Below are 71749 nucleotides of genomic sequence, written 5' to 3' on the forward strand. Positions count from 1 at the left end.
TTCAATTAAAAAAAATCCTCCTTACATTTAAAAATGAATGGAAGGGGCTTCTCCCCAGTGGAGCTGTCTGTTATGAGTGCAGTTTGCAGAAGCATGCCTTTTAAAGCAGAACCACTGGAACGTATAGCCAATCAAGAGATCTGATGCAGACCCTGTCTGACCCCTAAGCTCTCCCATTCAGAGATCTGATTGGCTTTGAACCTTCCAAAGTGGGTTATGACCTTGGCATGCAGGTCACACAGATGTCTAGACTCACAGGAGACCGAGACGGAAAAGACCTATTGGATCATCCAGTCCATTTCCCTGCTAATGCAGGAGCATTCCCAGCAGCCATTTTCCACTGTTTTGGCCAAACTAATTTGAAAAGCCCCTAAGGACTGAACTTCCGCCTCTTTCCTAGGAAGACTATGTCATAACCTAATAGCCCTGTCTTACAGTTGGGGCATTTTTCCTGTTATCAAAGTCTAAATTGAATGTCCTTTTTTAGCTTAATCCCATTACTCCTACTTTTACCAAAATGTATTATCCTAAAAAATTCCTCTCCCTCCTTGGTGTTCACACCCTCCAGGTAGTTGTATGGTATTATCCTCTCTCCTTCAGAGTCATCCCTTGGCCGCATCAGACACAGACAGCTCTTTCCGTCTGTCTGCAGAAGTAGGGGTCTGCTCGGGCCCAATTTTTAAGCCCAACCTGAACTGGCCCCCGGCCCACTCACCTCACCCTGAGAGGGCTGAATCATTTTCCATCCTGGTCCCAACCTTTCCCCCCAAACCGGATCCTGCCGCTGCATCCTGCTCATGGGGCTGGTGCAGCGGCCACTGTGTGCAGCAATGGCTCCATCCTCTGACACGGCCCCTGCTGTGCTGGGTCTGTGCTGCAGAGAGAGGGAGATGCTGTGACTCCTCGGCATCCTTGCTCCACAGCGCATGCAGCGCAGGAAGGAGGTGGTGGCTGGCAGGAACACGCAGTCCCGGTTGTGCCGATCCCAGGGGCTAAAGGAGGAGAGTCGACCTGACCCCACCCCAAGAGGGTCCAGTTGTTTTCTCACCCAACCTGACCCGGACGCCTGTGGTCAGGTCCCCTAGGATTTGGGTCAGGTTGCAGGGCTCTATCCAGAAGTCACTTCTGCCAGCCCCCTGCATTCTTTTTTGCTCTCCCAGGAATGACTTCCCATTTGTTGATCTCTCTGGGAATGTGGTGCTAGAAAAGGCACTCCTCCAGATGCAGTCACAGCTCAGCTGAACAGAGAGGAACTGTTGTCTTCCTGCTTTGTGCCATGATCCCTGTGTGTAAAAGACCCAACCCACATGGCTCTTTGTGGTAGCCATCACACCTTGCATATACCTCTTGACTTTGTTTTCCACTGTCATCCCCAGGGCACTTGTTGCTTCCCACTTTTCTCCCTCCCATTCTGTCAGTTACTTCTACCTCCTTTCCAGGGGTGCTAGTTTGCAGTTTTCTGAAATGAATCTTGGTCTCTCCTCAGGCTTTTAATTTCTCAGTGTCCCGCTTTATTTTTTCTCGGTCCCAACTGATCCTACAACTCCTCCATAGTTAGTCTCACCTGTGAAGTTCTATACTGATGGGCCACATAAAAGACACCGTCGCGCGTGCTACTGTCCGTGTAGATCTAAGGGCTGAGCTCATTGCCCCCGGGAGCGCACTGCAGGAGTTGGGTATTTTATATTCCACATTTACAAATTCTGCCTGGAGTGGCTAGAGCAAGGGCAAGGTGCTCATTTTTATTGTTTGTTCTGAATAAATGAAACTAGAGAAGTGGACAGTGAAGGGCGCTTCCTCTGGCTCTTTTCTCTCCAGGAAGATTAAACAATGTCAGTTGCTTGGCTGCTTCTGAAGCGCTGCTGAATGCGGTGCTTGTGGAGGGCAGGGCATGTTTTACCCCAATTAAGCCTCCAATTAGGGCAGGGGCTTATTAGCTACATTACTGTCTGGTCGGCAAGAAAAACTTTTCCCAATTCTTCTCCTTTATGTTTTGTCCCCAGCAAAACAGAATAGACATTTACTGTGTCCTGGAGAAAGTCTTACAGCAGGACACCCAGGGCCTAGAGAGACGGCTTCTGAAGAAAATAATAACACTAGCCTCAAACCACATGACAGAGACTCAGGTAAGTTAGTTCTCCCGAGAATCCAAAGCTTTAACTCATTCAAACTCTCTTTTGGGGGGATAAACTATATACTGAAATGAAAATGTATTCTTCTGTTAGAAGTCCACACCTTCCTCCAGACCAAAGCCCAGGTCCTAGACAGCACTTGTGCACATGCATAAGATGGGCCAACTCACATGCTGAAAGTTACACATGTGCTGAAGTGCTTTGCAGGATCAGGACCTGAGACACATGATCTCAGACCCAGAGACAGGCCTATGGTGTCTTAAGGAGCAAGTCTTTCCCGAAGTCTACTCAGGATTTCATTATTGATACTGATTTTATGGGGAAGGCGCTCTGATACTGTAGCGATAAGTGGCAGTATAAAGCCCCAAGACAGACAGAATCTGAACTATCTCCAAAAGAAGCAGCATTGGATTTAGAATCTAGTTTGCCAGCAGGAAACCCCATGGAAAAATCCCTCTCTTGTTCCAAAGGAAGTCAGCCTCCTTTTGGGGGACAGTTTATTCCAGGAAAGCTCTTGGAATATCTTGAAGCTGCCCAGCCTGTGCCTCACTTACCGCCTCAGGGAAGGGCAGGGAAAATATCATGTGACTAGGGTGACCGGTCACCCACCATAAGTAGCTAACAATGAATAGGCTAACGAAGCAGCTTGCAAGCAACTCAAAGGCTGAAAACTGTTTAGCCAAGTGACTCAAGGAATATTTATGACGAATGACTCTACCCTCAGAAAGTTGGGTTGGTTCATTCACAACTTGTGCACAGAAATAAGGACTTGACTCATGTAAACAACTCTGGCTAGTGCAACCGGCTTCAGTCACCTCAGTCTCTCTCTTTTGGTTTTTGGTTTTAGGAAGCAAGAAATGAACTAAAAGTGGCAGCTAGCAACACCTTAGTGACTCTGGCACGCTGCTATTTCAGTGATGTCATGTTAGAGCTGGTGTATCATCTGGAGCTGCCTGAAGAGTTTATTTTCATTACATTGGGCAACCTGTCATCCACCTATGGTATGGTCACTTCCCTCTTTTCTTTCAAAGTGATTGTTTTTCATTTAAGGACAGGGGATTATCTCTCTACCTAAAAATGTTACCGCTAAACAGAGCTCTGTTTGAGTGTGTGTGTAGAAACACAAGATTAACTGCTGTTGCTAGTTCTGGCCTCCAGATCATGAGCGATCCAGCTGGAGGTGCAAGCTCTAACCTATGCCCCTATGTACCTTAAGGATGGGAATGAGTGGAAGATCAGGTCTAGTGGAGCTCTTCTCCACCCCACTTGCCATCCCGCCCCAGTGCTCTCTCCCCTTACTCTGGGAGTGAGTTGGGCATTGGGCACAGCTGTACACTTGTGGAGGATTCCCCTCTTCAGGGTGAATCCCCCACTGGCTTTCAATGGCTGCTTTAAAGCCATTCTGCTCTGCTTACGCAGCGCCAATGGCCTCGGAGCCCATAGCATCCTGCCCCACAGTGTTTCTACATGTGTTGTAAGAAGGCAGAGAGCAGCTGATTGTCTGTCTTCCTTCTCTTCTGGCCTTTCTCTGCAGCACTTAAGTGTATCCGTTTTGTGGGAATGATCCTGAAGGTCATGATCTCCATGTTGGCGTTAGTCAAGGACAGCAGGATGAGACAAGCATTTTGCGGTGGTAAGTGCCAGCACTTCCTGTAGGTGCCCCAAATGGATATTTAGGGGGTCTTGGTACAGATTTAAGTGACTGACCAAGTTTGCAAACAGGCCCTGAACTGTGCTCCCTTCCCTGGATTGCACCAGGTGCTGCGTTCCTTGGCTCCCGTGGCACTCAGTGAAGTTGAGAGTGCTCCTTCCTTTGCAGGAGGTGCTGAGCATTTGTAAGTTCAGGCCCTTTATGACTCACGCATTTTGTTTAAAATAAAAAGACACAAAGGCTGAAGCTGCCCCTCTGCCAGGAGGCTCCTGGGGGAGGAGGTGAAGGGAGCAGATTTCATTACTGTACATTTAAAAATCCCCTGTTTCCCACTCCTCCACCCATTCTCTCTCCTCAGTTTCTTCATCGTCATCATCTCCTTTCACCCTCTTTCTCTGTCTTCTCCACTTCTCTCTTCCTTTGCTTTTCAGGTGATGCTCAGTAAGGGGTTAATCCTGTGCCCTTGAGGGAAATGGGAATTTTGCCATCCACTTCATAGAGAACAGGATTGGGCCCTAATTCCTCTTAGCAAGGACACTATATACACCTACTTTTAGGGCGAAGTGCTCCCCCCTACCTTCAAATCCCAGGAAAGCCAACGGCAGTGAGGGGCACTGAACATCTTTCAGACAAACTGTAACTAAGGATGAAATCATATAGTGTTCGGGTTGAATAAGCAATAACTACAGGGGAAGAGAGTCTTCAAATGATGGTAATTGAAAAAAGATGGAGAGATGTACAAAGAAAAAAGCCTTTTAAGAAACAAGAAATGGAATGGGGGAAAGAGAAATAGCTCCAAATTGATATGGGATTTCAGCATCTAGTCCTGATAGTAGCTGCCGTGGAATTGGAGTAAACGATAGGCCTGGGTGTCTTCTCTGAGAAAGCAACTTCTCCTCATTATTACTATGTCCTTTTCACATGGCCTGTCTTCTCTCCTTCTGTGCAGTTCTGGAAAAATGGTCAAGGGCAGTGAATGTATATTTTAGGAACTGGGAAAAGTGCCCATTCCCCAGAATGGGTGAATCACAATTCTGCAAGAACATTCTTCCCTTATATTGTCATGTGACCAGCAACTGGCTGAGCTGTGAGGAGCTGCAGGTGAGAATTGCTGACTTTCTAAACCTTTAGCGGAAATTGTGATGTTACATTCTGTGTGTCTGGCACTCTTTGTGATGATGGCATTTAATGGTAGGTCCTTTTGGATGGAACAGATTGTCATGTAAAACATCGAAAACCCATACGTTTATAATGTCACCACATCATGGAAATTCGGTCTGTACCCAGTGTACATGGAGTCTAGTTTTGTGCACCTAATGTGCAGATGAACCCAGGATAGTGGGCTAAATTAATTCCTGGTCTAAGTCCATTCAGCCCCAGTGGAGTTACAGCAGGGATGAGTTGGCCTAGAATGCATACTAATCTGGGGAAATATTTTACCTGGTCTAGTTGTGAGGTGCATTAGAATATAATCCTGACACCAACCCTACGAGTCCTGGTTCTTTACCAGGAAATATTGGGATAGGACCGTTCCGACAGTGGAACAAGGGAAACTGCACTCATTAGAAGTAGGAAAGGTGTGCCTATTGGAAGATATTGAATGAATTCGTAGGAACATAAATTCTGTGTCTCATCTATGCAGCTCAAGCAGGCCGTCATCAAAGCCCTTGGTCCCATGATGGGCATCCTGCTACACAAAAAGGAGCCGCAAAATCCGATATTTAAAGAGATCTCATGGCTCCTTGAGCAATATAAGGAGGAAATTGATGTTTTTCACGTCACCAAGGTGAGGTACCACTCATTAAGGTAACTGTCTCTGTGTGTGCCTGTATGACCTGCAGGAGGAATTTGCTGCCAGTGGGGTTTCCTGGTCTAGATAGTGACTTGTTAGATAATAAATATGCACACAAGTTCTGGCTTTATACACATGGTGACCCAGGCAACAAGATTTGTAGGTAACTGCCTCTTCTGAAAAGCATCCTGTTTCCTGGGGAGGAGGAGAAGGAGATAAAAAACAAAACACCTGCACGACAAGATACTCCCGCCTTGTGATTTCCCAAAACATCCTGTCAACTCTGTGTCTCTCTTTTAGATCATAAGCTCCTCAGAGCAGGGACTACCATATGTTGTCTCTGGTCGGTACCAAGCAAACTGTCAACAGTTGAAAATTAATAATAAGGAGGCTTGAGGGTCATTGCTTTGCATTGCATAACTCAATAGATATAAAATCATTGCCTGTCTGTTTCATCTACTGTTCTATGCAGCGCTGTTGTAGCCATGTTGGTCCAAGATATTGGAGCGACAAGGTGGGTGTGATAATCTAATTGAAGATATTGTCTCACTCACCTTGTCTCTCTATTTCATCCCCCCTCAGTACCACATGAGCGAGAAGTAAGGGGCCATATTCTGTCTTCAGTGGGGCTACACAGTTGTAAATGAAGTCATGAGACAGCTCTAACTTCTTGGTAGTGATATTTACTCACCGTCTATGTTGGTTGAAGCTTTCTAGTACAGAGTATGTGGTCACTTTGGGAGTTGAAATACCCATGATTTGGAGGGAACCAATGCATCATGGACTTCTTTGATAGCATCAGGGCACTACACAACTGTGTAAACAAAGTAAAATATGTAGATGGCATCCGGGACATTCTGGAAGCTTCAAGCAGCAAAGGAGAAAAGTGTGTTAGATGCAGGAAGGAATTCGATTTTCACCTTTTTTTTAATCAATAACCTGGCAGAGGACATAAAATCATCACTGATAAAGTTGGCAGATGAGATAAAAATGGGGGAGTGGTAAATAATGGAGAGGACAGCTCATGGATTCAGAGTGATCTAGATCACTTAGCAAACTGGGCGCAAAGAAACAATATGCCTTTAAATATGGCTGAATGTAAATGTATGCGTCTAGGCACAAGGGATTTAGGCCACACATACATGATGGGGGATGCTGTCCTGGGAAGCAGTGACTCTGAAAAAGATTTTTGGGGTCATGGGGCATAATCAGCTGAACACGAACTCATGCTGTGGCCAAAAAAGCTAAAGCTGGGGTGCATCAAAAGGGGAATCTCAAGGAGGAGCACAGTGGTTATTTTACCTCTAAATCTGGCACTTGTCTGACGACTGTTGGAATCCTGTGTCCAGTTCTAGTGCCCACAATTCAAAAAGGGTGTTGATAAATTGACAGAAGAGCCACAGTGACGAAAGGATTAGAAAATATGCCTTACAGAGGGAGAATCAAGGAAGTAAATCTCTTTAGTTTAATACACAGAAAGTAAAAGGGTGTGTGATGGGGTTTACCTACCCCGCATTGGTTCAGCAGGGGTTAATCATGCTTTGTGGGCCGAGGAGGCCATGCCCCCTCATCTCTGCTCAGCATGCTTCAGCTGGACCCAGGATACAAAAGAGAGCCGCTCAGCTCAGGCTGGGATGGCTGCCGAAGGGAGCAGAGGCGCATTGCAGTGGGGGAGGTTTAGATTGGATATTAGGATCTGTCCGGCTGGCCTCTGAATCCTGGAGCACTGGCAGTCATAGAATCATAGAATCATAGAATATCAGGGTTGGAAGGGACCCCAGAAGGTCATCTAGTCCAACCCCCTGCTCAAAGCAGGACCAATTCCCAGTTAAATCATCCCAGCCAGGGCTTTGTCAAGCCTGACCTTAAAAACCTCTAAGGAAGGAGATTCTACCACCTCCCTAGGTAACGCATTCCAGTGTTTCACCACCCTCTTAGTGAAAAAGTTTTTCCTAATATCCAATCTAAACCTCCCCCACTGCAACTTGAGACCATTACTCCTCGTTCTGTCATCTGCTACCATTGAGAACAGCCTAGAGCCATCCTCTTTGGAACCCCCTTTCAGGTAGTTGAAAGCAGCTATCAAATCCCCCCTCATTCTTCTCTTCTGCAGGCTAAACAATCCCAGCTCCCTCAGCCTCTCCTCATAACTCATGTGTTCCAGTCCCCTAATCATTTTTGTTGCCCTTCGCTGGACTCTCTCCAATTTATCCACATCCTTCTTGAAGTGTGGGGCCCAAAACTGGACACAGTACTCCAGATGAGGCCTCACCAATGTCGAATAGAGGGGAATGATCACGTCCCTCGATCTGCTCGCTATGCCCCTACTTATACATTTTTACATATCTTTTTCACTGATCCGGAGCGGTGAAGCACAAAAAATAATGAAATAAAAGACCCCCATGCCGCCCTAAGCTTGGCTGGAACACCGCCCCTTGCAATCTGCCGCCTCAAGTACGAGCTTCCTCGGCGGGTGCCTGGAGCCAGCCCTGCCATCCAGCCATCCAGGAGAAAAACTGTGTTAGTGGAACATCAAGCTGAGAAACCACCCAGGATTCATTCCGTCACCTTGTGGGTTTGCCTTCGCCGATATTTGTGTGCACGCCGCTCTTGACTGACTTCTATGTGCTGTAAAAAGATTCAGTGTATGTAAGAGACTACAAACGGGAAACTTACCTCCTGCATATCCAGTACAATGTTGTGCTAACTGTGCAACAGAGTCTTTGCCTCTAACCTGATATCATTAGTGTAGAAGACAAAAATGTAGTCTATAGACTAGAGAGAGAATTGTAATCCCAAATGGCGAGCTAGACAGGAGGCTAATTCACCATTTGCTGATGCATGTATCTTTTTTTCCATTTTTAAAAGTGCTGGAGCCAAACATCATTGCGGTCTCTCCTGTTTTTGATTTGTTCCCAGGTTGTTAGTGAGTACTTTCCCTCCGAACAGGCCACAGACTTTATTGAGGCCACATTGGGTGGTCTGCTGTCTGCTAGCCCCACCTGTGTCACGGCAGCTGGACTGTGGATGAAGATCATCCTGAAGGAGTGTGGAGGTGCCATGCTGGACAAGGTAAAACTGGGAACTGGAGAGCTTTTCTGTCTGAACTCTAGGCTTTCTGATCTTTGCCCTCATGTGTAAGGAAGAAAAATCTTGCTGTTTCTCCCCCTCGGACATAGAGTCGATTCCATCTCTGTTTCTACCCTAAGATAGGCAATGGCAGAATCAATAGCAGTAGACCGAGATAATCCAAGGGAAAAGGAAGATGGTTGGTTGTTTATTGGTCTAGCTTGTTGCCAAAGTATTCAGCCAAGAAAGGCTTGAGAAAACAGACTCTGGGGAAAAGACAAGAAGACAGAATGACTGGCACTTGGAGGCCTCCAGGTATTAGGAGGCCTATGGTTAAGGGCTACATGAATTAAAAAGAGCACTGGGCTATTGCCAGCCTCTTGCCAGGTTTCTGAGCCTGGGCTCCAGCCCGAGCAGGAACAGCCCCACTTTTAGCCCCATCGTGCAAGCCCCATAGGCCCAGGTTGACCTGAGCTCTGAAACTCAGTGCTGTGGGATTTTTTTGCTGTGTAGACCTACCCTTTAAGAAGAGAAGGAGGGAGGGAGAAAACTCTAGTGTCTTTGGGATCCACTATTTATATGCCTTATTCTGGAGCCCAGTGCATTAGGGCTAGATGAAAGGAGCACTCCACAAATCTTCTAACAAGGCTGGTGAAGGCCTCAGGACAGGGAACCCTCGCAGCAGAACTGCCATGTTTGCACAGTGTTTTGAAGATGTGAAGGGCTAGGAATGAATATGAGAGGTAGTCCCCTGTTCATAGTCCCAGGCATTTGCACACTGTCTTTAAAGCACTTGCATATTTTGTGCTTGTGGTTGTTGATGAGCTCTGCATTCTTCGAGGCAAATGGTCAGATTTGGCTGCTTAAATCACACCTGCAAAATCTGGGCAAGCAAAGCCGCCTTTTGTGCATGTGAACTGGTTTATGTGATGCATAGCTGGGCACCACCACATTAAATTACCTGGTATGTCTATGTGTGTGTCAGTGTTAATTTTTACAGCCGTGTGTGGGCAATGTGTGCGGGTTCAAGTTACGCAGACGTATTTGAACATTTGCTTCTTGAAGTGAGGCATTTCTAAAACAGCAGCAAATGGCTAAATAAAGGCTTTGATTCTGTAGAGTGAATGGAGAGAAAGAAAAAGGGACATTTCTTTCTGGTTTTGTTCCTTCCAGGTGCCAGATATCCTGGCTATACTATATCGCCACATGCCTACTATCCAGGAGGGCAGCTTGAGGCAGTTCCTGGTGGAGGCAGTGTCCATTCTAGCTCACCATCACCAAGAGGCAGTGATCTCCAGCCTCCTCAGCAAACGTCTGCCGATGGACAGGTATATACCGCTACCTATTGCATTCATCTTGGTAAAACATGGATCCCACAGCTTTACTAGGAGATGTAGGGCTTCATTTAAGCAGCAGACAGTTTGGGATCATTCCTAAGGGTTAAGAGCCTGGCTCTTTCTGCAGGAAGGTCCAAGAACATGTTAAGGTGGGTGCGGAGAGAAATTAAGTGTCATTCTGTTTCCATTCATGAATAGCTGCTCTGACATCCTAAAGACCTATCTTTACTGGTATAACTGGAGTGTATTGTTGGAAACATCTACCTCTCTAGACGCCTGAATTGAGCTCACTCTGGAAATGAGCAGTGGCTGTTGGTTTCCTGGTAGCATGACAGCTTCAAGTGCAAATCCCTGGCTGATTGCAAAGACTAGGGCCAATATTATCATCAGAACTCTGCTTGGTATCAGTGAGGGTGTGGCTGCTAGAGCAGAGCTGCCATCCTTGGTACTTAAAAGTGGACTGGAAGCAGATCCACCATTTCTAGTGAAAAGAAGACTTAAAAGTGGACTGGAAGCAGATCCACCATTTCTAGTGAAAAGAAGAGCAAACCTTTGATGTGTACCCCAATATTAGGTCCCCACCCCCTGTCTACTTCCTGCTACTTTTCTTTCTTTGAAGTTCTCACAGTCCTTCTCAACTGAATGTGAACCCTACATGCTTAATGTACATGTGAAAAAACAGATGGATAAACATTTCTTGCCTGAAAGAAAACCATTTTGTCACCTTTCCTGGTGACTAGTCCCGAGACAAGGATCCTGAGAATGTAATTTTCAATGCATATCCATGACTCTTGACACAGCATCTGGACATGAGTTTCACAATGATATTGGTGACATGGGCTTTTATTTGAGACTCATGGGGCAATCTTTTAGTGAGCTAGAATGTATGTACCAGGCCCCTCGGCACCCACTCTGTGCCCCTCGCCAGTTACCACTAAGATTCCTGAGTCCTCAGTTGACTTCAGCTCTGGTAGCACATTAATGTACATTTCCCACCAATCTCGCAACATTATTAGTTTCTCTTCTTGTTGTGTTTCTTTATTCCATGCCAACAAGGTGCTGAAATTACAGACTTCATGGTTTTATAGTGTCTCTGAATTTTCCTAGGAAACCAGGATCTCAGCTCTGTTCACGGATGGGCAGCAGGTATCAAATAAACATAAGGAAGTACTAGTTCACACAACACACGGTCAACCTGTGGAACTCATTGCCAAGGGGTGTTGTGAAGGCCAAAAGTATAACTGGGTTTAAAAAAAAAAAGAATTAGATAAGTTCATGGAGAACAGGTCCATCAATGGCTATTAGGCAAGATGGTCAGGGATGCAACCCCAAGATCTGGGTGTCCCTAGGCCTCTGACCGCCAGAAATTGAGACTGGACAACAGGGATTGGATCATTTCATGATTGCCCTGTTCTGTTCATTCCTGCTGAAGAAGCTGGCATTGACCACTGTTGGAAGACAGTGTACTGGACTAGATGGACCATTGGACTGGCCCAGTAAGGCTGATCTTATGTAGTGGCCACAGTGGGTCAGGTTTTCAAGATGGGTGCCTCAGTTTTGTCCACAAAACTTGAATTTGTTCAGATGGATGGGTACCTAGCTATGTGATTGCTGGCGCTGCAGACACGAGTATATATTCTGCTCATGCTGTTGGCCCATGTGCAGGCCCATTTTAGGTACCTATATGTGACGGGGCAGTAGGCTGTGCCCCGGCCTCTTCCATGGACACAGACTGCTCCGAGTCCCTCCAAAGCGTTCTAGGGATGCCTGCTCCTGAGATCCTGGTGGTAAGGGCTCTGATGACTGTGTGACCCCAATGGATGATCTTAAGTCACCTTTACGCTTGACCTTTGTTTTCTTTCTCCTCCCTCTTGTCTCTACTTTCGTGTCTAGGTTCCTCCAGCCCCTTTACATATATTTCCTCTTTACCTGGCCCTTCAGGTTTTATTTCCACCCTCCTGGGCCTCCATACCTGCCTTGGTGTCCCTGTTAGAAAAGGATTCCAGTCCATGCCCAGTAGAAGGCAGTGGGGCAATCCATCTACTACCCTTACATGTTTCTGCCTAAACTTCCCCTTAATTTTCAGAGTCACCTCTGCCATTGGGCAGAATTTATTGTCCCCATGGACCTGGTATTCAGTTTTGATCCTACCTCTGGGAAGTATCCAGTGGGGTTTCACTAACTCCTGCCTGATTAGCAAACAGGATGAAGCTGTGTCCATTAGTCCCTTTGGTGGCTCCTCCCTACCCAGACCGATACGGTAGGTACTTTCTTTTTTCTTCCCTGCCTGGGAGTCTTGTCCCAACCACAAAACTGGGCAAACCCACAGTCCATCTTCGGACAGTCTCTTTTTAGATGTCTTTCAGGTCCATGTTGGAAGCACGCCGTAGGCCAAGCTCCCACTACAGTTCCTTGAGGCTCCTCCCTCTTCTTCTTGCTGCCCTTCCCAGCTGTAGGCACTCTGGTCCTTCTCAAATCTAGTCCCTTAAACCACTGACTCACTCTGGGAATGTCCGCCTCTGCAAATTCCTCTCACTTTAACTGTGGGGTCCAGATGAACTGGCTGGTGCCACAGAACCCATACTCGGGTAAGCTCAGGGAGAATCTGAAGAAACTTCCAGAACCATGCAGTCCATGATCTCCCCCACAGTCTGAGTATCTGGCCTTACCAATGAGTGGCCCAATCTTTTAATTTCTGTCCAAATGCACAGAGGCATAATCCCTCAATCCATCTTTCAACTCTACATTTCTGGCAGTACTTTTCTGTGGACAGGCCCCACCTCGTCCAGCATGGCTGCCTTAATCATGTCATAATCTCTTGCCTGCTCATCACTAAAAGCCCTAGATGTGCTTCCCCGGTTAAATAGGGTGTCAGTTGAAGGGTCCACATTGTTCTGTCCCTAGGAGGTCTCACTGCTGCTCCTTGAAGAGTAACCAAAAACACATCGGGGTTGTTTGCGGGTCCCATTTTACAGTCTGATCTCCTGTGCCTGGTTTCCATTTCCTGTCACGGGACTCACCAAACTTTGGGGGAGTTGTTGCCAGACCTGGGCTTGCTCCCGTATAAATTCCTGCCGACTCTTTTGCTGTTAAACCTACCAAGCAAGGAAAGGCTGTTTTTCTGCCTGCTGGGATTGTTGGAAGGTCTGTCGGGTCTTCTACACCAGCGGTCTCCAAACTGGGGTGCGCGGGATGATCCCGGGGCGGCGTGGCAGCAGTAGCGCCGCCGGACGGCACTCCGCCATTTTTTTCCTTCGGCGGCAGGTCTGCACGTCCACGGCTGGTGCTCCCCTCTGGCGGCCCGCCTGCGGCAGGTCTCCCATCGGTGGCGCATCTGCGGCAGGTCACCCTGGGGGTGCGTGAGCCAAAACGTTTGGAGACCACTGTTCTACAGCAGCCGCTCTCAACCGGGCCGGTTTTAGGGGGTCTGCCAAGCAGGGTTGGCATTAGACTAGCTGGGGCTCAGGGCAGAAAGCTGAAGCTTTGAGCACAGCCGGGCTGGAGCCCTGAGGCCCAGCACCTGTACTAAAGCCCCGAGCCCCTGCACCCTGTGGGGTTAAAATCCGGAGCCAGGAGCCCCAAACTCTGATGCCTGGCAGGCCAGAGGCCTGGAACTGGGCCATGGAGTATTTCTAGCATGTTGAGGATGGGGGGAGGCTCAGAAACAGAAAGGTTGAGAATCCCTGTTCTACACTTCTCTTTGCTGCTTCATCACCCGTTTCAGTGTTCCCTCCATCACCCGGACTGCCAAACCTCTACACTGGCTTCTGCAACAGGCTCTCCATTTGCATAGATAACAGGGAAATCCCTGATGAGCCCCCAGCTGTGACAGAGAGGGGTGTTGCACCCCCACATCTTCCACAAACACAGACTGCGTTGAGAATTTTTTGCTTGTAAACACCAACGTATAGTCTATTTAATCCCCCTACCAATACATAGCACCTTTATATTGTATCTCAACTTTCTAAACTCTTCTCGAAAAGTCGGGTGGGGGGTAAGGTGTTTCCACTCAGAGACCTCACTTTGTCAGGCTCTCCTAGCTTTTTGTCTTTCTGTTTCTCTTAGGGTGGCCAGAAAGCAAGTGTGAAAAATCAGGACGGGGGTGGGGAGGGAATAGGCACCTTTATAAGATAAAGCCCCAAATATCGGGACATCTGGTCACCCAAGTTTCTTTCTCTCTCTGTTCCCCTCAAAGGGCTCCTGCTCATGTCCTTTTATACAGTTTCCCTGTTAATGGAATGATTGGTTCCTTGACTCACTAGCCCCAATCTGACCTCCTAATCAGGTACACCTCTATCCAATTAGGTCTTCAGTGAGGAACCGAATTAGTATGAATAGTGACCAGAGTGCTGACTCAAGTGCAAACCCACAGCACTCTGTCACCTCATATCTGGAGATATGACCCCAAAATGTCCATTAGTGATCACCACACTCTATGCCCCCTGTTTTTGGGTCCTGATCATGTATCTTTTCCATATCACTGTACTCTGCTAGTGCCCATACTGCTTGCAGAAAGAGAAAAATGACTGCAACATTTTGTCCCTAGCAAAACTAGTCCTATGAGATGTATGAGAAAGAAACTTACCTCCCAGCATCAAGTCCTTCCAGGGACACTGGTGTCCAGGACATTGCCAATGGATGAACTGTCAATTGAACAGCAGACCTGAGAAGTAACCGGAGCTTCCTGACTCTCTGTTCAAGCGGCACCTTCCTCCTGATTGCTGCAATTCTGTGCCTCTCTTTCCCCAGGCTTTCTATCAAAGCATTAGAGTCTCTGCTTTTCAAGGGTGGGAATGAGAGACTGGTGAGAGCGCTCAGGAAGCAGAGGACTTGGATTCTTCTGGAAAACCCCAAGACTCACCATGAGGGAGTGTGTCTGCTGGTGAGGTAAGAGATCTAGGAGGCATCATTTTATCCTTGGGAATCAGTAGCCAATAGAGTGGCTGAGAGGGAACCTCCCGTTTATAGCTTTGTGGCGGGGGGCGGGGTGTCCTGGGTGGAAACACACAGCTCCCACTCCTAGATATCAGAACTGTATGCTCAGAGCAGCTGAGTTTTTGAAGTGTGCAATCTAGCCAATGAGTGGTTTCTTTTGTCTTCCAGTCTTCTGCTAAGATCTGGACTCATAACACCTGAGATCATACAGAGCCTCCTCCCCTGGGTGAATTCCCCCACAGAAAACCAACTAGTCACCAGCACAGCTTTCCTTCCCCAGGTAAGACACAGGGCTCTGAAGAGCAGTTTCACCATTAGACTCTTGTCTGCCTTTCTTTCGGGAGTTGTACAGTTCAGTTCATAGGAGTAATTGTCATTTTAGACAGTAGAATAGGTCCTCCTTTATATGGAAACCTCACCAGGAACTTCACGATACCTTTCTGAGTCCTTCTCTCTTTGTTTGTTTTTATTGCCGTCATTGCCTATACTAGCTACACAACCACAGGTGCTGGCTGAGAGAGATACGGACAGAGTTTGGATGACTGGACCTCTTCTGCCAAGTCCTAGTGCTGATCCTAACCAACAGCTCCTGATTTTGGTTTCGCTCAGCAGATCTTCTGAATGAACCTAGTGTCCTAATACTACCAACCAAGCAACCTACAACTACATTAAAGTCTATCTTAGGTTCTCATTACTGTAGTATCTGAGTACCTCCAAACTCTTTAATGTCTGTATCCCCACCACACTCCTGTGAGGTAGAGAAGCACTATTCTTCCTATTTTACAGGCAGAGAACTGATGCACAGAAGGGCTAAGTGACTTGCCCAAGGTCACACAGAAAGTCTTTGAGGGAGCAGGAAATGGAACCTGGGTCTCCTAAGTCCTAGGCTAGTGTGGGGATACCTGCTGGAGCATCCTCCCTTTCCACAGCCTTCCTCCAACATCTGCATCATATTTCCCACTTACGCTAAGCAACTATCTTCGGGGCTCATCTGGTTCTAAGAAAAACAACCTCTCTGTGCCTGTGATGGTCTGTGTGTGTGTGTGTGTGAGCTACAGCTCACTTCATCGGATGCATTTTCCACTGAAAATAAATTATGCTCAAGTAAATTTGTTAGTCGCTAAGGTGCCACAAGTACTCTTTTTCTTTTTGTATGTTGTAGTTAGGTGGCCGGCATGACCTATTCAGCTGTTCCAGAATCCTTCATTTTAAAACAAGTAAGTGTCTAGGATTCATGGCTGCATGAACCTTCCACATGGGCCCCAACTGTAACCAGTGCAGTGATATCTGCCTGAGTCTGCAGACAGCCAGAAACGACTCCTCTGTCCCACGTTCCCAACCCAGAGGACTTCACTCCCACTCCCTAGCCCTGTTCCAGCTCTGCTTTGTCCCTGCGTTCTCCCAGCACCATGGTTTTTGCCCCTAACGTCTGAAGCTGCCTTTCACCCACAAAAAACACACACATGCTTCCTTCTAACTGAGGAAGGACAAACCCCAGATCTGAGACAGAGAGAGCGAGCGCAGTGTGTGTGTCTCCTCTGTAACATACTGCGCCTGCACTGAACCCATAATGGCAGCAGACTCAGTGCTGTGGCTCCGAAGGCCCATGGTCATTTGTACCGTTTTCCAGCATGCCCAGAGCTGCTTACACCTGGGAGGAGCTTAGCCCAGCTCCTGTTGGCTGGGGAAGGGGGCAGCTTGGAGAGCAACTGCTGCAGAGCATGGGGGGTCTGGCCAGCAAATGTGCCACACACACTCTCAGAGGGCATCTGGATCTGCTGGTGGGATAGCCCTTGTTGGGGGTCCACCCCTCCTTCCTGCTGACACGACATCCTCCAGAGTCATGAGCAAAGCACTGAGCATGGATCAATGCTTCGTCCCGTTAGAGCAAACGAGAGCTGGATCACTGACTTCATTGGGACCAAAGCCAGGATGAGCAGCCAGGCACTTCAACTCCTTCAGTGCCGGTTCTGCAGTTCCTGCGCTGGTGTGAGAGCAATGGATCATCAGATGGATCTGACAGTGGGCTGAAGCCAAGGAATTAATCACTGACTGGTTCCCCCCTTTCTTCCACACCGCTGCTCTGCTCCCTGCTAAGCCAGGCAGCTCTGCAGCCTTAGAAGCCTGGCCAGCTCAGGGCGCTGCAAAGGAAGGTGCATTTAGCAGGTGGTTCTCAGCGAGGTGAATGAGGCATGTTAATCTCTTAAGAGGTATGTGGCAGCAGAGGAGAGGGCCCTGGAGCCCTTCGGAAATCCCTCCAGGAACTGGGGAGCCATGCTGAGATTCAGCACAGAGCCAGGCCCAGCATCTCCAGAAGCCACGGTTACAGGAAGTAACGCTCCCTTTTGATGGAGAGATGTGGCTGGGTAGGACTGAAATGCAGCAGTCCCGAGACACAGAGGGCAGGGGGAGATTCCTGGGAGGGGAAGGGGAGCAAGGTTAGTGGAATGGGTGTGAGGGAGTGGAAAGCGAGGGGTCCGAGGGGAGGGAAATCAGCTCCATCTCCCTCCACGGCTCTCTCAGCTAGTCCCCAAGCTGTTCCTTCTCCTGGTGCCTGGTTTGAGAGACACCTGTTCTCCATGAGTATTTTTATTGGGGTTTCTTCTGACTCTGCTCCCTCTCTGTTATGTCCAACACCCAGAGCCCTTGCTGGCAGACATGGTAGGCCAGGGGCTTGGGTGGAAGGTAGCTCAGTAACAGTATTGCTCTCTCTCTCGCTTTCTCTGCCAGTCTGTTTCTGGGCAGATTCAGTATCGGAAACGGGCTGAGGGGGCTATTCGGTTTGGCTTTTGAAAAACCTCAACAGGGAGCTTCACTGATTATACTGGAGTTACCCCTGGGTGAGTGCAGGGGGGATCAGGGCCAGTGGAGTTACTCCTGATTTACACCAGGGTGAGTGAGGGGGGAATCAGGGCCAGTGGAGTTACTCCTGGTTTACACCAGGGTGAGTGAGGGGGGAATCAGGGCCAGTGGAGTTACTCCTGATTTACACCGGGATGAGTGAGGGGGAATTCATTCTTTAAGGCACTTTGATAACCCAGTGATGAGTATGATATAAATACCAGGACATTAGATTTAAGCTCTTTGTCTTCCACCATGTTTGTACAGCACCTCTTAGACCAACATCTCCTCTGTGAGCGGCTCTAGCCATTTTCCAGTGGGTCCCTCCTCCTCCCTTTCTGCACAGGGTCCACCCCCGAGTCCGCTGGGCATTGATTCATTTAAAGAGGCACTGTTGGGTTTAAAACAAAACCCAGGGTAGAACAAATCCGGGCCCCAGCCTGTGTGAATAGCACCTCGCATGCGAAACCGCTTTACCCGGGCACCTTCCTTCCCCCTCCCCCATAGCGCCAACACCCCGCAAGTGGGGCCGGGCTGCTCCGCTGCTAGTCGCTTCTCAGGGGGGCATGTGCCCGGCGCTGCAGGGTCCGCCGTGCAAACCTCTGCCCCGCGCTCAGCGGCGGCGGCCCCACAGGGCCGAGGCTTCGCCCCCCCGCTGCGAGTCTGTGGCGCGGGGATCAGGGCCTTGCCTAGAGCCAAACAGCCAGAACCTGCTTCCCAGCCCCCGGAATCGCCCATTCAAATAAACAACCGTGGGGGCATGTCTATGGGTTTTGGGAGGCGCGGCCCCTTTAACACCCCCTCCCCGCCCAATTCGGTTTTGCTCAGAAGCCGCGCCAAGGTTATAAACCCCCCGCCGCGCGCCAGTCCCCGGCTCCCCGCCAGGTGCGGTCGCGGGAGAAGTCGCTGAAAGCAGCAGGAAAAGCAGCGCAGCCTGCCGGTGGTTCTCGGGTACTGGGATATCCGAGGGGTGAGTCCGTGCCTGCAGCCCCAGGCGCGGAGGTGGGTGGGCTGGCTGCTTAGCCCGGGTTAGCGGTGGCAGGAGCTGCTGTTTTCACTTCCCCCTGTGCAATCGTAGGTCCCCCTGGGCCTGAGTCTCTAGCCGAACTGGGTTATGTCTCCTGAGGCTTGATGGGGGGGGCCTACCAAATTCGTGGCCATGGAAAAATGTGTCCCCGACTGTGAAATCGGGTCTTGTGCGTGCTTTTACCCTCTACTCTACAGACTTGACGGGGGAGACCAGCGTTTCTCCAGTTGGGGGCCCTGGCCCAAAAGGGGGCTGCAGGGGGTCACAAGGTAACTTTAGGGGTTTGTGGTATTGCCCACCCTTACTTCTGTGCTGCCTTCAGAGCTGGGTGGCTGGAGAGTGGTGGCTAGTGGCCGGGCACCCAGCTCTGAAGGCAGCACTCTGCCCACAGCAGCGCAGGAGTAAGGGTGGCAATACCATACTGTGCCAGCCTTACTTCTGTGCTACTGCCCGGCTCTGAAGAAGCCGTACTGCAACCACCCCTACAACAACCTTATGACTGCCCCCTCCCCCAACTCCGTTTTGGGTCAGGACCCCTACAATTACCACACCATGACATTTTAGACTTAAATAGCTGAAATCATGACATTTGCAATTTTTAAAAATCCCAGGAGTGTGAAATTGACCAAAATGGGCCATGAATTTGGTTGCGCCCTATTGATGGAGCCAGTGCTGCCCCGCTTGTTAATTATGCCAGGCAGCCCACCTGCCCCTCCTTGCAGCGAACGCAGCATGTGGCCCCTGCTGCTTTCCTGAGCCCTCTGCCCAGAAAAACACAATAAGGGTGCCCCTGTGCTTTTGTCCCGGGGGTCTCTAGGGATCTATAGGTGGCTTCAGGGCTATGGGACAGGCGTTGGGAAAGTGGCCTGTGTTAGCTCACCAAAGTGAAGAGTGAGGAATGGTAGGTAGAGGGCCAAAGACCCTGACTCAAGATTGGAGGTGGGGGGGTGTAGCCAGACAGCCAGCCCCCCCCACCCCTCTCAGACCAGCATTGCTGGAAACACAGGAGGAAGCCGGAACAGGGCACTTAACATATATTCCAGCACAGCCTTTGAAGCTGTGAAAAGCACAGGTGTGCAGCTACAGTGTGCCTCTGGGAACAGATACAAGGATTAAGCTCACAGCAGGCAGAGGCCCTGTGACAGACATGGCTCTTAGCCCCTACTAAATAGCGTGATGCACACACACCAACATCCTAGGTGGGAAAATATTTACCCTGATAAAAGAAATGTCCAGTAGTCGAAACTTATTGTTTCTCTCCCTTGCAAGTGTAAACTACTTTTGCGAAAGCTGGCGTCACCCCGACAGACCAGCCTCAATTTGGCATAAGAAAGGAGAAAGAGAATAAAGGAGTACAGAGGTATAAGTAGGGGACCTACAGCACCATGATTTTTGAGTGCTTTTCACTATCTATCTGCTGGTCAGATAAGTGACAGCCTCCCAAGGCTTCTGCAGCTAAGAGGGTCCCTACGCCTTGTCCCTTATTCGTCTTTCCGCGGAATTGAGTGACCGATCCTGGCTTGGCACCGCTGGAATCGAGAGATGCACGGAGGGTAAGAAGCACCCACGCCTGATCTCCTACCTTTAGTGTACACATATTTTGAAATAGAGCTCTATACTTTGTTTTCTTTCTTTGGGATTGTGGCTTCAGTTTTGTAACTTGTTTGTGTATGTAACATCTCTACATTTAAATAAGTAGGCACTAGCAATTTTGTAACCACATGATTAGAATCTAGCTTAATAAATTTTGGTAACCATTTGTGCATAAGCCTGACTTGTTTTCTCTGGTTTACTGTAAAGCAGCCAACACAATTAAAGAACCTCAGCCGTTTTGGCTCTAAAGCCTGGCCATTAGGTGAGAGTACTAAGAGCCTAGCGTTGAGTTGTGCCGCCTCCACGGGGCAAACTCTTGGGGCACCTGTCAGTCAATCCTGGCTGCCCGCTGCGAAGGAGCTCTGAACTCTAGCAGTTAAAGTCACGGGTGTGGAGAGGCTCTTAGTGCTGCCATTGGGGCACCTGTCAGTCAGTATTGACTGCCCGCTGCGAAGGAGCTCTGAGCTCTAGCAGTTAAAGTCACGGGTGGTTAGGACCTTGGGGCATCCGTCAGCCTAGCCCGGGCTGCCCGCCGTGAAGGGACAGTGCGTCCTAGCGGTTAAAGTCACGGATGGTATAAACGGGCATAGCTGGCACCTCACCAAACATCCTTGGCCGTCGGCTAACAGGGGGATCTTGCTCCATTATCTATTTCCCTTCCCACCCCAAGGGGACAACTGGCTGCTCAGAACAGGGATGGTTCCAAACTGTCCCAAGCCACTGGAAGGCAGAAACGGCCTTACACCTCAGCATGCCATCACCTGTTCCATGCACGTGGTGCTGTGCGCCGTAGCCCTCGTGCCTTGCACAGTAGCCATGTGGGGAAGGGCTGGATTGCAAAACTGTTACACTTGCAAGCCCTGTGTGCAGCTGGGGGTGGTAGGTTTTGAGGCTTGGTTGGTGCTGGGCACCGAACTGCTCTGTCTGCACTTGTCCGAGCCTCCCTTGGTGGGGAGCTCGGAGAGTTATGGAGCCGCTTTGGCATTAGTGGAACTGTTGTAGCGTTTTTGGGGGAGCTGACATGAGTCTGGCGTTGCCTGCCTTTGGGGGCAGGGTGCTGCTTTGGTGGTGTTGAGTTCTAATCCAGCTCATCTCACTGACTGTATGTCCGCAGGCAGGACTGTTGGCCTCATGCAGAGTTATTTCCATTGTCTGAGTACCTGATTTGAGATGGCTGGGGCCTGGTCTTCAGGTGATGGCCACTGGGCACCCAAAGATAGAAACCATTCTTTAGAAACTAGATCTTAATCTGTGCCTCAGTTTCCCTATCTGTACAGGTGGTGTGTCTGACGAAAGGGGTGGGGCAAAGGAAGGGGGAGGGATAGCTCAGTAGTTTGAGCATTAGCCTGCTAAACCCAGGGTTGTGAGTTCAATCCTTGAGGGGGCCACCTGGGGCAAAAATTGGGGATTGGTCCTGCTTTGAGTGGGGGGTTGGGATGACCTCCTGAGGTCCCTTCCAACCCCGATATTCTATGAAAGGAGACTGACCTGCCTTTCTTATGGGCTAAGAGGTGTCTAAGGCGCTTGAGGACGAATGCTGTAGTGACTGTCACCAGGGAAGGTACTGACAGGTGAAAGAGAAGTCACTGTTCCCTTTCATTGCTGCAACCACAGTGATCCGGCTCCTGAAGGATGAACCAAGGGGTGACATGAGTGCTGCCCTCTGTAATGGGTCCCGGCATGAGTTCCTCACCTCCTGCAGGCTGCTAGCCAGGTCTGAGCCTGCAGGGATGGAGCTCCCTGAGCTGAGGTCCCTGCACCTTATAACATCCCACCATCTTCATCAAAGGAATCTCTTGGGGTTGAATTTCCAGGCTTTTTTTGGGTGGGGGTTGGGGGGGGGTGATGAAGTTTGTTCAGTGAACTCTCTTGAGGCTGAAGAATTACGTTAGACTAGTAAGCCTCGCTCAGGCTTGCAGGCTGCCAGTGACTCTTTATCGTGTCTCCTGTGGCTCTTTGCAGCACATTATTAAAACACTGATTTAATTATTAACCAGTCAGGATGCTTATGCTATGGTAGCCAATTGTAGCTGATAAATTAATACTTGCACCATCGTTTTGCAGTGAGAATAATATAGGCACTAGATATTTCCTGCCATACTGTTTAAATATGACTATATAGTACTATAGGAAATGAAATAATGAATTCACACCCCTGTGGCTCTTCTGGGTAAAGCTGATGGCTAACTTGACTCCTGGACCCCTGAGGTCGGAATTTCCCTGCTCTAACACTGATACATGCAGGCTCTCACGTTGCCATGGGCTTCTCCCAGCAGCTTGCTCACGCCATCCGACTGCTGCTGGAATACACGGGCACATCTTGTCCTCATATGCTGTGCCCATGTGTTAGAGAACATGCTCGTTTAAAGTTGCCCAATGCTCCCTTATAGCGTTGTTTGGCAGCCACCTGCTTTGTCCACTGCTTGCAGAAAGAGCAGCCCATTGGAGCGAGCTGGTGGGCACCAGGGTGAGCCGACAGCCCCCACATCAGCTCCCCTAAGTTCCCTGTGCGGCTGCTGCCCGGCAGGCTATCAATTGCCTGCAGTTCAGTTGTCCCTCCCCACACGTCCCTGTGCTGCTCCTGCCCTCTGCCTTGGAGCTGCTCTGGGAGCCTCCTGCTCGCTGTGCAGGTAGGGTGACCAGATGTCCCAATTTTGGGGTCTTTTTCATATATAGGCTCCTTTTACCCCCACCCCCTGTCCTGATTTTTCACACTTGCTGTCTGGTCACCCTATGTGCAGGGGAGGGCAGAGGGGTGCTGTTGTCAGGCTGTCCCCCTCCCCCGTTCCTGCCCCCCATCTCCACAGGGCAGGGGGGACACGACAGGGCTCAGAGTAGAGGGCGCTTGCTGGCAGCAGCTGCTGTCTCAAAGTCTCTCTCACACTCACACACAGGGGGTGTGTCTCTGTCTCTCTCTCTGCCATGCTGTCTTCTCCATTCCTGCTGCCCTATAGAGCGTGAGGCTGCATTAACAATGTGTTAACCCTTGAGGGCTCAGCCGGGTGTGAGTTCATCACTTAGCAGCAAGGCATTCCCTGGGAAATATCCCACCCTCTGACTCCACCACCTCAACCAAGCGTCACAATCATCACTGCTGTGTACAGTATTACATTGTTTGTTTAAAACTTATACTATAAAATGCCTTTTATCTGGCAAAAAAAAAATTCCTTGGAACCTAACCCCCCTATTTACATTAATTCTTATGGGGAAATTGGATTCTCTTAACATCATTTCACTTACAGTAGCATTTTTCAGGAACAGAACTACAACGTTAAGCAAGGAATTACGGTATATTTTTCAAAATAATGTAAAAATGTGAGGGCTCTGGGGTGGGGCTGGTGATGAGGTGTTTGGGTGTGGGGGAGCTCAGGCAGACGGCTGGGGTGCAGGGGTAAGGGCTGTAGATGAGGGGTTTGGGTGTGGGAGGGGGCTCAGGGCTAGGGCAGAGGGTTGGGGTACAGGGGGTGAGGGCTCTGGGGTGGGATAGGGCTGGGGATGAGGAGTTTGGGGTGCAGACAGGCTGCCCTGGGGCAAGGGCCAGAGAGGAGGATTCCCCCCAGCCCTCTTCCCGCAGTGAGCCCCCCCCCCACTTCCTCCCTGCACCACACTCACCTCGCACCATGGCCACTGCATGTGCTCCTAGGGCCCCTCTCAGGTACAGGAAGCCCCCTCGCCTTCCCTGCGGTGTGTGCCGGGGGGGCTGCTGTCACACGTGCACCTCCTCCCCTGCTGCTGCCCCTCACTGGGGGTGGGGGGTGGGGCTGCCACTTGTCTGCTAGAGGGGGGCTACCCTGTGCTGGTGGAGGGTCCCGTTGGAAAATGAAAGGGTCTGAGGGGGAAGGGCATGCTCAGGGTCAGTCTGCCCTGGCAGTAGTGGCTGCGGGGGCACTAGGACCCTGCGGCTGCAGTGATGCTGGGAGGCAGCATGGAGCTGCAGGGGACAGACAGGGAAGTTCCTGGGACTGAGGAGGTGCACAGGGGCAGCAAGTGGGGGCCAGGGGAGACACACGGCCCCAAACATTAGTGGAGCCGGGCCTGAAGATTGCTGGAGCCCAGGCACCATGAGCCCATATAACTCACCGCCTATGGACACAAGCCAACCTCCCTCGAGTGCCACTAATCCTCCAATGGCTTCCCTCTATTCCCCCGTCCCCTCCAAGTGGCCAGAGAGGACGGACGAGCTCTCCCACAAGTCACTGGGAAAATCCATCCAGTGGCTCAGTTTACTGCAGCTCTAAGAGCCACGGGAGGTGCTCCCAGGAGTCCTAGCCACGCACGATGCAGAGGCTCGCGTGTTCGACTGCAGCGGGGCTTCTCGCACTCAAGCTCGGCCAAATGAACGCTGTCGCAGAGACAGCCCCTCGACGGGTCTGAGCCAGATCACCCTCCCCATCCCACCAGCAGACAGCTGAGCAGCGAGCCTGCCGGGTTCTCCATTACATACAGACGCCCCATGGAGAGCCGCGGAAGGTCCCCATTTAACCCCAGAACAGGGACAATGCAGGCAGCGCAGACCTCTCCAGCTTCCTCGAACATGCATCAAACTCTGCAAGGATTGCAGACCAACTCCCCTCGAGGGCTCCAAGGCCTCCCCACATGTCCCCCTCATGTGCCCAGAACACACTTCACTAGGAGAGAAGCTTCCCCCACACATCAATCCTTAACGAAAGGCTCGGATGATCCTAGAAACTAGAGTCACTTTTTGCCAGAGCTGCCGCTCCATAAACCAGTTATGACCATTTCAGAGACTGTCAGACAAGGAGCTTTCCATCTAAACCGTCTCTCTACCGCCAGGGAAAGGGACCCAGAGCTCGTGTGGAAACAAAAACCCAGCTTAATACTTCACATCGCAAACACAGTCGCTGGTTTCCCTTCTCTTCTTTATCTTTACAAAGAGGTTTGAAGGATTTTTAGTGGGGTGTTTGCCAAGGGACTGAGCAGGATGAGGTCTCTGGATAACAGCGCCCGAACCTGGTTTAATGTGGGAGAGGGACTGGGTTCTGTTACCCCCTTTGGGCCCCTGTATTCCAGCTAAATCAATACAGAGCTCCGACGAGACAATCAGGCCAGCAGCCTAAGTGGGCTGAAGTGTTTCAGGCAGCTAATCTAGAACGCTGCAGGATGTGGAGGCAAATACTCAAGAATACCAGTGTCCAGAAAGAGCATGTTGTTTTACGTCATTGCTCTAGGAAGCCACGTTACTGTGGGCTGCGACTCTAGAATCCCACAGCATTTGGACCAGGCCTCCAGACCCACCACATTATTGTTTCTAGAATTCCATAGTGCTTGGTGCGACTGCTCTGGACCAGCCCTGTGTTTCTGGACATGACTCTCGAATGTCACAGCACTCGGGATGATTATTCTGGAATGCCTCCATGCCTTGGGCCGTGACTCTAGAATATTGCTGGATTTGGACCAGCCCTCCAGAACACAGCAGAGCCTTTGGGTTGCGGCTCTAGAACACCACATTGTTTGAAGCCCTGCCTCTAGAATGCCAGGGCACATGGGGGCCCGTTATGAGAAAAAACAGTTGCTCGGTTTCTCGTAACTGTTGTTCTTCGAGATGTGTTGTTCATGTCCTTTCCAAGCAGGTGTGTGCACGCCACGTGCATGCCAGCAGGAAGATTTTCCCCCTAGCAGCACCCGTAGGGTCGGCCTGGGCGCCCCCTGGGGTGGCGCCTTCATGGCTCCCAATATCGGGCCCCGCCGACCCCCCACCCCCTCAGTTCCTTGTGGCTGACTATTCTGACAGAGGGGTAGAAGGGTGGGTATTGGAGTGGACATGAACAACACATCTCAAAGAACAACAGTGATGAGAAAGTGAGTAACCGTTTTTTTTCTTCGAGTGATTGTTCCTGTCCATTCCAAGAAGGTGATTCACAAGCTAGAGCTCAGGAGGTGGGGTCAGAGTTATCCACAGAAAATAGCACGGCTCTCCCATAAGCTGCATCGTCCCTGGACTGTTGTGTAATTGCATAGTGCAATGTAAATGTATGTATCGAGGACCACGTAGCAGCCCTGCAAATTTCCTGAATAGGGACTTGTGCCAGGAATGCCACAGAGGAGGCCTGAGCCCTGTAGAGTGAGCGGTTATCTGCAGAGTGGGCTCCTTTGCCAGGGTATAGCACTCCCTAATGCAGGACGTTATCCATGACAATATGTGTTGAGAGGATACCGGGAGGCCCTTCATTCTGTCCGCCACAGCTACAAAGGGTTGGACGGACTTCTGGAATGACTTAGCTCTCTATGTAGAAAGCTAAGGTCCTACGCACGTCCAGTGAGTACAGCCTGCGCTCCCTATCAGAGGATCGTGGCTTGGGATAAAACACTGGGAGGAAGATGTCCTGGGTCATGTGAAAATGGGAGACAACCTTCGGGAGAAAAGCTGGATGAGGCCTGAGCTGGACCTTATCCTTAAGAAAAACTGTGTAAGGGAGCTCAGATGTGAGGGCCCTGAGCTCCGAAACCCATTGAGCTGAGGTAATTGCCACGAGGAACATGACCTTGAATGAGAGATATAAGAGGGAGCAGGTGGCCAGAGGTTCAAATGGCGGGCCTGTAAGCCTGGAGAGGACTAAATTGAGGTCCCAGGCAGGGACAGGCTGACGCATGTGTGGGAAGAGCCTGGCCAAACCCTTGAGAAAACGACTGACCATGGGGTTTGCAAAGACCGAGAGACCGTCTGAACCCGGATGGAAGGCGGAGATAGCGGCCAAGTGGACCCTTATTGATGACTGGGACAAGTCTTGGTGCTTTAGGTAAAGGAGGTAGTCCAGTATAAATGGTATGGAGGTGAGGAGCAGCGGCTGACTACGTCGCTCCGCCCAGATGGAGAACCTTTTGCACTTGGCCAGATAAGTAGCCCTGGTGGAGGGCTTTCTACTACCCAGGAGGACTTGTCTGACCTGGTTCAAACAAGACAGCTCTGTGGCACTTAGACATGGAGCATCCAGGCCGTAAGGTGGAACAACTCCAGATTCGGGTGCCGGAGTCGGCCCTGGTCCTGCGCGATCAGGTTGGGAACCAGCGGTAAGGTGAGAGGGGCTGCTATGGACATTTTCAGGAGCGAGGTGAACCACTGCTGATGCGGCCATGCCGGTGCTATTAGTATGACTCGGGCCCGGTCCCTGCGGATCTTGAGGAGCACCCTGTGGACTAGGGGGATGACTTGGAAAGCGTACAGCAGGCAGCCCTCCCACAAGAGGAGGAAGGCATCCCCGATGGACCCCGAGCTGTGGTTCCCGAGAGAACAGAATGGCTGACATTTCGTGTTGTCCGGAGTAGCGAACAGGTCTATCTGGGGAGAGCCCCAGAACCGGAAGATTGAGCTCACCTCGTCTGGCCGAAGGGACCACTCATGGCTGTTGAAGGTCTGGCTGAGGCTGTCCGCCAGTGTGTTTCCCACCCCTGGGAGGTATGAGGCCTGCGGGTAGATCGAGTGCTCTATGCAGAAGTCCCACAGCACAAGGGCTTCTCAGCACAGGGGAGAAGAGCGTGCACCCCCCTGTTTGTTGATATAAAACATCGCCGAGGTGTTGTCCATGAGGATTGAAACACATCCGCCCATTATGTGCATTTTGAAAGTGTAGCAGGCCAGAAACACTGCCCTCCGCTCTTTGACACTGATGTGAAGAGCAAGGTCCAGCGGAGACCAGAGGCCTTGGGTCTTGAGGTCCCCTAGGTGAGCCCCCTGACCCAGATCCGAGGCATCTGACACCAAGGTGAGCGAGGGCTGAGGGCTAGCAAAAGGCACCCCTGCGCAAACCATTCGAAGGTTGAACCACCATAGGAGGGAGTCCAGTACCAGGCGGGGCAGGGTTATGACCCTGTCCAACGCGTCTCTGGCTGGTCGGTGCACCGAAGCCAGCCAAGACTGGAGTGGGTGCAGCCTGAGCCTGGCATGCTGCACCACGTATGTGCCGGAGGCCATGTGTCCCAGCAGCTTTAGACAGTTTCTTGCCGACGTTGTGGGGAACCATCTGAGGCTCTGTATGATGTCCTGAAGTGAGCGAAACCTGGCTTCCGGGAGGTACGCCCTAGCTTGGGTAGAGTCCAGAACTCTATCCTCTGCACCGGGGACAGAGTGGATTTCTCCTCATTCAGGAGGAGACCTAAGTCGAGGAAGGTCCTCCTTACAAACTCGACCTGAGCCTCCACCTGGGCCCTCAAGCAACTTTTGATCAGCCAGTCGTCAAGGTATGGAAAAACCTGTATCTGGCGCTTGCGCAGGAATGCTGCGACGACTGCCATGCATTTTGTGAATACTCGGGGGGCAGTCGACAGCCTGAACGGGAGGACGGCAAACTGGTAGTGGCCTCTGTTCACCACGAACCTGAGGTAGCATCTGTGATGTGGGACTATTGCGATATGAAAATACACGTCCTTCAAGTCGAGGGCGGCGTACCAGTCTCCTGGATCCAGTGAGGGGATAATGGAGGTTAGCGAGACCATGCGAAACTTGAGTTTCTTTATGTACTTGTTGAGCTGTCGCAGGTCCAGCATAGGTCTGAGGCTCCCCTTGGCCTTTGGTATGAGGAAATACCGGGAGTAGAAACTCTTGCCCCTTAGCTCCTGAGGAACCTCCTCCACTGCCCCTACCGAGAGGAGGGACTGCACCTCTTGAATTAGAAGTTGCTCGTGAGGGGGTCCCTAAAGAGGGATGGGGAAGGGGGTTGGGGGGGGCGGGAGGGTACAGAATTGTATGGAATATCCCCTCTACCATGTGGAGCACCCATCGATCTGAAGTAATTTGAGACCAGGCATGGTAGAAAGGGGATAGACAGGATGAGAAAGTAAGATGGAAGGATCCAAAGGTTGTACTGGCAAACCGTCCTCGACCGTACCCTCAAAAGGGTGGTCTAGAGCCCTGTGGGGCCCTAGGCTGGCCCGAGCTTTGTCCAGAGGGAGGGCGTTGCCTCCTCCGAGTGCTCCTGTTCCACCTAGGCGGAGCTTCCTGGCGGTTTTGGGGTTGGTAAGGACAAGGGGCAGGTTGAGGCCTAAAATGTCTGTGCTGGGTAGCAGGCGTGTGAAGCCCCAGCGAAGGAAGGGTAGCCCTCGAGTCTTCAAGCTGTGAAGTCTCTTATCTGTCTTCTCGGAGAAGAGAACTACACCCTCAAAGGGAAGGTCTTGAATGGTCCACTGGACCTCGTGGGGAAGACCAGAGACCTGTAGCCAGGACCCTCTCCTCATAACCACCCCTGTGGCCAAAGTGCGGGAGGCCGCATCCGCCGCATCCAAGGCCGCTTGCAAAGACACTCGGGAGGACAGTTTCTTCTCCTCCACGAGCACAGAGTCTCGCAGTATCTGTGCAGTACCTCTGCAGTATCTGGGCCCATCGTTCTAGAACACAGCAGCATTGCGCCCCTTGGCTCTAGACCAGGGGTGGGCAAACTTTTTGGCCTGAGGGCCACATCTGGGTATGGAAAATGTATGGCGGGCCATGAATGCTCATGAAAATGGGGGTTGGGGTGTGGAAGGGCATGAGGGCTCCAACTGGGGGTGCAGGCTCTGAGGTGGGGCTGGGGATGAGGGGTTGGGGGTGCAGGAGGGTGCTCCGGGCTGGGACTGAGGGGTTTGGAGAGCGGGAGGGGGGGTCAGTTCTCCAGGAGGTCAGACCAGCTGATCCCACCGGTCCCTTGGAAGCTTGGACTCTATTTTGTCCTGTTCTCACCATGCTGGCCTGTTCTGCGCCCCTCTTTCCCTGCCCTGCCCGATCTGCACCCCGGAAGCCCTGACTCTCCATTCACAGACGCCTGGCCTGGCACACTGGGCTCTTTGATACCAATTTTAGTTCTCTGATTTGCTTTAAAGTGCCATACATTGCTCCGAGGGCAACTCTTGGGGAAGCGCGGCAGCCAGGGCTCTCGGAAACAGGCAAAGGGAGGGGAGGAATAGCTCCATTTGGAGGAGGAAAAATAATCACAGCTTCTGACAGATGATATGTTAGTGACAGGCAGTGTGAGCAGGGAGGGGCCGCAGCCCTTTAAAACGCCGACAGATACTGGTGAAATTCTGGGCTTGATTTTTGGTGCCTAGCTACTTACACAAGCCTGGGAATTAGCAGAGCTCCCCCACATACACCCCCACAGTGAAGGAGGGGCCTGAATCCTGTCCAAATGGCTGAATGGAGTCGTTCTGGACCAAGCCCCAGCCAGGACTGATGTGGTCTAGTGGGTAGCATCTCGGGTAGGAGTCAGGACATTGGGGTTCTGGTTGAGCCTACTCTGGGCAAGCCACCGCCTTTCTCTGTGCCTCAGTTTCCCCTGCCAAACAGTAGATTGTAAAGTCTTTGGGAGCAGAGGCCATCTCTCAGTGTGTTTTTCTGCAGACAATAGGGCTCTGATCTCGTTTGGGGGTCTGTGCAGCACCTGACACAATGGGGCCCTCATCTGGGGCTTTCTGTACAGCACTGGGGACAAGGAAGCCCTGATTTTAGCTAGGGCCTCGAGGTTCTGGTGTGTTATTAATAGCTCACAGTTTGGGAACACGTGACAGGGAGAATTATTCGGATGATGGGTTGGAATCCTGGTTGGCTTTCCGTGCTCAAGCTCAACCATCAGCTATGGGCTGGAGGCAGGAGTAGCCAGGCGGATTCTCTGGCATCTGCTATACAGTGGGTCAGCCTGGAGGGCCTGAAAATCTAGGAATCTATGAAAGTTGCAAACAGAAAGAGAAGGGAAATTCCTCCAGTACATTATTTGTTGCAAACTTTTGGCCCCGTTCTAGCAAGGACCCTGTTACCCCTCCCCCCGACCGCCACATTTCTGGGAGCAGGATGTCAGTTTTATGATGCATATAAAAGGCAGCACTGCTCCTCCATGTTAGGCCATTGGGATCAGCGCTGACTGAGAGGGGAGAGGGCCCCCTGCTGAGCCCACACCCTGCTCCCTGCAGTACAGCGCCCCCTAGTGCTGCACTGGGGCATTGGGGTCAGTGCTGACTGAGAGGGGAGAGGGCTCCCTGCCGAGCCCACACCCTGCTCCCTGCAGCACAGCGCCCCCTAGTGCTGCACTGGGGCACTGGGGTCAGCACTGACTGAGAGGAGAGCGCCCCCTGCTGACCCCTCACCTCGCAGCACAGCACCCCCCCGCCAATTCTTTTCCCTGTCTGTGCATCCCCTGTGGCCAGGCATCCCCCGTGAAATGGCCGATCACCTGGCGCCGGTGTCTCGGCTTGTTCAGTTCCCCTCCTCCTCTGTCTTATTTTCCCTCTATTTCTTCTTCTTTTTTTCCTCCTTGAGAGAAAAAACGTTGCTCTCAGCAGAAGAAAAAAATAAATAGCAGTGAGCAGCATTGGAGACGGATGCCGGGAGCGGGGCGGCTGCAGAACGTCCAGGGGAAGAGCTTAATGATATGATGCTTCCTCGCTAATGAACTTCTCCTTGTGTTCACACGCAGCCTGCTCTTCTAGCTCCCGCTCCAGCCCCCCCAAGCAAACAGCCAGCCCTGCCGAGGGGCTGAGCGAGTCCCCATCACCCCCTTCCCGCACGGGGGAGCTGGCCCATGTCCCCGCTTGCAGCTGGCTTTGGTGGTGCTGCAGAGCGGCAGTGGTGGAGGCTTGGTCGCCCCTTTAGGGGATGGGGGAGGTCATGGGGTGCTTCCATGCCCCCCCCCGCACCCGAAAACCAGGGGCTCAGGGTCTGGGTGAAGTAACACTGGGCCCATCCAGAGGTGGGGCAGCTAAGCAAGGCTGGCTCAGAGGGGTGGGGAATAGAGCACGGAGCCTTTCTCCTCTAGGGGGCACTTGTCTGGCAGGGGGGCTGGAATGGGACACAGGAGCCTGTCTGCCCCAGGGGGGGCTGCTGGTGGCAATTGAACTCTTACCCGCTGCCCCCCATTCTGCTGCTTCAGGGGCCCCCTTGCTGCAGTTCATTCTGGCCCCCAGCACTCCCTTAGAGTCCACAGAGACGAAAGACTGATGCCAGCTGAGGATCTAGTTTCTTACCTGGCTACCAGCCTCAACCAACGGCCCCTGGCCTGAGGGATGGTACCAGGCACAGCTCCGTGCAGGACATCTTGGGGTATGAGGCTCCAGCCAGGCACGATGAAGGAAGTGGGGGTCAATGGGCTGGGGCGAGAACAGCAGCCTTGGTTATCATCACTTTATAGATGGGGAAAATGAGAAAGAGAGAAGGGCTTAGGTCACACAGCTGGTAGCACAGGACCCAGGAGTCTTGACTTCCAAGCCCCATCCAACCCTAACACCCAGAGCCCACTCCCCTCTAGAACCCAGGAGTCCTGACTCCTAGCTCCAGCTGCCCTGGCCTTACTCAGTAGATCCCGTCACAGAGCTGGGACTAGAACCCAGGAGTCCCAGCACACAACCCCACCCCCATGCTCATGCACCCCACTTTAACCACTAGAACATGGTCCCTTGGCATTGCTGGAAATAGTAGCCAGTCACATGATCAGTCCTATGCCCTCTGACATGGGGGGTGGATTAAGGAGGGGCCATGCTTGAATCCGCCCTGCTAGGCTAATCATGGAAGGCATCCAAAATGGTGGACGAGGACAGTCTGCAGAGGTGTAGCCGACATAGGCGGGGTGGAGAAAAGGACTTGGAGAATCCAGACTCCTGGGTTCTATTTCCAGCGGTGGGAGAGGAGTGGTGTCTAGTGGTTAGGGGAAAGGCTGGAAGCCAGGACTTCTGTGTGTGCTCCACTGTGTATGAGGGGGATAATACCTGACACACACATTAAAGACAGTCAACATGCAATCTCAGTGATTTTTTAAAAAGGAACTAAAAGTAGCTTAGGTCCAATGCCAGCCCCTCCCTCCCCCCAAAATCCTCTGCCAATTTTCACACCCATGTTTCCCTTTTTAGGCCCCCCACTCATGTAAGACCCACACCAAACAAACAGGGGGATCTGCCCATAGCCAGACAGCAACAGAGACCCGAGAAAATGCTGCAAAGTCTAAACTGGGCAAACTCGGAAGGCTATTTGCCTGGCTCCTGTTGCTGCAGCGATGCCAACCCCGACCGGTGAAAAATAACGATGGGCCTCAAACCAAATCTGGAGATTGGCTTCAAAATCGTGAGATTTTATAAATACTTGGCAGGGTGTTTTTATTCACTTCCTGCTATGGGGACTTTTAAAAGGTCACCTGGCACCTGAGGAAATTAACAGAAAGAGCTACAGTGGAACATAGCAACTCCAGTCAAATTTCCCCATGCAAACAAGCCCTGATTGCTTTTTAATCAAACTGGGGAGGCTCACATGATTTGGTGACTGGTGCCTTAAGAAGGAAACAAAATCCCCACACACAAATCCTGTCAGCCTTTGAGAAGAGTATTCTGCTTCTGGCAATCCCCTGCATTGCTGCACACTGGGGTCGGCCTGGCTGTTCACCTCTCCTGCCCCGGCCTCATAAGGCTAGATTATCGATTCAGACAGGACCACTGTGAGCACCTCATCTGAACTGTGTAACACAGGCCAGAGGACTTCCCTGAATCAACTCCTGTTGGAATTGAAACTGATTGAAGCCTTTAGAAAAACCTCCCATCTCGATTTAAACAGCGTCAGTGATGAAGAATCCACCACGATGCTTGGTGAATTGTTCCAATGGCTAATTACACCCCCACCTCCCCACCCCAGTTAAAAATCTGCCCTTTTTTCCTGTCTGAATGTTTCTAGTTTCAGCTTCCAGCCACTGGCTCTCCTTCGACCTTCGTCTGCTAGCGGGACTAACCCATTATCAGTTTTGTTCCCCATGTGGGTACTTCGAGACAGGGATCACGGCACCCCTTAACCTTCGCTTTAAGAAGCTACTTGCATCTCAGCATAAGGCAGGTTCCCCCCCATTTAATCGTTCTCATGGCAACTCTCTGCCTATTTTTCCCCTTCCTTCTCGAATTGTGGGTGTCAGACCTGGCCATGGTATTCCAGCAGCGGTCACCCCCCGCCAGACACCGAGACAAAATAACCGCTCCGCTGCTGCTTGCGTTGCCCATTTATCCATCGGCCAGACGCCCCCCCCCTCCTCCCGCCCATTGACACGCGGACACTCGCCCCTTGGGGCTTCCAACTTCAGGTGAGTTCAGGTCCCGCTTATGGCAGCCGCCGGCCCCCCGGCTCCATCCCTGAACTCCTTGGGCCTCCGGGGAGAGGAACAGCTCCTGGTTCATCCCAGCCACGACAACTGTCCCCTGGAGCCAGACAGCCCACACACCAGCCTGATTTTTGTTTTTTTAAACAAAACTTTATGGTTTCCATAAAGCGTTATGGGGGGCACCAACCGTCACACACTCTCTCTAGCCTGTTGAGAGGGAGGGACCTTGCTGCTGGGAGCTGAGCAGGTACCTAGACTGGAGCAGTGCTGGGGGCAGGCCATAGGAGCTGGGGAGCTTCGGCCTGGAAACTCCCCAGGTTGCAGGTCTAGTGTAAGGTCAAATAGGTACTGGGGTCGCAGGGGCAGCCCAAGGGTAGGTGGAGGCAGCAGGTCCAAACCCTCCTTGCTGGTGATGAGGGGCAATTATACTGCAGTCTGCCCCAATGAACGGGGGCTAGATGGTGTCTGGCAGAAGCCATATACTGAGACAAGGTGGGGATAGGGGGTTCCCCTTGGAGGGGAGACCCAGCGAGATGGCAGGGTACTGCCAGGGGGTGGCCCCCAAGAGAAAGGGGCACTGGGGTCCAGGAGGGACACGGGGGTCCAGCAGCAAGTGGGACATCGGCCTGCAGAGGGTGCTCCGACCACTGGAAAAGCTAATTCCTGAAACGACCAGCAGGAGGTGCCACAGGGGTGAGTCTCGCCTCGCTATGGCGGCGGGGGGGACCCCTTATTCTAAACCTGTAGTAAGTAAACGACAGTAGAAAAGGGCAGGAGTCTAATTTCTCCCATGCGCACCCCTGATCCCCCCACTTGCACATGCTTCCCACCACACCATCACAAGCCTGCAGCCCCCCCAAGCAGCTCTCCTCATCCCCCCTCACCTGGGGTTTAAACAGATTTCCACACACACACACTCAGCTTCCACTAGTTACTTTCCAACCCCTCACACTGATGCGGTTACCCCCACACTGCCTCTCAGTCCACACGTGCTGCCCCTCCCACCGTCCTGGCCTGCTTTATTGGTGGTTTTTAGTTTTTGAAGGGAGGCGCAGGGGGTGTATTTTGCCATCAAATCTCCCCCAGATCTTCATGGCTATTTTCAAAGGCTTCTGGGAGCAGGGTGTGGAGCAAAGATGCCCCAACACCCACCGACATGGCAGATCAACATCCTGGCTTCTGGAATAGCTTTGAATCTCCCCACCCCCCAAAGGGGGAGACAAAATCCCAGCCCCCCCCCCTCCCCCCGCCACTCTGGAAAGAGGAAGAAGGAGGGAAATCTTGTCTCATTTTTTAAACTGGGGGGGGGGGTTGGGCTCCTTTTTTTTTTAATTGAAAATAAATAAGTAAATTAAACTTTATTTTCTGTTGGGGGACGGGGGTGGGGAAGAAGTTTTAAAAATGGAGGCGTGGGGCTGGGCTAACTTACCCTACATACCCTAACTTACCCTGGTAGGTGTTCTCACAAGAAAGCACCTCTGAACTCTGAGGATAACACCAGTGAGTGGGGTGAGGTGGAGGGAAAAGTGAGGGGCACGTTAAATAAACATTTGTTTGTTGGACTATATTTTAGTGACTTTGCTCTAGAATGCTAGATTTGTGACTGGGAATGAAAACATATAAATGTGTTTCCTAGTAGGCCAAGATTTTTAAAATGCATTATTTGCCAAGGTTGTTATCTCACATCGTTGCTATCTTAAGAGGTCATTATGTTGGGGAGTTTCTGTACTAAACATTATATTTAATTTTTACGTAAGAATGGTCATACTGGGTCAGACCAATGGTCCACATAGCCCGGTATCCTGTCTTCTGACAGTGGTCAAGGCCAGGTGCCCCAGAGGAAATGAACAGAACAGGTAATCATCAAGGGATCCATCCTCTGTTGCCCATTCCCAGCCTCTGGCAAACAGGCTAGGGACACTCAGAGCATGATGTTGCATCCCTCCCCATCCTGGCTAATAGCCACTGATGCACCTATTCTCCAGGAATTTATCCAGTTCTTCTTTTAATCCTGTTATAGTTTTGGTCTTCACAGCATCCCCTGGCAAGGATTTGCTCGGGTTGACTTTATGTTGTGTGAAGAAGTACTTCCTTTTGTTTTTTTAAAACCTGCTGCCTATTAATTTCATTGCGTGACTGCTAGTTCTTGTGTTACGTGAAGGATTAAATAACATTTCCTTATTCACTTTATTTGCACCAGTTAAGATTTTATAGACCTCTATCGTAATCCCCCCTTAGTTGTCTCTTTTCTAAAATGAAAATTCCCAGTCATTTAATCTCTCCACTTGTTTCACACCCCTAATCATTTTAGTTGCCCATCTCTGTACCTTTCCCAATTCCAATATATCTTTTTCGGGATGGAGTGACCAGATCTGCACACAGTATTCAAGGTGTGCACGTACCATGGATTTATATAAAGGCAATATGATTTTTTCTGTCTTATTATCTATCCCTTTCTTAATGATTCCAAACAGTCTGTTTCCTTTGTTGACTGCCGCTGCACATTGAGTGGATATTTTCAGAGAACCATCCACAATGACTCCAAAATCTCTTTGTTGAGTGTTAACAGCTAATTTAGACCCCATCATTTTGAACATATAGTTGAGATTATGTTTTCCAATGTGCCTTACTTTGCATTTATCAACTTTGAATTTCATCTGCCATTTTGTTGCCCAGTCACCCAGTTTTGTGAGATCCCTTTGTACCTCTTCGCAGTCTGCTTTGGACTTAACTATCTTGAATAGTTTTGTATCATCTTCAAATTTTGCCACCTCACTGTTTACCCATTTTCCAGATCATTTATGAATATGATAAGTAATGGTCCCAGTACCAGCCCCTTAGGGATACCACTATTTATCTCTCTCCATTCTGAAAACGGATCATTTATTCCTACCCTTTGTTTCCCATCTTTTAACAAGTTACTGATTGATGAGAGGACTTCTCTCTTATTCCATGCTGGCTTACTTTTCAAAAGTCAATTTAATTATTATTTTTCTTTAAATGATATTTTTTTAGAAATCTAGAACTGTGATGTGTTTTGGTGTATTTTGCATTATCCTTATGTTAAATTTGCATTATCCTAACAAAACATTTAATTTATTCATATCTCTTTTATATGTTGCAAGTCAAAGTGAAAATGAAAGACAAAAAACAATACAACAATTTTTCCACGCAAAGGCCTCAAAAACTAACCAAGGTGAAGAACACATCAAGAACCAAGACTATATCAACATGTCATCTGAAGGGTCAAGTGGTGTACCTACATCCGACCAGCCCGAAGCACAAATACAGCTACCTACTGAAGAAACAGTGTCTCCAAAACCTAAAGGCAGTTCCCGATGTTTGTCGATCAAAGTGTTCCCATTTATTGAAGTTACAAAAGATGGCTACTGGTGCACCACTTGTAAAAAAGCTTACGAAGACGGAAAGCTTCCCAATGCTATAATTGGTAAAAGTGGAGGAGCTGGGCTTGTCAGGCTGATTAACAAAGCCAATGCTGACAAACTACGTGAAAAGACAGCAAAACACCTCTGGAGTGCATCAACATGCAGAAAGTCTCATAAGCCCCCTTTCAAAGCCAATTTGAGACATACTTAATGAGATTGTTAAGAATGCTGGAGACACAATACAGTTCATAAAAAGAAAAGGAGTACTTGCGGCACCTTAGAGACTAACAAATTTATTTGGGCATAAGCTTTTGTGAGCCACAGCTCACTTCATCGGATGCAGTGAGCTGTAGCTCACGACAGCTTATGCTCAAATAAATTTGTTAGTCTCTAAGGTGCCGCAAGAACCCCTTTTCTTTTTGCGAATACAGACTAACACGGCTGCTACTCTGAAACACAGTTCATGTCAACAAACATGGCTGTGGCATCCTACTTTCTATTTAAGCAAGAGATACCACACGCTACAAACTGGAGGCCAATGTTAAGTGCATTGTCACTTGTTCATCCTGAAGCTGAACACTGGTTCCGAACAAGACCAGCAATTGCTCACTATCTTTCTGCAAGAAACTCAACTGACTGGCTAGAAGCATGCAGTGCAACAGTGAAAGACTCAACAGCTGAAAAAGTGAAGAACTCTGTCACCACTTTCAAAAAATTTGCATACATGGCTGATGAATGCACCGATGTAAATGGGCATCAAGTATTAAGTCATTGTGTACATTATCTTGATGGCAGTGGTAGGCCAGTAGATGCATTTCTAGATGTTCAAGTTATAGAAAACACATTGGCTGCATCTGTGACAACCCACATCTTAGAAGAGTTAAATGCTTGTCAATTGGACCCCAAACAGATGGCTGCTTGTGCATTTGATGGAGCTGCAAACTTCTCTGGAAGACATGGTGGAGTACAAGCTTTGCTCAGATAAAAGTGTAACTCTGAGCTCTCCTATACACACTGCAAAGGCCATCTACTCCAACTAGCACTAGTACGAGCTGCAGAATCTTCAAAAGACATTTAAAAAGCTATAAATTTAATGTCTTCATTATATTCTTTTTTCAGCAAGAGTCCAAAAAGACTGAATATCTTGGAAAATATCGAAGATACACTAGGACTGAAGTTCAAATTAGTCCAACCTGGGAAAACCCGCTGGTTTTCTCATGAGCGATCCTTGGCTGTTGTCTTAAAATTACTCCAGCCATTATTACTGGCTTTGGAAAGTATCTACCAAGATGGGATGGATCTAAGTAGTGAGGCTGGTGGATTACTTTTGCTACTACGTTTAGAGAAGACTATTGCCATTCTCTCTCTCGTAAGTCTACTGTTGAAACCACTTGGGTTATTAAATAATGCCATCCAGGCATCTGCTACAACAGTAGTAGATCTTTGTCCTGCAATAGAAGCTACATTTGGATCAATCAGAGAGCTATGCATTGAAAAAGTACTGGAAGAAGCAAAGATTTCAGTCCAGAAGGTGACTAATCAAGGCATTTATATTGAATCCTTACGTGAAAAGGACAAGAAGTGTTTTGTTAAGACAACTGAAAACGTACACAGACTTGATTCTTAAAAATCTACAACAGCGACTTCTAGATTCTGCTCAACCTCTACATAGCTTGTACAGATGCCTGTCCCATAAAACACCGACAGTTGAGTGGAGTGAGGCACTACCAGCAATGGGGCTGCCGTGTGCTCAGGACAGAATAGAGAATTTGAACACAGAGTGAAATATCATACGATGAATGAATGAAGATTTGACTTCAATTTCTTTTTTATCATCACTACTGGCTCGACCCGATCTTTGTGCTACGTGTCCTGGGATGAAAGAAGTAGGAATTCATCTCTTGCTTCTCCCAGTCACAACAGCTACAGTTGAGCGTTCTTTTTCATCATTGAATAGAATTTTGTGTTCTGAAAGAAGTCGCCTTCTGCCTGATCATGTGAATGAACTAATGAGCATATCAGTTGAAGGAATGGAAGTACTGGACACAGGAGAAGCTACAAAAGATGAACACATTGCATTCAAGAAATTCATTAACAGAGTTGTGCAAAATTATAACAAGAAACCAAGAAGGATGTAGACGTGGTGCTTCACAGAAGGCTTGAGTAGCCAACTTTAATTTGTGTGATTTTAAAACATGAGTTAAATCTAATAAAATGGTCATGAAACATTTTTTCAGTTTTTACTATGATGCTATACAGCCCACCTTCACCCCCACGGTCTCACCCCTCATTGGCCCTGACACCCCCCCCCCGTAAATTCGAACACGCCCCCCTAATTTCAATTCCTGGGGAAACACTGAGCTGGACCGGATCATACTCTCCATGGCCAGCCCACCCCACCTCCTGTGCTGCCATGGCTACACAGCTGCTATACCCGCTAGCTGTCAGTTCCTGAGCTGGAAATTACTCCTCTGGCTACAGTGTAGAGGCAAGTGCCAGAGATGGGCTGAAAATGCACCAGCAGGATTTGTAGCCCAGCACGGGGCTGGGCAGGGAGGGCAGACATGCAATCAGAGCCCAGCTTTCTAACCTCTCTCTAGTTGCTAGTGTGAGCCCTGTCTCATAGCTTAAGCCAGGAGGGACCATCAGACCATCCAGTCTGTGTAGCACAGGCCATTGCACCTCACCCACATGTCCCTAATGCTGAGCCAAGTGACTCCTATTAGACAAAAGCATTTCAGTAACTCAACTGGTGCAGAAAACAGGAGAGATCTAGGTGCTGCCAACAGCCGAGGCCCTTGCAAAGCAGGGAATTGATTAGGGGAGGTGCCCAGCTGCTCCTAGCAGGCAATCCACGCGACATGCTGAAGAAGAAGCAAAACCAACCCAAGGTCCCTGCCAATCTGACCTGTGGGAATCATCCTGAATAACCCCAAACCTGGGGTCAGTGTGACCTTCAGCTTGGCAGCAAGAGCTACCAGCCAAAGACCTGAGTGCCATCCTCCCAGCCCTGGGGTGACGGGCACCTCTGTGCACCACTGCACAAATCACAGCCATTCCTAGGTAGCGCTGGGCCGCTGGCACACAGAAGCCACTAGCTTGAGCTCTCATGGTCTAATGCACTGTACTGGCCTGTGTGCAGACACAGGAGAGACAGTCCCTGCCCCAGAGAGCTCACAGTCTAAAGAGATAAAGGCCTGGGAGAGGAAACTGAAGTAAAGAAAGGGGAACTGACTGACACAAGGTCACCCAGCAGGGCAGTATCAGAACAAGGAATAGAACACAAATTTAGGTTGGATATTAGGAAAAATTTTTTCACTAGGAGGGTGGTGAAACACTGGAATGCGTTACCTAGGGAGGTGGTACAATCTCCTTCCTTAGAAGTTTTTAAGGTCAGGCTTGACAAAGCCCTGGCTGGGATGATTTAATTGGGGGTTGGTCCTGCTGGGGGGGTTTGAGCAGGGGGTTGGACTAGATGACCTCCTGAGGTCCCTTCCAACCCTGATATTCTATGATTCTATGAAATTGCCAGAGTCTCAGTCCGGTGCTCTAGCCATGAGACCACAGAGCCTCTAAACCTAGGGAAATGAATGATGAGGCAGAGATCTTCCAAAGGTCACAGTGCAACTCAGGTTGACATCACCGGCCTGACAAGCTGGTGCGATGGTGTCTAGTTACTGCTGTTCTTGCTAAACAAGTACACTGGACCCTCGCTATAGCCCACGTCACTATAGCATGGGTTTGCGTACAGCATGGTCATTGCCATGGATCCCAAATTTAAATATTTAAATTGGGATCCATAGCAACACGTCCCCTGTGTTAACACAGGGACCGCACATGGATCCCAAACCCTGGGCTATAGCGAGAGTCCGGTGTACCTCAGAGAGATAATATAGAAGTGTTGTAACAGTGATCTTGCAGCAGAGTAGGAAATAGAACTCAGGAGTCCTGATTCCCAACCCCCTGGCCCACCTAAAAGACTCCACTTCTCTCCCAAAGTGGGAAATAGAACCCAGGAGACCTGACTTCCAGCCCCCCTGCTCTAAACCTGTGACAAAGGGGAATTTTCTGTAATATTTTTATAATTCCTAGGCATGTCTCTGTTGCGGTCCAAATACAAGACAGGACAAGGCTTTAAGCAAGCAAGCAGGCTGGTCTGCCGACAGGCTGGTTTGCCTATCAGCTTTCCACACTCTCTTTTATTCCCCCTCCTCCTGCGCATTACGTACTCCAACAGATAAAAGGAATACACTGGCTTTGTTTACTATTCTTATTTACCAATTTCTATCTACCGCATTCCTTGCTCTCGGGCCTTGAGCCCAGTCCTGGGAGGCTTCCCACGGTTCATGTCCTCTGGGCGAGTTTCCAAGGTTCATGCCCTTGAGAGGAGCCATGTGTGCACTGCTCCTACACAATACTCAGGGTGTGCCCTGAATGTTGCCAAGAGCATGACCCTGCATGAATCCTTCATGTCTCAGTTTCCCTCAGTACTTTGCATTGCTTCCCAGTGAGTGCAGAAGGGTTAAATATGCTCTTGGTGCTGAGCAGAAGCATTGAGGTCATGTAGCTGTCTGGGGTGGAATGAATGGGGCATTAAAGGACTGACTGAAACCAAGTGGTAACAGTGGAGGATCCAGAAAGACAATGGGACCCCAAAGTCTGAAGAACTGACACCTCTACGCAGGCAGAACATGTGAATTCAGCCTAGGCCTGGGGGAGGAGGTGAATGGACTGAGGGGTGGCAGGAGGCTAAGAGAGGAGCTGGCCTCTGGGGAGGTGCAGAGTCACATCTGGAACTGACAAAGAGAGAGGGCCAGAAGTGGATTGGCTGGGTGGTGCACTGGCATGGCCAGGATGGACGGTGTCTTAGCCTTTGCTTCTCTGCGCTAACCTGGGGACTTCCTGGGATGGGTTCTAGCTAATAAACCTGACTGGTTGTAAAGGCTGCTGATGTCACTGCAAATCCTTGCCAAGGTACATTGGGGCCTGAGGTGCGGACAAGTGTCTGACCAGGTGTCTGTCTCAGCTGGATTCACTCCAGCCCCAGAGGCTCAGTCGCAGAGGCATTGAGGATACGTGGCCTATGCTTGAGGAAGAGCCTGCAGGACCCCTTGGGGGACTGGCCAACTGCAGGGTTTCCTTTGAGGGACTGTTTAAATGCTGGGGCATAGCACAGATCCTGTGGACCAGTGATATATCTCCACTCCTCACCCAGAGCTGGGAATGGAACCACAGGGCACTGACTACCATCCTCTCCAGTGCCCAGCTGACCTGAACCTTGGCACAGGGGAAATTCCAGGAGAAGCCAGCCGGGATTGACACAATAAACAGATCCCCCTACACCCAATCCACAATGGCCTTCCTGAGAGAAGTGGGTGTGTGCAGGGGAAGCTCCTGCCTGGAGCTGCGGGGGGGAGGGGGGGTTGGTTCCCAGGGCCCCCCTTCACTAGTGCTAAATTCACAGATCTCTTTGACGCTGATGGGGCTCCAGCTGGGCATGCGGAGGCTGAACACGCCCAGCCCCTCTCGGCAAGGCACAGTCCTTCCATTGTCCCCATCCCCAGGGCAGCCGCTCACCCAGCCCCGCTCCCTCAGCAAACAGACTTCACCCACATCGGAGCAGCCACGGACTGGTTGGTGTACATGTGGCATCGTTTCTGCCAAGAGCCAGGGTCAACCAGCCAGGGGACCGTGTTGAAACTGACACACACCAGGCTCCCCCAGGGACCTGGGAAAACTGAACATTTCCGCTGGGCCCCCCAGCCAGCAAATGTTCCTCACTCACAGCACTGAGTCCGTGTGAAAAACACTGAAAACTTCATTAAGGGGACCAGGCACAGAGCTGGAATCTGGGAGATGCAGCAACCACAACTCATCTCGATATGTGCACTCCTCCTCCTCCCCCTCCCCTGCTCTGTGGACAGTGGAGGGTCTTGGCTCTCTCACAATTTGCCCCATACGAAATGTGTCTACAACTAACAACTAAACCACCCCTCCCGCCCTCCCCGCAGTGCCTTTGGCAGTGCCCTTCGCTGCCATGTCCCTTTTGCAGGGGTGAATTTCCAATGTGCCCCACTCTGCTTTGCACCGTCCTAGAGCCCAGGAATACACTGGGCCTGTCCCTGTCCAGCTGCCAGGGGAAGCTGCATGGTCTCATTCAGAGACCCATGGGCTGGCCCAGCAATAGAGATTTCAGCTACGCTGGTGCTGGCAGGGGGCGTTGCCTCTAGCCACAACACCATCTCCACAATGCCATCTTTGTACGCCAGCTCCACTGCCCAGGGTCCCTTACTGAGCCAACTATAGCAATTACAGTGCTAGTGGCACTGGGGAAAGGGGCCCTTATCAGAGTCACTCAGCGCGGTCAGTGCACTCAGCAGTTTCAGGAAAGAGCTACCAGGGATGGAGGCCCATTAGCAGATAAAATACCCATGCACAGAATCCATGTCACCACACTCTCCCCCCCGCCTCCACCTTAAAATGAACCTGGCTGGTTTGTGCCCATGCTTTACTCAGCTGTGCAAGATGAAGGCTCTGGTTATGGTGACTCCTCACTCAGGGTTTGCTGGTGCACTTCTGCTGCAGTCTTGTCGTACAACAAGGAGCCCCACCTTTCATCAGCCCTGCACCCACAACGTAAATGAATGTTAAACTAAATGGCCAAAATGGTCCCAGTGGGCAACAAACATGCAAATAAGGTCCGGCTCATTCTGTCTCTTCCTCCAGTTCACCACTAGATGGCAGCAGAGAGCCCCTTTCCTCTATTTTCCATTTTAGACCACAGGGCTTATTGAGGTGCCCTGTGTACATTGGGTGGGGAGGGGGTTCGACTGGGTTGTGGACACAGGGCTGGTGCTGTGTTTGCTGCTTTGTTATTGCCGAGAGGGGTTCTCACAATAAATGTTTTGGTGGCCTCAGTGTGTGGCCACCAACTCTCACTGGTGGCCGCTCTGACACTTTTTCCTAAAATACTTCCTTAACTTTAGAAAAAACAATTAAATGTGCACAGATTCACATCCAAATCAGTGTGATTTATATTTGTAGGGGTTTTTTTTGGCAGACTCAATAACAAAAATAATGCTGCCTCCCCTGCCCTGCCCTGCCCCCAATCCAGGGCTTAAGTGAAAAGTGATATTTGTTAATATCACAACACACAGCTACCGGGGAGGCTATGAAAAGTGATAAGTGATATTAACAAACATACAAGTATCACTTTTCATAGATAGCTAGTAAGTCTGCTGTGAAAAGTGATACTTGCATGTTTCAGAGTAACAGCCGTGTTAGTCTGTATTCGCAAAAAGAAAAGGAGTACTTGTGGCACCTTAGAGACTAACCAATTTATTTGAGCATAAGCTTTCATAAGCTCACTGCATGTTTGTTAATATCACTTTTCCCAGCAAGCCCCAGGACCCATTAAGCCCTGGATGGGGTGGGGGCTAAGGGAAGGCAGCAGGGGCCAGAGGCAATGGTGGGATGGATGCAGGCCCTGGGAAGGCAGCGGGAGCTGGGAGAATGGTGGCGAGGTGAGGAAGGCAGCAGTGTCCTGGGGGGGGGGGTGAGGGGGGATGGCTATAGGACTGTGGAAAGTAGCGGGGGCCCGGGGCAATGGGGGGGGGTTGCATGCGGGGCTGTGGGAGGCAGCGAGGACCAGGGGTGATGGTGGTGGGTGATGAGCCCTGCTGTCTCATGGCCAGAGCCAGGGCCTGGTGTCTGCTGCCATGGGGCCAGGACTGGTGCGGCTCAGTGCCGCTGTGTGGCTGGTGCTAGCACTTGCCGCTATACAGCCAGGACCAGGGGTTAGCCGTGTGGCCACTGCACGGCTGGAACTGGGGACCAGAGGCTGACTGAAGCTCCGCGGCCGGAGCTGGGGGTCAGCACCTGCTGCCCTGTGGCCAGAGCAAGGGGTTGACGCCCAAAGCCCCATGCTTGGAGCCCGCTGCCGTGTGGCTGAGGCTGGGGGTCGGTGCCTGTGGCCAATGCCTGCCATTGTGTGGTCAGACCCCAGACTCCTATTACCCGCTTCACCCCCCCCACACACACACACACTCCCTTTCCCGATTTTTCACACTTGCTGTCTGGTCAGCCTACTTTCCCATCCGCCACTTGATTTCATGAGCGTCAGTGGGGGATGAAGCCCAGAGTCTGAGCTATTCTGACTGTAGCCAGCAGGGGACAGCAGAGGACAGTAGATCCCCCTGCCTCCTCATGACTATAGGGACACTGGCAATAAGATTTCAAATGGCCCCTAACTTTGGGTGCCCACGTTGAGACACCTGGGGCCTGGATTTCAGAGGTGCTAAACACCCGCAGCTTCCAGCGGGGCTCGTGGGCACTTAGGGTGTGTCTACACTGAAGTTACATGCCCATGGCTGGCCCGGGACAGCTGACTCTGGCTCATGGGGCTCGAGCTGAGCAGCTGTTTACTTGCAGTGCAGACAGTTCTGGCTTGGGCTGGAGCCTGAGCTCTGGGACCTTCCCACCTCGCAGGGTCCTAGAGCCGAAGCTCCAGCCTGAGCCCCAAAGGCTACACTGCAGTTAAACAGCCCCTTAGCCCGAGCCTCGGGAGCTGGAGTCAGCTGGCCCGGGGCAGCCATGGATGTGTAATTGAAAATCAGCCTCCAGCCATCCCTGGGTGGACATCAAAACCTGAATCATCCACTGCTGGCCATTTACTCCCTACCAAATCCCTGGACCTGAACTCCATGGGCGAGGCCACCTTGCCTGGCCTGCGTTTGGCTCTAGGCTGCATCTACTGGGAGCCTAGCAAGTCCTCTAGGTTTGATGTATCTTGAGGGCAGCACATGGCTCTGGGAAGGCTCAGTAATTGGATGAGTCTGTTCAATTACACGGATCTGCTTCTAGCCAGGCCAGCATGAGGGGGTTGGTTGCGTTTTGCTTGGGTCTGTAAAACAAAACTAAATCAAAGTGGCTGGTGGAAGCAGCGCAATGAACATTTAATAAGAATCAGTGGCAGAGCTAAAAGCGGGCCGGGGGGCAACTGCCCCCCTCGGCAGCCATTAGGTATACGTGTGGTGCCTTTTCAAGCCAATAGGTATAACTGAAGGTGAAACCACCAATGACCCAGCTGCCTCCTGGTTCCACCACTGCTCAAAATGTAGCTCCGCTGATGCTAAGAATCCAGAGTCTATTGAGCAGGAACATGGGACAGACAGCACCCTTGCTTGGAGAACCCATGCTTTGCAAAATGAGACATGGACTTTCATTCACCCGGCACTGAACTGCAGCCACTTCTGGTGGAGCGCAGTAGCTGCATAACAACACACAGCAACACTGCACAGGGATTGCTCACCCAGCACTGAAATGCAGATACCTCTGGGGTGGAGCGCAGCAGCAGTGTGGTAACACAGCAACACTATACAAGGATCACTCACCTGGCACTGAAATGCAGACATCTCTGGATGGAGCACAGCTGATTCATAGATTCATAGATACTAAGGTCAGAAGGGACCATTATGATAATCTAGTCTGACCTCCTGTACAATGCAGGCCACAGAATCTCATCCACCCACTCCTGCCAAAACCTCTCACCTATGTCTGAGTTATTGAAGTCCTCAAATCATGGTTTAAAGACTTCAAGGAGCAGAGAATCCTCCAGCAAGTGACCCGTGCCCCATGCTACAGAAGAAGGCGAAAAACCTCCAGGGCCTCTTCCAATCTGCCCTGGAGGAAAATTCCTTCCCGACCCCAAATATGGTGATCAGCTAAGCCCTGAGTATATGGGCAAGATTCACCAGCCAGATACCCAGGAAAGAATTTTCTGTAGTAACTCAGATCCCACCCCATCTAACATCACATCACAGGCCATTAGGCCTATTTACCATGAATATTTAAAGATCAATTAATTACCAAAATCATGTTATCCCATCATACCATCTCCTCCATAAACTTATCGAGTTTAATTTTAAAGCCAGATAGATCTTTTGCCCCCACTGCTTCCCTCGGAAGGCTATTCCAAAACTTCACTCCTCTGATGGTTAGAAACCTTTGTCTAATTTCAAGTCTAAACTTCCCAATGACCAGTTTATATCCATTTGTTCTTGTGTCCACATTGGTACTGAGCTTAAATAATTCCTCTCCCTCTCCGGTATTTATCCCTCTGATATATTTATAGAGAGCAATCATATCTCCCCTCAACCTTCTTTTAGTTAGGCTAAACAAGGCAAGCTCTTTGAATCTCCTTTCATAAGACAAGTTTTCCATTCCTTGGGTCATCCTAATAGCCCTTCTCTGTACCTGTTCCAGTTTGAATTCATCCTTCTTAAACATGGGAGACCAGAACTGCACACAGTATTCCAGGTGAGGTCTCACCAGTGCCTTGTATAATGGTACTAAAATCTCCTTATCTCTACTGGAAATACCTCTCCTGATGCATCCCAAGACCGCATTAGCTTTTTTCACGGCCATATCACATTGGCGGCTCATAGTCATCCTATGATCAACCAATACTCCAAGTTCCTTCTCCTCCTCCGTTACTTCTAATTCATCCGTCCCCAGCTTATAACTAAAGTTCTTGTTATTAATCCCTAAATGCATAAGCTTACACTTCTCACTATTAAATTTCATCTTATTACTATTAGTCCAGTTTACAAGGTCATCCAGATCCTCCTGTATGATATCCCGGTCCTTCTCTAAATTGGCAATACCTCCCAGCTTTGTATCATCCGCACACTTTATTAGCACACTCCCACTTTTTGTGTTGAGGTCAGTAATAAAAAGATTAAATAAGATTGGTCCCAAAACTGATCCCTGAGGAACTCCACTGGTAACATCCCTCCAGCCTGACAGTTCACCTTTCAGTAGGACCCGCTGTAGTCTCCCTGTTAACCAATTCCTTATCCACCTTTCAATTTTCATATTGATCCCCATCTTTTCTAATTTAACTAATAATTCCCCATGTGGCACGGTATCAAATGCCTTACTGAAATCTAGGTAAATTAGATCCACTGCGTTTCCTTTGTCTAAAAAATCTATTACTTTCTCAAAGAAGGAGATCAGGTTGGTTTGGCACGATCTACCTTTTGTAAAACCATGATGTATTTTGTCCCATTTACCATGACACTCAACAACACTACACAGGGGTCACTCACCTAGCACTGAAATGATGCCACCTCTGGGGTAGGAATGCAGCAGCTGTTGAACAGCCACAGAGCCACACTACTCACAGTTTAGAGCAGGATGTGAAGAAGACTCTCACTTCCATTTGAAAGCTCTGGGAGAGTTTACAGAAACAGACCATGCTGTTAACCTGAGCTGAACAGCAGCCAGGACACAATAGATTGGGTCTGCACTGCGGGTAACCAGACAACAGCTCTGCCGTGAGGGATTTGTTCTGACTGATGGAGGGAGGGATGTGGAAGGGAGCCAGTGAAGCCTGGGGAACAAATTCTTTCTCCAGGACGCTTTGCTCCAGGATCTTGGAGCCCAGGGTCCACGGCCATTTATTACTGCACCACCCAGCCGGAAGGGAAGGGCTGGGGCAGGTCTCTGCGCTCCACATGTCACAGAAGGACAAGGCAGAACGAACCATGTCACAGAATGAATCAATTGCATCGCCTGGACTAGAACCCAGGAATCCTACCTGCCAGCTCTCTGCTCTAACCATTAGACCCCACTCCGCTCGCAGTCAGGATAGACCCCAGGAGTCCTGATTCCTAGACACACACACACACACATTTCTCTAACCCAGTGGTTCTCAACCAGGGTTACGGGTGCCCCTGGGGGTACGCAGAGGTCTTCCAGGGGGTACATCAACAGGCTACACAAAAAGCATTAGCAAAATCAGGACAAACTAAAATGTCATACAGACAATGACTTGTTTATACTGCTCTGTATACTGTTGGGTGTGTTTTGTTATAGGAAAAGGAGTACTTGTGGCACCTTAGAGACTAACCAATTTATTTGAGCATGAGCTTTCATGAGCTACAGCTCACTTCATCGGATGCATACCGTGGAAACTGCATCAGACTTTATATACACATATATAATTTTGTTATAGGATTATAGTCTGTTAAAATATGTGTATATTAAATTCAATATGGAGTTTGTGAAGACAGAGCAGCAATCCAAGATGGCGTCTGAACGGCCATCTTGTGACCGCCATCTTGTTGTTTACGGTGATCATGGCCCAGTCATAACTGGATCCAACCAGTTTTTCCCGCCATTGGCAGCTCCCAGGACAATTTTACCTTAGACTGTTTCCACCCCGCTGGGGCTGTACCATGTTTTCCCGCCGCTCCGTGCAGGAAGGGCCTGAACTGGCTGAGCAGCGGTACAGTCCGTTCCCTCCGGCCCTCCCCGCCCCCGGCAGCGCTGAAGGACGCCATTCCTGACGGGGCGAGATGGGCAGAGGCCGTTCACTCCTTTCGACCTGCTCCTGTTCCTGGGTACAACACAGGGCCTGGCTGAGGGGGGCTGGGTGGAGGGGGGGCGAGGAGCCTGGCTGACGGGGGGAGGCTGGTTGGAGGTGGGCGAGATGCCTGACCGAGGGGGAGGGGTGGAGGTGGGGGGCAAGGGACACTGCTGAGGGGGGACACTGGTTGGAGGGGGGGCTTGCAGAGAAAGGGAAAAAGAAAAGGAGGACTTGTGGCACCTCAGAGACTAACAAATTTATTTGAGCATTATCTGTTAGTCTCTAAGGTGCCACAAGTCCTCCTTCTCGTTTTGCGAATACAGACTAACACGGCTGCTGCTTGGTTAGCTAAATTATTATAGCTAATTGGCTAGCTAGATTATCTGTAACACCGAACGTAACACAAGAGGATGTGATTTGTGCATTGAGGGAGTGTATGTCCAGTGATGATTTTGCAGCATTTCCTTACAATGTGTTAATTGAGGCAAATGAACATCAGCTGCTGCCATGTAGCTGCCAGCTCCCAGCAGCTGTGATGCCCAGCAAGGCACTGGGAAAGAATAGTATCGATGTGTCGAAAGAATAGTAAATATGGCAGGCGACCAGCTTGGCTTAACGGTGAAATCCTAGCGGATCTTAAACATAAAAAAGAAGCTTACAAGAAGTGGAAGGTTGGACATATGACCAGGGAAGAGTATAAAAATATTGCTCGGGCATGTAGGAATAAAATCAGGAGGGCCAAATCGCACCTGAAGCTGCAGCTAGCGAGAGATGTTAAGAGTAACAAGAAGGGTTTCTTCAGGTATGTTGGCAACAAGAAGAAATCCAAGGAAAGTGTGGGCCCCTTAATGAATGAGGGAGGCAACCTAGTGACAGAGGATGTGGAAAAAGCTAATGTACTCAATGCTTTTTTTGCCTCTGTCTTCACTAACAAGGTCAGCTCCCAGACTGCTGCGCTGGGCATCACAACATGGGGAATAGATAGCCAGCCCTCTGTGGAGAAAGAGGTGGTTAGGGACTATTTAGAAAAGCTGGATGTGCACAAGTCCATGGGGCCGGACGAGTTGCATTGAGAGTGCTAAAGGAACTGGCGGCTGTGATTGCAGAGCCATTGGCCATTATCTTTGAAAACTCGTGGCGAATAGGGGAAGTCCCGGATGACTGGAAAAAGGCTAATGTAGTGCCAATCTTTAAAAAAGGGAAGAAGGAGGATCCTGGGAACTACAGGCCAGTCAGCCTCACTTCAGTCCCCGGAAAAATCATGGAGCAGGTCCTCAAAGAATCAATCCTGAAGCACTTACATGAGAGGAAAGTGATCAGGAACAGTCAGCATGGATTCACCAAGGGAAGGTCATGCCTGACTAATCTAATCGCCTTCTATGATGAGATTACTGGTTCTGTGGATGAAGGGAAAGCAGTGGATGTATTGTTTCTTGACTTTAGCAAAGCTTTTGACACGGTCTCCCACAGTATTCTTGTCAGCAAGTTAAAGAAGTACGGGCTGGATGAATGCACTATAAGGTGGGTAGAAAGTTGGCTAGATTGTCGGGCTTAACGGGTAGTGATCAATGGCTCCATGTCTAGTTGGCAGCCGGTGTCAAGTGGAGTGCCCCAAGGGTCGGTCCTGGGGCCGGTTTTGTTCAATATCTTCATAAATGATCTGGAGGATGGTGTGGATTGCACTCTCAGCAAATTTGCGGATGATACTAAACTGGGAGGAGTGGTAGATACGCTGGAGGGCAGGGATAGGATACAGAGGGACCTAGACAAATTGGAGGATTGGGCCAAAAGAAATCTGTTGAGGTTCAATAAGGATAAGTGCAGGGTCCTGCACTTAGGACGGAAGACCCCAATGCACAGCTACAGATTAGGGACCGAATGGCTAGGCAGCAGTTCTGTGGAAAAGGACCTAGGGGTGACAGTGGACGAGAAGCTGGATATGAGTCAGCAGTGTGCCCTTGTTGCCAAGAAGGCCAATGGCATTTTGGGATGTATAAGTAGGGGCATAGCGAGCAGATCGAGGGACGTGATCGTCCCCCTCTATTCGACATTGGTGAGGCCTCATCTGGAGTACTGTGTCCAGTTTTGGGCCCCGCACTACAAGAAGGATGTGGATAAATTGGAAAGAGTCCACTGAAGGGCAACAAAAATGATTAGGGGTCTGGAACACATGAGTTATGAGGAGAGGCTGAGGGAACTGGGATTGTTTAGTCTGCGGAAGAGAAGAATGAGGGGGGATTTGATAGCTGCTTTCAACTACCTCAGAGGTGGTTCCAGAGAGGATTGTTCTAGACTATTCTCAGTGGTAGAAGAGGACAGGACAAGGAGTAATGGTCTCAAGTTGCAGTGGGGGAGGTTTAGGCTGGATATGAGGAAAAACTTTTTCACTAGGAGGGTGGTGAAACACTGGAATGCGTTGCCTAGGGAGGTGGTGGAATCTCCTTCCTTAGAAGTTTTTAAGGTCAGGCTTGACAAAGCCCTGGCTGGGATGATTTAATTGGGGATTGGTCCTGCTTTTGAGCAGGGGGGTGGACTAGATGACCTCCTGAGGTCCCTTCCAACCCTGATATTCTATGATTCTATGATTCTATGAAGTGCATTGCTAGTGCCCGATGCAGCTGTTCACTAGGCTATTGGGGGTGGGGGGAGGGAAGGGCGAGGATGAGCCCACCAGGGGAAGGGCTGGGCTGGGCTGGGCCGGGCTGGCTGGAGGGGCCTGGCTGGTGAAGTTCTGGTTGAAATGATTGACGGTTTCAATGCTTCTGGAATTTTCTCAGATTAGAAATGATGGCCCAGGTGCCTGGAGCCTCATTACAGGAGGGTTGCACCCAGTGTGTCTTCATGTAGGCTGGGCCACATACCCACCTGACCCTGAGCCCCCACTCCAGAAATCAGAGCACCAGGAAAGGTTGATGGGACTAGATATGACCAGAATCCATAGAGCTCTGATCAGAGTGAGGGGAGCAAAGTCCCTGGCTCGGGGGCTAGAGTTGGAGGGTGAGCTGCCCGGGGGTAGGGAGCTAGTTGGAGTTGGGGATCAGGGGCCTGGTGGGCGCAGCGGGGGTTGGCTGGAAAGGAGAGGGCAAGAGACCTGGGTAGGATCTTCTGGTTGGAGTTCTGGGGGTGAGAGGCCCAGGTGAGGGGGCAAGGGGAGGCTGGCTGGAGGTGGGGGGCCAGAGGCCCAGCGAGGGTGCAAGGGGAGGCTGGCTGACGGTGCGGGGTCAGGGGCTTGGTAGCAGGAGAGGGGAGGTTGGTTGGAGGTGGGGGGCAAGGGGCCCAGCTGAGGAAGGGGGGAAGCTGATTGGAGTGTGGGAGGGAGAGCTCAGTGGTTTGAGCATTGGCCTGCTAAACCCAGGATTGTGAGTTCAATCCTTCAGGGGGCCATTTAGGGATCTGGGGCAAAAATTGGGGATTGGTCCTGCTTTGAGCAGGGGGTTTGGACTAGATGATCTCCCTTCCAACCCTGATATTCTATGATTCTATGGCAAATGGCCTGGCGTGGGGGGTGAGGAGCCTGGCTGATGGGGGGCGGCTGGTTGGAGGTGGGCAAGAGGCCTGACTGAGGGGTGAGACTGGGTGGAGGGTGAGGGACACTGCTGAGGGGGAGGATAATGGTTGGAGGGGATACTTGCAGCTCGGTGGGAGGCCCTGACCGGAGTGGGCTGAGGCCCCACTACCCCAACCCAGTCCTCGCTTTAAACCAGCCCGAGGCCCCTGCCTCCCTCTGAGCTCCACGTTACCAGGTGGAGGTTCAGGGGGGACCTGTGTGGCCCTGTCACCAGGTGCGTGCACAGGCCCAGCCCCCGCAGCGCCAGAAGTGGTTTTTAAGGTCAGGCTTGACAAAGCCCTGGCTGGGATGATTTAACTGGGAATTGGTCCTGCTTCGAGCAGGGGGTTGGACTAGATGACCTTCAGGGGTCCCTTCCAACCCTGATATTCTATGATTCTATGATTCTATGAAGTGGGGGGCTGCGGCATTTGGCCATCATCAGCATTGCAGACATCGACCCACCAGCACCCCAGTTGCTTTATACTGAAATCATTCACTGGGGGGCTGGGCCCATTCACCATTGTCACTAGGGGCCGTCGCCCAGCGTCATAGACACTTCCCAGAGCCTGGCAGGGAGAGGCCAGGGCGCGCACAAGGGCAGGAGCAGAGCAGGGGCAGAACCCAGGAGTCCTGATTTCAGCCCCGCCCCACTTACAGCTTAGTCTCACTTCCACCCACAGGGCTTGAGGGGGCGTGGCAGGAGGCGGAGATGGCCCCATCCAGACTGAAGGCGGTGGTGAGCGAGAGTGAGTGTGGGGGGCAGGGTCCAGTTGGGTGTGGATCTGGAGGGGCAGGGCCCAGTTGGGGGGCCCTGCTGCTCCCCCTGGCCCTGGGGCTCCCGCTGCAGCTGCTGCCCAGTGGGAACAGGTCAAGCTACTGAGGGACTGAAATCTTCTTCTGTGCATTGTTGGGTTCTTTGATCCAGACCTCTGTGTCTCAGATTGATGGCTGGCCCCCATCGCTGTGGTATCTGGGCATCTCACACTCTTTAGTGTACTAGCTTCACCATCCCCCAGCTATTATCCCCTTTGTTCAGAGGGGCAATTGAGGCACAGAGAGACTCAGCAACTTGCCCAGGGTCACACAGAGAGTCTGTGGCAGAGCAGTGAATTGAATCCATGGTGTCTCAGACCCAAAGCTCGCACCCTGAAATCCTCACCGCTGGGCCAGCCTTCTTCTCTTGCAGCTGCCTCAATCCTGTCTGCTTAGTGTGGATGTTAAATGTCCTGCTGTGCTTTGTGAGGTTTTGTCCTGGTGTGCTGTGTGGAGGTGGTTGTGCTTGTGGAAGTGGCTGCATTTTACATAGTTCATAAAGAAATATAGCCATGTTTATAATTATTATTAAAGTCTCAGTAGTGCCAGGCCAAGAGGCAAGAGATTAGGCAAGCGAGCCATAGGCTCTGAGTTTGCATTCCTCAAAGCTGCACACAGGCACACTAAATTCTTCCAATTTCCCCATCGCTGAAGAGAAGGTGACAATTACCCTTTCGGGGTGATGGTGGAAATTTAATCAGCTGCTGCTTCAGTCTGAATAGCGTTTTCCAAATGTAGGATCCTTTACAAGTGCTGGTTCTTGTTGCTTTCACCACCACTTGATAGTGCCTGTCCATAATGGATCAGCCAGGTGTGGTTTCCCATTGAGGTAGCATCCAGGATACATGAGGGATAAGGATATGTCCTCCTTGTGTCATCTCCTTAAGCTCCCCTGCAAACTGTGTCCCCCTTGGCTTTGGACTGGGGAAGCTCCCCAGGGCTCCAGACACAGGTAGAGAGAGACATCTGGTGTTTTTTTGCAGGTTTTGACCTGGTTTAAAGTACCACTTGGGGGGGAAAGAGGAGAAACTGGCAAGAAGTTATAGGCTAGCATTGATCCCATATTTGATCATGCAGCAGTTGCCTGGACAACTCATTCGTTCATCTGACACCCCTGTAAGGGAGGTGGATAGAGATTAGAGCTAGGCTGGGCAGGCTAGGCAGAGAAACCGCCAGGTGAAGTTAGGATTTGTATGATATTGGAAGCTGTGTGAGGCAGGGACTGTCTCTTTTGTTCTGTGTCCAGTGCCTAGCACAATGAGGGCCTGAGCCAGCTCTGCTGCTCCTGGGCTAAGTACTACTGCAATGTATGTAGTAGGTATACCAGGCAAGGCAGCTCCAGCTGCCACGTCTCTTCTGAAGAGCTGATTCTGACATAACTATGCAGGCCTCTTTCCAAAGGCTTTGCACTGCAGTTGCCTTGTCTTTCCTCTGTAAAGATCCAGTAAGATCAGCACCAGATGCTCCAGTTAAACAGCCGTCTGGGGAATGCTTGAAGGCAGAACATTGCTGTCTTGCGTGCTTTATCACCGGCATCAAATCCAGCGGCCTCTCCTTGCTTCTCAGCAGAATAGCTGAGCAGCTGAGATTATGTGCCCTACATTGATGTAGAGAGGTGTCATGTCACTAAGGCCTTGTCTGTGTTTGGGATTCAGTTCAGCAACCAGGAGCCAGTGTAGTGGTCCTGGTATAAATCTCACAAATGAGGAGGAAATGAGGTATAGCACAGTTTGCTCCCATACAACTTTTCTTGGCTGGGAGTGGGTGGGAGCCCAGGGCTGGGATAGCAGGGGGCTGCGGACAGGAGTGAGGGGCACTGGCGGAGCTGGGAGTGGGTGGGAGCCCAGGGCTGGGATAGCAGGGGGCTGCGGACAAGAGTGAGGGGCACTGGCGGAGCTGGGAGTGGGTGGGAGCCCAGGGCTCGGATAGCAGGGGGCTGTGGACAGGAGTGAGGGGCACTGGCGGAGCTGGGAGTGGGCGGGAGCCCAGGGCTGGGATAGCAAGGGCTCCAGTCAGTAGTGAGGGGCACTGGTACAGCTGGTGGGGGCAGCCCAGGGCTGGCATGGGGAGCCGTAACTGCAGTTCAGGGTTGAAATTCCTGGGCAGAGTTACGTGGAGAAAGCAGGTTTGTGTCTGCCTTCGCCATGTCTGGATCCAGTCTGTGCTGCCAGCCCCTTACCTTGCACTAGAGCCCCACGTGCCCCAGTGAACGGGGCGTCTGCGTGCCGCAGGTGTAAAGGAACTGCAGGAAAGCAGCAGGGAGGCCAGCGCGTCCTGGTGCAGAATAGCCCCTGGAGCCTCATTAGGGCCGAGCAGCCAAGTCCTGATGGGCTAGAGGTGGGGTAGGGAGAGGCATTGCTTGAGTTAATGGGGGAAACATAGTGTGTTGGGCAGTGCACTCACGCACACCAGCTACCGGGAGTGGGAGTGAGAGCGCAGGTCAGGGTCTTGGGGCTATTGGGTCCTATTCCCAGCTTTGCTATGGACTCACTGTCTAACCTTGGTGAAAGGACTTCTGCTTCCCAGGCCTCAGTTTCCTCACTCTAAAATGGGGATAATGCCCTCCGCCGGGGGGGCTGAGGCTCACTCAGTTAACACTTGCATAGCCCTTGGCAGTGTTACTGCATCCGTACCTAAGTCCTGACACCATCCGTCACTGGGACGGCTGCTTCTGGGGTGGGTTGACCTCCACGTCGCAGCTCGAGTAGCAAGGCCCCAGTTGGGGAGCTTGCAGGGTGGTTTAGCTGTGGCAAGCCAAGGCCAGGGCTCTGTGTCCTGTCCCCACCCCACCACCCCAGTCTCGGGGGGGAGCTGGGTTCCTTGCTTGGGGCTCTGTGTCCCATCCCCCTGGCTGCAGGGGGAGCTGGGCTTCTCGCCTGGGGCTCCTTAGCCTCTAAATTGTTCCCTGAGCTAAGGATCCATGCACCCTAATGTCCTGCAGCGTCTCTGTCTGCAGTGTGACCACCCAGGGCTGGGACTGGCCTGTAGGTTTTGCACCAGTGCAATAGGACCCTGACCACAGTTTCTGGCTGCTCCATAATGATCTGGGCTGTGGGCATTGGGCCATGTGGCCAAAGCTCCAGATGTTTCTGCTTCTTTTTTAAATGCCTGTGATCAGTATTGTGGGGTGGGAAGGCATGTGTGGACTGATCTAGGGGTTTGTATGGCTCCCATTGACGTAGGATCTGAGCCCCTCACGGTCATTAACAGACTTGATCCTTGCAGTGAGGCAAGAGAATATTATCCCTATTTCACAGATCTGGACGCTGAAGCATGGAGCAGTGTGGGGGAATTGACTCTCCCAAGGTCACACAAGGAACTGTAGGCAGAGCTGGGAAATAAACTTCGGTCTTTTGAGTCACAATCCAGGCCCCATCCTCCCTGGGACTCAACCACCCCCAGCTGCTTCCTCCTCAGGGGTGAGCAGACTGCAAGGGGAAGTGTATGAGATGTGTGGAGTCAGGTGCAGGACCAAGGAACAGACTGATTTCGGGGGGGCGGACGGGGGACGGAAGGGGAAAAGGGACAAGAGACTGAATTGTCTAGAGGAGATGAGTGCAGCTCTTAGTTATGTTGCTGCCCTGAGGGGTATGGTCTGGTCATGGTCTGGTCACCGTTAGTAAATATCAAAACTGTGGGTTCAAATTCTTTTGTGGCACCTGTGTAACTCTGCTGGGGGTGCCCCCATTGCCCTGGTACCTTGGGGGTTACACCAGCGTGACCTGTGGGAGAATCTGTCCCCCATAACTACTCCAGTGTGAGAGTTCTGATTTCTGGGACGGTCGTTTAGTTCTCAGCAGGGGTGATGTTATAGCAAACCCTGTCCTGGTGGGGTTTGAACCCAGGATTCTCAATGTTCAAGTGAGGTCCTCTACCACGTCACCTGAAGGCGTAATCTCTATTAGCTGGCAGCACTAGTAAGCTGTCATCCTCTATGTGGGCCACATGCTCGATGTGATACCCTTTTCACAAGCGGGTTATGCTATTACTTAAGATCATTTTTCCAGCCCCAGTGTAAGAGGATTCTGGCTCCTCTGTCTCTTGCGACAGGCAGGCTGAGGAAATTCAAGCGACACTGTCAACAGAAAACTCATATAAATGTGTCCTACTGTCTAAAAATGTTACCGATGTTCACAGTTGATGCTGTTTGGTTAATGTTCTGTTGCATCTGACTGAGCGTGGGACAGGGAAATTCACCTGGCCAGTTGCACAATCTGTTTCTAGCCTTTCACCATAGAACTGCATCCCATTCTGGTGTCTGTGCTTTAAATCAGATGTGGGGTGGGGAGTAAAGTGGGCTCCGAAAAGATCTACTAGGTCTGAATGAGAGAGGTAAGAGGCTCAATCTGTTCAGTCTAACAAAGGTGTCTTGATCACTACCTATAAATACACTAGGAGAAGATTTCTGATAGCAGGGGCTCTTTCGTCTGGAAGATGAAGGCAAGACAATTCATCAGTTGGAAGTTGATGCTTGACAAATTCAAACTGGGAATAATAGAGATCAAATTTTTAACAAGGAGTGAAATTGACTGTGCAAACAGCTTACCAAGGGATGCAGTGAATCCTCCATTGCTTGGAGTCTTTAAATCCAGGCTAGATGTTTCTTTCTAAAAGATCTGCTCTTATTCCACTACTGTTTGTTGGGCTGGATGCGGGTGTGACTGGGTGGAATCCCCTGGTCTGGGTTATGCAGGAGGTCAGTCTAGAATGATGATGATCATCAGCGCTCCCTTCTGGCCTTAAACTCAGTGCACCTATGAATTGTCTCACTGCAAGGGAAGATTTTAGAGAGATTTATTTGAAGACCAGTGAAAATTTCCCCCCCAAACTTCTCACCGGTTTTGAAAAGTGGCTGGAGTCATGGCACGGTCCAGGCTGCCCAGGCCCGCCTTAACCGATGGTTGGAGGGGTCGGAGCCTGGTCGATGCTCTGGCTCCAGCTGGTTTTAAAACTGGTTAGAATTTTTTGGGATGGATGGAGGGGGCATTTGCCCGTGTAGATAGGGCTGGGGTTGATTTAGACCTTGAATTTAGGGGTTGTAAAAACAAGTTTGTTACATACCCCAAAGTCCCTAGAAATTATGAAATTCCAAAGAGAACAGTTTGTTTTTTAAACCTTCCCCAGCAAACCAAACAGTGCAGCATTCTGAGTAGCAGCCGTGTTAGTCGGTATTCGCAAAAAGAAAAGGTGTACTTGTGGCACCTTAGCGACTAACGAATTTATTTGAGCATAAGCTTTCGTGAGCTACAGCTCACTTCATCGGATGCATTCAGTGGAAGATACAGTGGGGAGATTTATATACATAGAGAGCATGAAAAGGTTCTAAGGTGCCACAAGTACTCCTTTTCTTAGTGCAGCATTGTGACAGTGCAAGCTGCTTTGGCAGGCAGTGCAGCCTAGTGAATAGAGCACGGGGACTTGGGAGAATTGGGTTCTATTCCCAGCTATGACCTTGAGCAAGTCCCTTCCCCATGCCTCAGTTTCCCCATCTGTAAAATGGGGCCTGTGATACTGAGCCTCCTTTATAAAACACTGAGATCTGGGGATGAAAAGTGCTAATTAAGAGCTCAGTATTACCTCAGACTTTTGATAGTGTGGGGTTGAGGAGATCTCCATGGGGCTCGCTGTTCCCATTGTGCCATCCCATCAAGCAGCTCCTCCTTCATGATCCCCTAATATCCTGGGGCAGCGACAGACAACGTGGAAATATAACCTGAACGTAGCAATTGCCAGACTGGGTCAGCCCTGAGGTCCATGTCGCATCAGCAGTAGAGGCTGCAGAGGAAGGGTAAAGAACCCACAGTAGCAGTGGGGAGGAAAACTTTCCACCACCATAGGTCTCATCCTGTTGTCTAGCAGTTCAGTTTAAACTTTGAAGCACAAGGTTTAATATCCGTTCCAGAATTATTGTTGTAATTTAAATTATAGTCCTGGATAGTCTTTCTCCATGTGAATGTCCAGCCTGGTTTTGGTCTCAACTTCATGTGGTGGTGAGTTCCACAGGCTAATTGAAAAGTGTTTCCGCTTATTGGTTTTGAATTCCCTACCTTTTAATTCTATTTGAATGTCCCTTGGCTCTTGTGGGATGAGACAGGGAGACCAGAAGCTCCTGATCTCCCTTCTTCATCCCAATTATTATTTTATAGATATTTATTATGACCCCTCTTATTGGTCTCTTTTCTAAAGTTAAACAGTCCTTTCAGTCCCTCCTCATAGGAGAGTTTGTCCAGGCCCTAGATCATTCTCCTTGCCCTTCTCTGAACCTTCTAATTCTGCAGTACACTCTTTGATTTAGGGTGAACTGTGCTGCAGACATTATTTCAAATTCAGATGAAGAAAATCTTTAGTGGGTTGATGCAGTTTAGTGGTTGTAAACAAGGAATCGGCACTAGCAGTTGCTGAGGTGTCTGCAGCTGCTGATCACAGTTCAGTGTAGCAATGTGGAGTGAGTTAAGTACCAGAAGTGAAACTGACTCGAACTGGAGTGAAATTGACCAGCTGTAGTGGGTATTTTTCCCCCTATTTGTCCATGCTGAAATATCTGCAAAGGCAATAAGTGTGGAGGGATTTATTTTAAAACAAGCTTTAAGTTTAATAAACCCAGGTGCTGGTAACACAAGAAGGAAAAATAGTTTTTGTTGTAATGTTTTTTTAAACCAGTAACATCTCTCTAAATCCTCAAGCAAATGTTTTTTTTTTTTACTGAATTTTCTTTCGGAATCCTGAAAAGTTTCTCTCTGCATTTGGTTTTTGAGGAACTCTTTGAGGGGAGGCGATAACGGTCTCGGCGGCTCCAGCTGAGACTCCTGCGGGCAGCAGGCGCCGGAGGGAGCAGCAGGGGTAGCGGAAGCCGCAGCCGGACCTGCCCAGGCCCCAGCAGCAGGATGGTCAATGTGACGATGGCCCAGAAGGACGGCAAGCTGGAGAGCAGTGAGTGCTGGGAGGATCGGGGAGCAGGGAGTGGGGGAAAGGGGAGAGTGCGGGGTCTGGCGGGGGTGATTGGGGCCCCGAGGGGAGCAGGGAGTGGAGGGATGGGGAGAGCATGGGGCTTGGCGGGAGGATCGGGGCTCCAGGGGGAAGGGGACAGCGCGGGGCCTGAAGAGAGGATCCGGGCCACAAGGGGGAGTGGGGGAAGTGCAGGACCCGGGAGGAGTAGGGAATGGGAGGCCTTGCGGGGGGATCGGGGCCCTGGGAGGGATGGAGAGAGTTCGGGGCCTAAGCTGGGGCGGGGGAGAGAGCACTGACCAGGGCCTGGGGGGAGGAGTGTGGGGGGGAAGTGGGGAGTGCGGGGGATTAAAGGGGGGGGTGAATACGGACCTGCCCTGCGTTAGGAGGTACCGGGCCTGGGGTCGTGGGGGCTGGGGAGAGCAGTGTGCCCAGGCCTCAGGGAGGAGGGCTTAGCAGTTCTGGAGAAAGGCCTGTTGAATCCGGGCAGGGTGAGTGTGGAGAGGACAGGCTGCTGAGGGTGCCCCCCCTCCGCCCCCACTTCACCCTGCCTGGGACACCCAGCAGTTCTGTGCTGGCCTAGCTGCATTCCCCCAGCCCCATGAGCCCATAGCTCTAGAGCCTCTTTCATACCTGTGTACCCCTGCCCTGTCCCTCCATGCCCCACACTGCTGCACTTTGCTGCTGCCTGTGCCCCCATCCACCTCATTGTGTGTCTGGAGGGGTCTGTCTAGGACACTGGTTCTCAAACTCGGGCCGCCCGCCGCTTGTTCAGGGAAAGCCCCTGGCGGTCTGGGCTAGTTTCTTTACCTGCTGAGTCCGCAGGTTCAGCCGATTGCAGCTCCCAATGGCTGCGGTTCGCCGCTCCAGGACAATGGGGACTGCGGGAAGCAAACGTGCCTGGGCCCTCGCCCCTTTTACAACCCTACGTTTGTAAATATACATAGTTTTGGGGCTGAAAATGATTGCAGTTCTCTCCTGCATCAGCATGTGTTTGTGATGTGAGCATCCGAGCTGGCTTCCTGCTTTCCTTTTGGTTAAGAATGGGATGGATTTGTATTATTTGTATTACAGTAGCACATGATAACCCGATCCGAGGCCCTCCAACACCTGAAAAGAATCTCTGCCCTAAAGAGCTTTGAATCTAAAGAGAGCAGACACACAATGGAGGGATTCATAGCCCCATTTTACAGTCAGGGAGCTGAGTTGAAATGACTCACCCAAGGTTGCGTGAAGTCGGTGTCCAAACTGGGAATGGAACCCAAATCTCCCAAATCCCAGTCCCCTGCCTTTACTACAAGGCCATCGGCCAGAGCTTCCAAAGCCAGCCGAGACCACAGTTGTCATGTCATCGGGTGGTTTTCAACCTGTAGTCAGCAGACTCTTGGGGGTCTGCAGACAGTGTCTAAGATTTCCAAGGGGTCTGCATCTCCATTTGAAATTGTTCAGGGGTCCGCAAATAAAAAAGGTTGAAAACCACTGGGCTAGTCTGACCTCCAGCATGGCAGAGGCCATAGGACTTGCCCATTTGACTTAGAGCAGATCTCTTAGAAAAGCATCCACACTTGTTTTGAAAATTGCCTGTGCTGGAGAATCCACCACAGCCCCTGGTAAACTGTGACAGAAAGATGGCTGTAACTTAGGGAGTGGAGGATTCTGTGCAGAGCCTAGATCTATATTTCATGCTGTCTCTTGCCTCCCCCGCCCCCCCCCCCATTTGTTACATCTTCCCTTTTCCCTGCGTGTTCACAGACCCAGCTGGCTGCTGTTGGGGGAGCAGAAGCAGCGTTAAGGGGGGCGAGATGTGTATGTTCTATACCTGCAACTGCTTGGGTGGGCTTCAGTTGTTCAAAGATCACGAGTCCCTGCGATGGCTTCTGAAGCAGGGTGGCTTGCCTGCTCCACCAAAATGAACCTATCTGGGTTAAATGGCCTGTACTCCCAGTGGTGCTTCCTTGGGTGCACAGGGCTGTTCAGCAATAAACATTCAATGCTTCCCTGATGCACCCACTTCTGGGGTGGAGCAGGGATTCCACTGCTGAAATGAACGACTAATGAGCTTCAGGCTGCCAGAGCAGACAAGCTCCTAGTTAGACTGGGTGTACCAAGTGGGGCTCTCACTGGTGCTGCCCCATGAGGCTGACTGCCCTGGGGTCACCATCTGTGGCCAGGCCATGGTGCTCCGATTGCTGAGGAGGGCAAAATGCCATCTGCTGTGTCCATTTGTCCCTCCTGCTGCTGCTCGTTGCTGGCTGCAGGCAGATGATTTTTAGTGAGCACTAATATTTTAAACCTTTGGTGCTGAGCCTGCGGGACCTGCCACCTGAGATGGCAGAAAATTCCCCTGGTCCTGCCAAAGCTGCACCTGCACAAAGCTAACCCTTTCAGCGTCGTTCTCGCCAGCCTGTCGGATTGGCACGTGGGGTGGGGGGGCAGCCCCTCGGGAGTGTGGACTCAGCTACATATCTGTTACCCCCACCCCGATCAGCCAATTAATTCCCTCTGCTGGTGCCTTCAGACGGGGCTGGCAATGGAATTGTTCTGACCTGAACAGCTTGAGCACCCCGGGTTCCATGGAAGGGGGTTTAGGCTCCAGTTCTGGAGGACGGGCACTGATGGCCTTCTCCAGTCCCTTCCTTGGGGTGTGGCTTTGAATCAATCCCCTTTTAGGCCTTATAGTGATGGGAGGAGCTCCAGCACAGGCCCCAGATAGGAGGAGCTGTCTCAAGACCCACCCCCGGAGTGCTGAGTATGCAGCAGCTGGTGGAGACCTTCCTGCCCAGCTGCTCAGCTGATCTGCTCTTGTTGGCTGGTCAACCTCAAGGCTTCCATTCACCCAGGCGCAGCCAATCATGTTGCACGTGGGAGCAGCACTGGAAACAATACATAGCGCGCTCCTCACCAGGGCAGGCTGAGCCCTGAGCCTGGGAAGCGACAGGAGTGAAGCTGGCTGCTTTCCACCCTGCTACTGTCCAGACATTTCTCCCCCGGAGATCCCACTTCCGCCCCTCAAAGGGTCCCAGAGGTCTGGCTGGAAGCCATGCAGCCATGGGGGAGCCTCTGGCAGCGTAGATAAGGAAGGCAGCCTGAATCAGAATACCGGCGGCCAGGAGCCAAGGTCTGCGTCACCGGGGGCAGCGGCATGGAGCTCAGACCCAGCCACCTTTGTGGGATTGAGGAAGGCTCAGATTTCGACTTCCAGTTCTGGATCCAGCTCTTCCTCTGGGTGCACTTTTTCAGCCGGCTGGTCCATTACCTCCTGTCACGGTTCCTCCCCCACTCTGAACTCTAGGGTACAGATGTGGGGACCTGCATGAAAAACCTCCTAAGCTTATCTTTACCAGCTTAGGTCAAAACTTCCCCAAGGTACAAAATATTACACCCGTTATCCTTGGACTGGCCGCTACCACCACCAAACTAATACTGGTTACTGGGGAAGAGCTGTTTGGACGCGTCCTTCCCCCCAAAATACTTCCCAAAACCTTGCACCCCACTTCCTGGACAAGGTTTGGTAAAAAGCCTCACCAATTTGCCTAGGTGACTACAGACCCAGACCCTTGGATCTTAAGAACAATGAACAATCCTCCCAACACTTGCACCCCCCCTTTCCTGGGAAATGTTGGATAAAAAGCCTCACCAATTTGCATAGGTGACCACAGACCCAAACCCTTGGATCTGAGAACAATGAAAAAGCATTCAGTGTTTTACAAGAAGACTTTTAATAAAAAATAGAAGTAAATAGAAATAAAGAAATCCCCCCTGTAAAATCAGGATGGTAGATATCTTACAGGGTAATTAGATTCAAAAACATAGAGAACCCCTCTAGGCAAAACCTTAAGTTACAAAAAAGATACACAGACAGAAATAGTTATTCTATTCAGCACAATTCTTTTCTCAGCCATTTAAAGAAATCATAATCTAACACATACCTAGCTAGATTACTTACTAAAAGTTCTAAGACTCCATTCCTGTTCTGTCCCTGGCCAAGACGACTACAGACAGACACAGACCCTTTGTTTCTCTCCCTCCTCCCAGCTTTTGAAAGTATCTTGTCTCCTCATTGGTCATTTTGGTCAGGTGCCAGCGAGGTTACCTTTAGCTTCTTAACCCTTTACAGGTGAGAGGAGCTTTCCCCTGGCCAGGAGGGATTTCAAAGGGGTTTACCCTTCCCTTTATATTTATGACACCTCCTCTGCACCTTTTGGGGGCTGACACAGTAGCCCCCTTGTCCGTTGCATCCATGGTGAGCAGCTTCCTTTCCGGATTCCCCCCTGCCACCCGCCTGCAGAGTCCCGGTCTCTGCAGACCCCAGCTGTTTGGAAACTGAGATTCACAAGGAAGGGCCTCCTTCTTCCCCATCCCACCCTCTTGCTTCTCCCCCGGAGCGCTACCCGGCTCTCTTTGGTTTCCGCTAACAGTGGCTTCCCGCTCCCAAGGTCAAGGAGCGCAGCAGCGCTTGTTTGGGAAAGGCAAAGTAAAGAAACCTCCAGGCGACTAGTCCTGGGTCCCTCCCCTGCCAACGTTTGGTACTGCCTGGGACTGCGCGGCATGAGAGTCAAACCCCATGGTGCTTCGAGATCTCCTCCCTGGGGTGCTGTTGCAGGGTGCCTCCGAGGGCTGAGGGTTTCCGAATGTGGGTCTCTTTGAACGCCACTTGGAGAGCCACCTTTGATGTGCTGCAACCCCCTGCTGTTCGTCTCTGCGAGTGGGGCCCCCAGCAGTGGACTTAAGGACCTGCACCCCTCTGACTCAGTCCTCATGTGAGCCACAAGCCCACCCACAGCCCCCCGATTTCCTTTGCAGCCCCAGTGGCTTAGCCTGGGGGACAATGTACTTGTAGGATGGTGTTTTTTCTAGGGGTCTGCCCTCCAATGCAAGCAGGATCGGCAGTGAAGCCAGAGGGAGCCTCTCATGCTGCTTTCGGCCCAAGGATTTGAGAGGAGCGGAGACCCAGGGCGCTGTTTTAAGCCCTGCTGTGTGGGTGTTTCCCCTTCCACTGGCCATTGTACCATCAGTTCTGATGCAGAATCTGTCCTCCCCTCACCCTCCAGGAAGTGAACCTGACTTGGCTGGCTGCGTAAGTAACCAGACTCCCCCACTCCAGCTCCATTTCCGCCACCAGGAAAGCCAACTCTCCAGAGAGAGGTGGGAGAGAAGAGACCATTTCCAAGTCCCTGGGTCTTTCCCGCTTGGGAATGTGCATGGATGTGACTGGCTGGTCCTGAAGAGTCGCGCACCTGTCTGTGAGTTGACAGCCACGCTCTGGGGCTGCTGCAGGGCAGAGGAGCTGTTGGATGGAAATTCTGCCTCCTGGTTTGAAGTCGAGAGCAATCAGCTCAAACCCCCTATCTCTGTCGTGAGTGGAGGAGTTTTGCTGAGGCTTGGGGCCATCCCTCTAGTCCCTGATCCTGCTGTCTTCTCCGCTGCTGGGTAATGACCAAGGCTGGAGGATTCCTGGATCGGGGCTGAGCTTCGCGTCGACTCTGGTTGTGAGGGCCAGGGAAGGAGGGAGATAAATAAATGAAGGGAAACATGAGCCATGGAGCAGAAATGACCTGCCCCAACCCCAGCAGGCACAAAGGCGCTAAGGTGTCACTGCTTCAGAAGCTGGAGAGCCTGGCTGGGCGGATCTTCTACTGGGGGCCCCGGCCAGTAGCGAGACAGCCCATGTGTCCAAGCACACTGTCGCCGGGAATGAGCAGAGTGAGTTGGGATGGGAGCCCTGTTGGTAGGACCACGTGCAGCCCCAGATCCCAGGGGGTTGGGCTGCCGTGATTCAGTGCTGGGGAAAAGAGATGCAGCATCTGAGTCCTAGTGGGGATGCAGGGGGGTCCCTGTGATGCAGGCGCCATTGAACATTGTGGTGGCTTCTGTGGGGAAGTCACGGATTGAGTCTGGTCTGCCCAGCTCCCTCATGGAAAGGTTCCCTGCGGGGCAGGGTCGAGGTGAGGGGGAAGCTCACTCAGCCCCTGCTTCTGTATTGGTCATAGTGGTTAAAGGCTGGGAGGCAGGGCTCCTGCGTTCTGTCCCTGGCTCTGGGCGGCGAGTGTTGTCTAATGGTTAGAGTAGGGCTGAAGGAATCAGGACTCCTGGGTTCTGTTCCAGCTCAGGGAGAGCAGAGTCTAGTGGTCGGAGCAGGGACAGTACAGGGTATCTGTACTGAGGGACCGTACAGGATTGTTTCAGTATTAAGCATCCACGGGGAGGGAGCCTCCAGCCTTTCCCTTGCGGGCAATGACCCTTCTGGCTATCCGATCTCTGGCTGGTGGTGGATGAATTTCCCTTTACGCTATTCCAGTCCCCCCTTCCACTGCCAGAGCCCTTGCTGCTGCTTCCCTTGTCTCAGAGCAGCAGAAAGCAGCTTCCCCTCCTTAGCCAGCCTGACACTGTCTCCCAGCGTGATCTGCAGCCGAGGTACAGCTGGGCGAGGGATTGATCAAAGAGGGCGGGGCTCTCTCCAGCTTTTAAACTTTGGCTCCTCCCCTCACGCTCATGGCTCGGCTCCAGAGCTGTGTTTATTGAGTGTGGCATTAAATCTGGCCACTGGGAAATCGATCAGGGCTGCTGCTGCATCAGCTTTCCAGCCCTGGGGTAAAAGTTCTGTCCTTCATCTGTTCCGATAGCGGGCGGTGGGGGTGAGGCAGCGTGCTGGCATCGGGATCGGAAACTCCAGGAACTCCGTGCCAGATCCGGCTGTAGCGTGGTGCTCTCTGGATGGGGGGATCCGGGCGGCAAAACAAGAAATAGATCAAAACAAGAAATAGATCAGATTTGTTAAGTACTCATTTGCCTCCTCCCCTGTCTAGGGGACTCATTCCTCTAGGTCACACTGCAGTCACTCACAGAGAAGGTGCAGCGAGGTAAATCTAGCCATGTATCAATCAGAGGCCAGGCTAACCTCCTTGTTCCAATAAGAACGATAACTTAGGTGCACCATTTCTTATTGGAACCCTCCGTGAAGTCCTGCCTGAAATACTCCTTGATGTAAAGACACCCCCTTTGTTGATTTTAGCTCCCTGAAGCCAACCCTGTAAGCCATGTCGTCAGTCATCCCTCCCTCTGTCAGAGCAACGGCAGACAATCGTTCCGCGCCTTTTTTCTGTGCGGACGCCATACCAAGGCAAGCATGGAGGCCGCTCAGCTCACTTTGGCAATTAGGAGCACATTAAACACCACACGCATTATCCAGCAGTATATGCAGCACCGGAACCTGGCAAAGCGATACCGGGCGAGGAGGCGACGTCGGCGCGGTCACGTGAGTGATCAGGACATGGACACAGATTTCTCTGAAAGCATGGGCCCTGCCAATGCACGCATCATGGTGCTAATGGGGCAGGTTCATGCTGTGGAACGCCGATTCTGGGCTCGGGAAACAAGCACAGACTGGTGGGACCGCATAGTGTTGCAGGTCTGGGACGATTCCCAGTGGCTGCAAAACTTTCGCATGCATAAGGGCACTTTCATGGAACTTTGTGACTTGCTTTCCCCTGCCCTGAGGCACATGAATACCAAGATGAGAGCAGCCCTCACAGTTGAGAAGCGAGTGGCGATAGCCCTGTGGAAGCTTGCAATGCCAGACAGCTACCGGTCAGTTGGGAATCAATTTGGAGTGGGCAAATCTACTGTTAGGGCTGCTGTGATGCAAGTAGCCCACGCAATCAAAGATCTGCTGATATCAAGGGTAGTGACCCTGGGAAATGTGCAGGTCATAGTGGATGGCTTTGCTGCAATGGGATTCCCTAACTGTGGTGGGGCCGTAGACGGAACCCATATCCCTATCTTGGCACTGGAGCACCAAGCCGCCGAGTACATAAACCGCAAGGGGTACTTTTCGATAGTGCTGCAAGCTCTGGTGGATCACAAGGGACGTTTCACCAACATCAACGTGGGATGGCCGGGAAAGGTGCATGATGCTCGCATCTTCAGGAACTCTGGTCTGTTTCAAAAGCTGCAGGAAGGGACGTTATTCCCAGACCAGAAAATAACTGTTGGGGATGTTGAAATGCCTATAGTTATCCTTGGGGACCCAGCCTACCCCTTAATGCCATGGCTCATGAAGCCGTACACAGGCAGCCTGGACAGTAGTCAGGAGCTGTTCAACTACAGGCTGAGCAAGTGCAGAATGGTGGTAGAATGTGCATTTGGACATTTAAAGGCGCGCTGGCGCAGTTTACTGACTCGCTTAGACCTCAGCGAAACCAATATTCCCACTGTTATTACTGCTTGCTGTGTGCTCCACAATATCTGTGAGAGTAAGGGGCAGACGTTTATGGCGGGGTGGGAGGTTGAGGCAAATCGCCTGGCTGCTGGTTACGCGCAGCCAGACACCAGGGCGGTTAGAAGAGCACAGGAGGGCGCGGTACGCATCAGAGAAGCTTTGAAAACCAGTTTCATGACTGGCCAGGCTACGGTGTGAAAGTTCTGTTTGTTTCTCCTTGATGAAACCCCCCGCCCCTTGGTTCACTCTACTTCCCTGTAAGCTAACCACCCGCCCCTCCTCCCTTCAATCACCGCTTGCAGAGGCAATAAAGTCATTGTTGCTTCACATTCATGCATTCTTTATTCATTCATCACAAAAATAGGGGGATGACTACCAAGGTAGCCCAGGAGGGGTGGTGGAGGAGGGAAGGAAAATGCCACACAGCACTTTAAGCACAGCACTTTAAAAGTTTACAACTTTAAAATTTATTGAATGACAGCCTTCTTTTTTTTGGGCAATCCTCTGTGGTGGAGTGGCTGGTTGGCCGGAGGCCCCCCCACCGCATTCTTGGGCGTCTGGGTGTGGAGGCTATGTAACTTGGGGAGGAGGGCGGTTGGTTACAGAGGGGCTGCAGTGGCAGTCTGTGCTCCAGCTGCCTTTGCTGCAGCTCAACCATACACTGGAGCATACTGGTTTGGTCCTCCAGCAGCCTCAGCATTGAATCCTGCCTCCTCTCATCACGCTGCCGCCACATTTGAGCTTCAGCCCTCTCTTCAGCCCGCCACTTACTCTCTTCAGCCCGCCACCTCTCCTCCCGGTCATTTTGTGCTTTCCTGCACTCTGACATTATTTGCCTCCATGCATTCGTCTGTGCTCTGTCAGTGTGGGAGGACAGCATGAGCTCGGAGAACATTTCATCGCGAGTGCGTTTTTTTTTCTTTCTAAGCTTCACTAGCTTCTGGGAAGGAGAAGATCTTGTGATCATTGAAACACATACAGCTGGTGGAAAAAAAAAAGGGACAGCGGTATTTAAAAAGACACATTTTATAAAACAGTGGCTACACTCTTTCAGGGTAATCCTTGCTGTTAACATTTCATACACAGCACATGTGCTTTCGTTACAAGGTCGCATTTTGCCTCCCCCCACTGCGTGGCTACCCCCTCAACCCTCAACCCTCCCCCCTCCCTGTGGCTAACAGCGGGGAACATTTCTGTTTAGCCACAGGCAAACAGCCCAGCAGGAATGGGCTCCTCTGAGTGTCCCCTGAAGAAAAGCACTCTATTTCAACCAGGTGACGATGAATTATATCTCACTCTCCTGAGGATAACACAGAGAGATAAAGAACGGATGTTGTTTGAATGCCAGCAAACATACACTGCAATGCTTTGTTCTACAATGATTCCCGAGTACGTGTTACTGGCCTGGAGTGGTAAAGTGTCCTACCATGAAGGACACAATAAGGCTGCCCTCCCCAGAAACCTTTTGCAAAGGCTTTAGGAGTACATCTAGGAGAACCGCGAATGCCAGGGCAAAGTAATCCTTTCACATGCTTGCTTTTAAACCATGTATATAGTATTTTAAAAGGTACACTCACCAGAGGTCCCTTCTCCGCCTGCTGGGTCCAGGAGGCAGCCTTGGGTGGGTTCGGGGGGTACTGGTCCAGGGTGAGAAACAGTTCCTGGCTGTCGGGAAAACCCGTGTCTCCGCTTGCTTGCTGTGAGCTATCTACAACCTCATCATCATCTTCTTCGTCCCCAAAACCTGCTTCCGTATTGCCTCCATCTCCATTGAAGGAGTCAAACAACACGGCTGGGGTAGTGGTGGCTGAACCCCCTAAAATGGCATGCAGCTCATCATAGAAGCGGCATGTTTGGGGCTCTGACCCGGAGCGGCCGTTCGCCTCTCTGGTTTTCTGGTAGGCTTGCCTCAGCTCCTTCAGTTTCACACGGCACTGCTTCGGGTCCCTGTTATGGCCTCTGTCCTTCATGCCCTGGGAGATTTTGACAAAGGTTTTGGCATTTCGAAAACTGGAACAGAGTTCTGATAGCACAGATTCCTC

Source organism: Lepidochelys kempii, chromosome 20 (assembly GCF_965140265.1).
Source record: "Lepidochelys kempii isolate rLepKem1 chromosome 20, rLepKem1.hap2, whole genome shotgun sequence".
Classification (NCBI taxonomy): Eukaryota; Metazoa; Chordata; order Testudines; family Cheloniidae; genus Lepidochelys; species Lepidochelys kempii.